The sequence below is a fragment of the Saccostrea echinata genome, unplaced genomic scaffold (assembly GCF_033153115.1).
Source record: "Saccostrea echinata isolate AGI-Se365-2 ecotype Australia unplaced genomic scaffold, CSIRO_AGI_Sech_v1 ptg000038l, whole genome shotgun sequence".
NCBI classification, from domain to species: domain Eukaryota; kingdom Metazoa; phylum Mollusca; class Bivalvia; order Ostreida; family Ostreidae; genus Saccostrea; species Saccostrea echinata.
In genome coordinates this window covers 1,455,644-1,527,732 of record NW_026889787.1, presented here as the reverse complement: position 1 = coordinate 1,527,732, position 72,089 = coordinate 1,455,644, and the positions used below count along the sequence as shown (strand labels likewise).

The 72,089-nt window shown below is 34.2% G+C and overlaps 2 protein-coding genes and 1 pseudogene across 2 annotated transcripts; 2 read left to right on the top strand and 1 right to left on the bottom strand.

The window, feature by feature from the left end:
* Window positions 1-781: 781 nt before the first annotated feature.
* Window positions 782-2,241, bottom strand: LOC133200330 (uncharacterized; annotated as a pseudogene).
* Window positions 2,242-43,188: 40,947 nt separating this feature from the next.
* Window positions 43,189-46,229, top strand: LOC133200296 (GLIPR1-like protein 1). The gene is made up of 5 exons (XM_061336119.1): window positions 43,189-43,346; window positions 43,730-43,859; window positions 44,388-44,494; window positions 45,172-45,284; window positions 46,120-46,229. The coding sequence occupies exons 1-5, from the start codon at window positions 43,344-43,346 to the stop codon at window positions 46,217-46,219; spliced, it is 453 nt and encodes a 150-aa protein (XP_061192103.1). The 5' UTR covers window positions 43,189-43,343; the 3' UTR covers window positions 46,220-46,229.
* A 1,207-nt stretch (window positions 46,230-47,436) lies between these two features.
* LOC133200349 (uncharacterized) lies at window positions 47,437-50,698 on the top strand. Its single transcript, XM_061336164.1, has 3 exons — window positions 47,437-47,791; window positions 48,218-48,418; window positions 49,950-50,698. Exons 1-3 carry the CDS (start codon window positions 47,437-47,439, stop codon window positions 50,543-50,545), a joined length of 1,152 nt encoding a protein of 383 aa, XP_061192148.1. The 3' UTR covers window positions 50,546-50,698.
* Window positions 50,699-72,089: the final 21,391 nt, after the last annotated feature.

Genomic DNA, 72,089 nt, shown 5'->3' with positions numbered 1-72,089 from the left:
ATTGCACTCTATCAAATCAGGCAGCTGCAAAGTACATGTTCCATCAATAGATTCCACCATGTATCCCGAGGCTCTGCGTTCAGCTGTATTGAATTTACCAGCACAAGATGATAGGACATATTCCATTTCACTTCCACATTCTCCAAAGGCGTTTAAGAACTGTGAGACTGCAAGGGATCGATTACTTTGTTCGTCTATCATACAATGGAGTTCTCTAGACAAGTTCTTTCTTCCTTGGGGGTACACTCTCACTAAAATTATCTTGGCACATGATTTTGATGTGTTTCCTCGAGTGTTACATATTTTTGTATACTTGTTCGTTACACTCACTTCTTGAATGAATTTCTCCCCCTCGTGATCTTTCACAGAAGACCTTTGTAAGTCTGGATGAAGTGCTGATGGGTGCTTGGAAGAGTTACAAACATCACACTTCACAGTCATTTTACAGTTTGATTGGAAATGTTTCTTTGGTCCGCAGCACTTGAAACTGAAGCCATTTTCTCTGATGAAATCTTTCCTTTCTTGTAGTGACCTAATGCGAAATTGCCTACACGCATTGAGTGTATGGTTGGTGCCATGCACTGGACAGCTTTTTGTGGTCACATCTGTTTTCCTTGAGGACACTTGCGTCTTGATATAACTTGTTTTTCTGACATGTTTACATCCATCACTCTGCTGCGCACTTTCAGTAGTTTCATATATGAAACTAGGGTCATTGCGTATCTTTGCAATGTTATTCACAAATGCAGAAAAGACAGAAAATGGCTGATAGGTCCATTATTTATCTGTTTATACTTTTAGCTTCATATGTCCACTTCTCCTGAATGCTTGGGGGTAATGTTATGACAATCGGGTTTATGCCACCTGAGGAGTCGTAATATGAGAAGAGTTTTGCATACTTTTCATTTTGCATGATTGACCCAATCTCCATACGAATGTCTGCGAGTTCAAAAAGTTCACTTCTGTTTGAGTTCTTTAAGGTAGGAAAAGCTGCGACTCTGTTCTTCAGTGATGATTCAATGCTCTCTGGACTCCCAAATTTTGAATCCAATCTTTCCCATATCAGACGCAATGCTCTGGAGGGGTCATGGGGATTTGCTAAACGAATGTTGAGAGCCTGCTGTTTAGACTTCGTTCCAAGGTTCTGGATCAAGAGGTCAAGTTTTTCCATAACAGAAGCACCCAGTTCATTTGTCACATTTTCAAATGTAGATTTCCAGCCGAGGTAATGTCCTGGGACGTCATCAAATGCAGTTAATCTTGTTGGTATAAGTTGCTTTTTGGCCAACAACTTAGCAAGTTCATTTGTTTCACTTATAACACTTTTCTCCTGTTGAACAACAACAAACTCTGGAGCAGTTGGGTTCAGAGGTTTCTGCGGTTTTTCCTCTGGTGTCTGTGGAATACAATGAACTTGAACTGAGCACTCACTGTTGTAGTTGTTTACAGGTTCTCTTGGTCTTTCTGAAGATTCACAAATATTAGTGTGTTCACTTGTGTTAGTGTTCAGAAGTTCTCTTGGCTTCTCTCTATATTCACAATGATCCTGATATTTGGACGGTTCAACTGTGTAAGTATTGTCTGTTTGATACGGATCATCTTCACCTAGGTCATTTTCACAGGGTGGTATGTAGCTTTCTCCAAGAGAGTCATATTCAAGACATTTCTTTATTGTAGTCAAACTTGACTGGGCTGCCTCAAACTCTTTCTTAACCGTGAGTAGACACCGGGCTGCCTTAATCTCTGTTCTCTTCTCATCAAATCCGCTTCTTCTTTAGCGTATTTCAGTTTCCTTCGTGCTTCCTCAAACTTTGCTGTATGTTGCAGCACTACAGATGTGAGACGTGAGGATGAGGACCCTTGACTGTATGCGGACTTCTGCGATCTTGTATTAGGTAGTATGGTTCAACACTGATGTACTTTTTCTTGTAATGCAGTTGCGATGAGGGACCTGGAGGCTTCCTCTCTCGTACTGGCTTCGTGGCGTTGACTTTGTAAATATGCTACATATTCCGAAGAGGCCTTTTCATATTGCAACAAGTATTTATTCAATGAAGTTTTGCATGTCTTTGCACGCTCGAGATTCATGACTGGGTTTTCTTCCATATCCATGAGGATGGAATCAATGTCTATCTTGACGTTTCCTAGCTTGAATACGTGCCTGTTAACTTTTTCCTCGAACTGTTCCATGGCAGCTAAGGCAATGTTGCGGGATTTCCTTAATGCCTGAGCATCTACCATGATGGTGAGTCTGTATCCAAGCAATGGTTTTTTTACTGTGAAGTTATGCTTTATTCGCAGACCTCTCGGAAGAGGGTAAAAAACTACAAACAAATGACACACATTTAGACACAATCAATACATAAGTTTCACAATAAATTGTACTGACAATTAGATTTGTAGCTGTAGTTATCAATTATTAACAGGCTTTATGAAGAGAAAATGACACAATACAGCGTACCGATATGATATGTAAATATATATAAAAATGACCTAAATTGTCCGCCATATTTAAGTGAACCAGTTACAAAAAATAGCAGATAAAAATGTAGAATTATGCAAAACATACATAATGTTTACCAATGACATTTAGCGTATACGATATTTAAACGTTTATAAATCAATTTATGATTACAAATTAAATAAAGCAACAAAACTTACACCATGAAAGGACAAGACAAGCAAACTATTTGTAAACATGTGTATTGTTGACTTGGGCGGACACAAACATTTAAAAATAAAATCAAAACCGGGGACGGATAATTCCGGACACTATACAACCGAACTGTAACAAGAGGACGGTAATAGAGTTTGCATTTTAAACGTGCAGGCGAAACTTTGAAATACGTTTTATTCAAAGGATCGAATTTAATGCATCCAACCTAATGGATAAATGTAATTACATGTATAAAGACTTTCCTCTGGATCGTTTCGTTTTAACATGACTTGAAATGTAGTTATTGAAAAATGACCTAAACCTACATGTAAGCACTACCACTCACTTCCTTGTCCCTTTTTGTTGATTATATCACCTTAGAGCTATACATGTTTAATGATGGTCAAGGCGATTTCTGATGACGCGTTTCAATATAAAGCACTTAAAAGTCTGGAAAATTATTTTGTAATGTCTGAAAATGAAAAAAAAAAAAAAATAAAAGAAAGGCCATTTTATGTGCGGGCATAAAAATGATCTACTTCTCAATACCAAAGCAAACACATGATCTACTTCTCAATACCAAAGCAAACACATGTAGTTCAGACATCACACGTCTATAGATATGAGATTATATTACGGGGTGAATTTGTCCGTCAAATTCTTATTCTAATTCTGGGCCAACCGTGAGTTTTCCTCTTATTGTTGAACCCAGATTCATAATACCTCCAATAAGCCAACACGCGTTATAGTTTTAATACTTTTATATAAAATCAGCATGGAATATACTTTTACATGAGTTTGGGATGTATCAGCATCGGATATCTGATTCCAACTGACTATAATATTGTAACAACAAAACATGCATACTGAACAAAGATAGGACAAAATAGAAGGAATAACAAGAAAGTATAAAGAAATCAATTATCAAACAATTATTGAGCAAATGGTGACATTTTCTTGTATATAATAGAATTAAAGATGATGAAAGATTAACTGTCAATCAATGTAAACAGAAGTCAATTAAGGGATTAACTGTCCATCCCTGACTGTGCCTCAGGCAGGATTAAAGATGTGCGGAATTTATCACATTTGCCGGAATATATAAACAGTTTTTATAACAGTTTACACGAAGTCCGAAAATGTAATTTACACAGTAATTTATAAGTCTGAAAAGTCGTATTTTACACCGTAACAATTAAAATAACATACCTACCATAAGTTCACATTCAAATCATAAATATGTAGATCAAACTCAACATACCTACATGTAGATCAAACTCAATATACCCACATGTAGATCAAACTCAACATACCTACATGTAGATCAAACTCAACATACCTACCTGTAGATCAAACTCAACATACTAGTACCTACATGTACTCAACATACCTACATGTAGATCAAACTCAACATACCTACATGTAGATCAAACTCAACATACCTACATGTAGATCAAACTCAACATACTAGTACCTACATGTAGATCAAACTCAACATACTAGTACCTACATGTAGATCAAACTCAACATACCTACTGTACAACAACAAACTCAACAACTCAACAAACTCACATGTAGTCTTATTGTAGATCAAACTCTGTCATAATTCAAACTAATCTCACCTACGTACAGACCAGACTCAAAGCATTTTCATTAAAAGCAGACTCAAATCACTTAATTGTAGGTCAGATCAAAAAAACGGACAGGTAGACTCAACAAACCAATATGTTGATAAGACTCAACACATCTACACATAAATGTCATTTTTAACAATTTGCTCCTGTCATATAAATGAAGTCTGCGGACATTAATTTTTTTGTATCGGGGGGGGGGGGGGGGGCTTATCAAGGAATTTAGAATTTCTAACATGTTTTCTACCTCCTTCCAAATCATTTCCAGTCCTTTTCATAACTTAAATCTTCCTTCAGACTTAGAATTGAATGCTTATTTCAAGTGTTTTACGATTTAAAAACTTTATCTCTATGGGCGTGCTTGATTTAGCTTAACTTGGTGTACACCAGTGTACACCGGTGTGAAAGGTGGTGGTGTATAATCAAGTGCATTTTACGAGGGGTAGTGTAAATGGTTTAGACAAGATTTGCATCTCGCCAGTGTGGGGATAAAATTTTTTGGTTTAAAGTGAAAAGAAAATTAAAATACATTAAGAATTGTCTAAATTATTTAAAATGGTTAAAAATAATTTCAATGCCATCACTTACACACAAAAGACAACTTGAATGTGATTTCTTATCCTTTATACTACATAAAAGCATTTCATAAATTTTCAATCGTACCATTCTCCGCCATATTGGATTCAGTGTACACCTTTCAACACATGCCCTAAATTTGGTGTAAGAAAGTGTACACCGAGTGTACACCAAAGTTCTACACACATTCACTTGATTAAGAAAGGTGTACACGGTGTGAGCGGTTTAAGTAAATCAAGCGCACCCTATACTGTAGATTCCTTATTTTACGCGACTACTTAATATCGCGAAATGGCCCTAGGGCGTCAAATCGCGAGAACAATAATTCGCGAATGGGTGATTTTTCTAGAGATTTTACATACATTAAAGTACCATAAAAATAAAAGCGAGTTATTTTATTTCGCGAGCGGTGCTTCTCGCGTAATTACGCGATAATTAATTCCTCGTGTATATTTAGGAATCTACAGTAATGTTACATACAGGTATCTTGAGGAGGGCGCCTATGCACGACAGAGGCATCTTTGTAACAATTCTTAAAGCCTACAATTTGCTTGATTGAATGGCTCTATTGCTTAATTGAATGATTTTAATTTTCCCAGAAGCGTGGCTAGGACCTGTAATAACGTGAACATTTACTCAGATAACGTTAATGGCTCGACGGTTAATCATTTAACACTGTCCATTCAAAACCGTTAAGTGGAAATCTATGGTTAGTAGAGTAGAACCATGCAACAAGTAAAGATTATAAGATTATATATAGTTTTGTTAACAGTACGAATTTGAATAAAACACCAAACGAACATCTATATGCAATAAGAAAATATGAAATACCGGGTAATGAGTAGAACAGCGAGAGAGTCATGATGCAAGTGCATTTTGGTCAACATTCAACGCAACTACACGATGTCTGAACAAGACAAAAATCATGTGCCTTGCATGTTAGTAAGCATATAAATAATGTTCTTCAAACATATTAAATTAAATGCGCAAAAAATATAACGCAATGATCAAATTGTGAACTGGGAAACAGTATTTTCTGTTGTTTAAAGTATTTTGCCATTATTTTTATTGTAAGTAACTTTGAAACATCTATATTGTGTATATGAAATATATGGAGATAACGAACAGTATTCAAGCTCAAAAGTCCATTATACAATACAAAATAGGAGCAGAGCAAAGACGGACCTCTCAAACATCAGAGGTGGGATCAGGTGCCATGGAGGAGTGAGCATCCCCTGCCGACCGGTCACACCCGCCGTGTGCTCCTTGTCATGATCGGGAAATATATTAGTTTTTTTTTCACAAGTCAACAGCGTAACTGAGTCAAACGGTCAAACAAAAAAAAAAGAGAGAGGGAGAGAGTGGGGAGATAAGAGGGAATGAGAAAGTTGGAAGAGAGAGAAGAAATGGGGTTAGGGAGTTGAGAGAGAGAAAAAGTGGGGCTTAGGATTGGGGAGAAAGATGGGAAATGGGGGAGGGAGAGGGAGTAAGGGGGGGAAGAGAGAGAGAGAGAGAGAGGAAGTGGGGGAGAGGGAGAAGAGAGAGAGTTAGTGGGGGGAAGGGGTGGGAGAGAGAGTGAGTGGGGAGAGAGGGGAGAGGGAGAGTGAGTGAGTGGGGAGAGAGAGTGGGGTGGGAGAGAATGGGAAAGAGAGTTAGGAGTGAGTGAGAGAGAGTGAGTGAGGAGAGAGCGTGAGGAGAGTGAGTGGGAGAGAGTGAGTGGAAGAGAGAGTGGGAGAGAGAGAGTAAGTGAGTGGGAGAGAGAGTGAGTGGGGAGAGAGAGTGAGTGGGGGTGAGGGAGAGTGGGGAGATGGAGTGGGGAGAGTGATTGGGAAAGAGAGGAAGTGGGGAAAGAGGGAGAGGGGGAGATTGGGTGAGAGGGATTGGGAGAGATAGTGTGTGGAGGGCGTGGGGACAAAGGGGTAGTGAAAGGGGGCAGAGAGTGGGAATGGGGAGGGAAAGTGAGGGAGAGAATGAGAGGCAATGGTGAGAGGTATAGAGAGAGGGGAGAGAGAAGGAATGATGACCAAGGAAAGGGAAAAGACGATGACTTGTGTCAATTCTTAGTATAATAAATACCTTTTTTTTTTAGTGAATCATTTTTTATGTAAAAAGCTTCATTTTGTGAAAGCTTTGTTGACACTAGCAAACGACAACAGAAATTGGTAAAGATTTAGAACTAATCACATTTTGTGCCCCTGATATCGAAGGTTAGAGGCATATTGATTCAGTTCTGCGTGATATTTTTTCTCATTTTTTTAAAATGAATATCAATTGTCACATACTGTGCTACCTCGGTTTATAGCCCTCCGTTATATTGCCACCCTCGCTTATTTGCCAAGAATTCTCGAAGAACGGATTTCCCCCTGTGTTAATACGCCCGTTATATTGCCACCCCCGCTTATTGCCACCCGCCACTGGTTTTGGGAAACAAAAGGTCAAATTATATATTAATGAAAACCCTCGATGCCAATTATCTAGAGCGGGTCGGTAATTTGGACAACACACCCGTGCTTTGACAGTGGTTGCTATGACAAGGATTTACTCTAAATTAAAAATAATTGGTGAATAAAGCTCAAAATTAGCAATGTCTTTGGCGTGTTTTTATAAGGTAGAAGAATTATTTCATCACAATAATGAAATCATCAGGCAAGAGAAAGCGTACAAATTTGGATTACGAAAAAAAAAATTGATTGATTAACATTCTATCTATTTGATTGTAAATCGCAGATTATTGCTTATCATGGATAATGCACCAAACCATAATAAATGTAAATTTTCATTTGAACAGTTTTTTGCATTCACAAACAAACCCCTGAAATTTTCATAAATTGTTGGGCACATATTGGGTTGATGGATAAATATCAAAACAGAATCGGAAGAGAAGTACACAGGTACCAGCAAACATAAGAATGCATGGTTGACGTAGTCTGACACGTGACTTGGCATTCGTCAGTCATGACACTTTACCAACGGTATCAGAAATTCTTTAGACGGTGAAAAAAAAATCTTCTTTCGATTCAGATGAAATTAATAATAATTCTCAAAAACTTTTTTATACCGAGAGGCTATAACAGCTACTGACATCTTTGTCATCGGGTTATTAAATTCTCAGAGCAGGACGAAAGAACAGGGAATTGATAAGTGTTCAATATTCTGCCATTTTATTTCTTTTCAGTAAAAATATTGTAAGCCCAAAAATATAATGTCTTATTTTTCAAAAAGAAATGAGAGCTGCCCTTATACATATTGCACAAGCATGACATTAACAGACTGTAACTGAAATAAATTACGTAAAGTATTTATTTTTGTATTGATTACCCACTGAATTGTAATTTATGGCAGAATTCGCTATATATCCACCCTCTCTTTAATGCCAAAATCTGTCTTGGACAAAAGTTGGCAATATACCGAGGTAGCACTGTACATGTTTATAATATGGAATTACAACAATATATATCATTAATGAACCTAATAAACAATACAAAAAAAATATAACAGTGACAATTTAGAGAGGGAGAGAAAGAAAGAGAGAGGGGGGATAGAAAAAAGTGAAAGAGGGAGAAAAGAGCATGATCATAGAGAAATGTCTGTTAATTAAAGTACTGGTAAGAGTATGTCCTAGAATTGCAAAATGTCTTTGAGTGCCTGGTTTCAGGGTTTTACAAAAGTAAAAGTCAATTTTTCCATTTTTTATTAAACTCATTAATTTGATTTATTTACTTTTTGTTGCACTACATTTCATGGTAGAAAGTAATGTTTTAATATCTCCAGGCAATCCTTGTAAACTCAAAACCTAATTACGACATTTAGTTCTCTATATAAATGATTTAATACATAATAGTATTGTATCTAATTTCCTGCTATTGGGCTTCCAAATATGAACGTACAACTATCTTTTGGAAACTCTATATTATGAGCTTCACAAAGAATGGTAACACTATTTAAAAGTTCTTGAACATTCTGGCATTCCCATGTAATATGAAAAATTGTTTCCTCACATGTCTGACAGAAGCTACACAATTTAGAATCTTTCAAACCGATTTTATATAACATTTTATTGTAACTAAGATATTTTGATTTATTTTGAATTGTAGCTGTTGTAATTTGGAACTTTTTGTACATTGAAAAGGAATTTTGTATAGCATTGCCCATCTTGAATTTCAAAATGTATACTCCATTTTACTTTTGAAAAAGGTACCACATGTGCTGTGTTCAAGATAAATATACATAGGTTTGTTCCTTTTTTAGATACACAAAATAATTTAAAATAAATAGGTAGAATGGGCCTTGGGTTTGATCTTTCTTTGTTTACTTTTCCTACAGCCATAGCTACTTTTATAACTTTCTGTAAACTTGCATAGGCTAAAAAATTGGTTTCTATATTGAATTTTCTTTGAAGATCTTCTAATTTTAAAAAAAGTTCCTTTTTCACCTAACAAGTCTGAAATAAATATTACACTACTGATAAACCATTTGGAGTTAAAAATGGCTTATTGTCAATCTTAAGTTTTTTTTATTGTGCCATAATGGTTGAGAGATGAAATCTTCCTATAAATTTATTTTCATTTTGTCTTCTATATTTTTATATATTGATATATCTTTCCAAAAATTATTAGTTATACTTTGTAATTTTACTTCAATATAATTTGAACCAGTATTAAATAGTTTTTCAATATTAGAAGTATTTTGAACCAATGATCTCCATTTAGAATCCTGGATATTGAGTAGTCTTTTGATCCAAGATGATTTTAGGCCTTTAATGTAGTTATTTATATCAATCATATTCAATCCACCACTCATGTAATCTTGAGTAGTTTGGTTTTTTTTATCTTGTCCACTTTAGATCTCCACAGGAAATTAAATATAACATTATTTAGATTTTTAACAAAATATTCAGAAGGTGAAGGTAAGACAATAAAGAGATGGTTTAACTTTGCTATCAGTAGTGATATTATAAGTGAAATCCTACCCAAGGGGTAGTACGTCTTTTACTCCATTGTAGTATCACAGTGTCTAACCGACATACTAAAATTAGCGGAAGTTCTTGCGTATCGAAGCGTGTAAACAAACCTAGAGAAGAACAAGTACCTGTTAAATTGCAAGGTGAGCATGATTATTGATACATACAAACATGATGAATTAGCGTAATTATAATTCTGCATATTCCGCTGAATAAGTATCAGTTGTCTGCATTAAAATTGTGTGAATATTTAAGGAGAAATTTGAAAAACGCAATCGTTTGCTCACATATTTACACATGAATGTAACGTTTGTACGTTGTTTATAGTCCACAAGAGATATAAGTATTTCCCAAAATGGCAAATATTGAGAATTATGATACAGAACAATGTCATGCATGCTTCGGAGTTTTATATTTCAATGTAAAGGCTTGAAATTATACAATTTAAAACACATCTGATAGATATATTTGTAGCTATTTGGAATTCTCAAAAAAAGATTATAACCTATAGATACCTTTAATTAAGTAATAAAAAAATTATTATTAATATTTGATTTGTACGATGTGGTGTTTTAAGGACAGGTAACTCAAGTGTAAAACATGACCAACAAAGTGCCGATTTTTGAGTTATCGTTTATAGGAATGACATATATACTGCTTCAATTGGTATTGTTATGTACACAAAAGGGTTCCTTATATTCTTTGGTACACAAAAGGGTTGACCAAAACAAGGAGAATGTCTTCAATCTATACCTGGAATAACGGGATCAATGAATGGGGAACGGACTATATTCAAGATTTTTAACTCTCCCTAACAGTTGTTATGAAGAAGAAAATATAATGTTATGTTTTTTGTTTGTGCATTGTTGTGCTTCATCTATAAAGATAAGTGTTTCTACAATTAAATGCAACAATAAATTATCTTATTCTTTTCACTTAGCACGAAGAAGAACGATCAAGTATAAAAATTCAATCAGGTCAAAATTAAAAAAGGGGGATGGATTTCACTTATATTTTTATTAAAAATTTCACTTATATATTTTTTGTACAGTATCGGTAACTACATGATAATTAAGTTGAACATCCGAGCTAAATTTTAAAACCACTGGATTTCCCTGACAGTGAAGGAACACTTGGGAAATGCTAAAACATGACATCCTTGAAAACAATTAGCTTCCCCGGACCCGCTCTAAACAAGTTCCGGTAATGGGTTATCGTTCTTTTCATCGAACCCTTGACGGTCACCTGGATACCATAGTCCATACATACATGTAACCTTACAGCCAGGGAGTTTCATACTTTCATTTAAACTTTATTTAAATTAACAAAATAACAAAACTAGAAAAACATACAATATTTAAAAAAGAAAAGAAAAACAAACAAACAAACAACAACAACAACAACAACAACCCCCCAAAAAAGAGAAAAATAAAACTGTAAATACACGACGGGAACCAAAATGCCATAGGTAAAATGAGTAACTCAGGTGAACTACATGTATTTTTAAAATGTTTTATTAAAAATGCTTAGATAAAACAAATGCACGATAATTATTCTTTTTATTTCTTAAGGATGGATGACTATATATTAGAGGCAGTTGAAGAGACATCAGAAGTAGAATCATGCAACATTGTAATATGTGCTTATACACCACTAAAAGAAAACATGATCTCAAAAGGCATAAACGCACCAGGCATGATGTAAAATCACAGAGTACTGCTGTTTGTTCTGGAAAAGTGCTATAAATATATATTCGATCAATGTTGGAAAATATACACGTCGCAACAAGGTTTAACGCTGCATGAACTTGATCCGTTGATTAGGTCATCAAATTGTAAACTTTGAATTGAATGTTTTTTGAGACTTGTTATGGAATAAAAATTTGTCATGGTGTTTCATTTTATTTGGAATAATTCTGTCTTTTATTTCTTCTTTTGCTCTTCGTTTTGCAGTCATTTTCAGAATTGATACCCCATTTCAATGACAGTAATGTTAGAAAAAAAATCTTAATTTTGTACCTCGCTTTCACTGAAAGTGGGGGATATTAATTTGGGTCTGTCTGTCAGTCCATCCGTCCGCCTTTCTGTCTGATTGTAACACTTTCGTTTCAGCGCGATATCTCGAGAAACTTTTGAGCTTTTGTATGGTGGCATATTTCTGCCCCTTGTGTGCAAGTTATTTTTCTATCAAATATGTCGACATGCAAGATAAATATGTTGACATGCAAGATAGTTTTGTCAACATGCAACATAACTATGTTGACATGCAAGAAAATTGCAATCAAATAAAAATTATAAAAAATCTTCAAAAATCTCGATTATCGCCCACATGTGACATCCAACCTGCTAGATGATACTTATTTATGTCAACATGCATTTTTTATATGTTAACATGCGAGATAAATATGTCGACATGCAACTTATTTATGTCGACATGCAACTTACTTATGTTGACATGCAACATATTTATGTCGACATGCAACTTATTTATGTTTACATGCATTTTCAGATACAGTTCTGCTATGACTTTAAAACCCTTTGCACATCCTTTAAAAGAAACCTCGGACGAACAGATGGACGGACGGACACACTAATTACTATAGGTCGCCCGCAGAGAGGGGCCCAAAAAACATTTTATAATCTACGTCATGTTTCTGAATCGCCAGGACATTTTATCTAAGGAAATTCAATTTATACTTTTTTGTCCGCCTCATATTATAGAAAATAATTTAAACTGCAACATTTGCTTGAATAAATTTTCGATCATTAAAACAACTTCAATTTTACCAAAAAAAAAAAAAAAAAAAAAAAAAAAAAAAAAAAAAAAAAAAAACACGTGTCTTGGGTAGTAACGAATCTACACGCTCGCACAAATGTCCAAATTGTGTATCACATAATTTCATTTGCATTTAAATTTAATCATTTAATTCAAAATCTTATCATTTTGAAAATCGATCATATTTAAAAAAGTATACATCCAAAATGAAATCACAAATCGATCATATTCACTGTAAACGTTTTCGCCATTCCTGGGTCTTCAGACATTTATATCGATCTGTGATTTCATTTTTGGTTATTTGCTTGTTTAAAATTATATATAAATATCCGCTACTCAACATAACTTAGTTGCAAGTCAACATATTTATCTCGCATGTCAACATAACTAAGTTGCATGTTGACATAAACAAATTGCATGTTGACATAACTAAGTTGCATGTTGACATAAATAAGTAGCATGTTATAATACCTAAGTTGCATGTTGACATAAATAACTTGCATGCCAACATATTTATCTTGCATGTCAACATACATAATTTGCATGTCGACATAAATAAGTAGCATCTAGCATATTGGAAGTCACAAGTGGGCAATATTTGAAATTTTATAAAGATTTTTTTTTATAATTCATTTTTGATTGCAATTTTCTTGCGTGTCAACATAGTTATGTTCCATGTTGACATAACTATCTTGCATGTCAACATATTTATCTTGCATGTCGAAATATTTGACAGAAAAATAACTTGCACACAAGGGGCAGAAATATGCCACCATACTTTTGCAATGAAATTTCTCCCTGTGGCCTACGGAAGACCTCTACTGATTTTGTAAAATTTTATTGCAAAAGCTCAAAGGCTTCTCGAGATATCGCGCGGAAACGAAAGTGTTACAGACGGACAGAAAGACGGACGGACAGGCAGACCCAAATTAATGGAAGCATTAAATCATTTATCGAGTACTGAAAGAAAAAAAAATTATCCTAGAACATTTCAATTAAGAACGCACTTAATTTACCAACGACTCGTACAGTGAAAATACTGTCCCGCACAACGACACATACAGTAAATATTGAACGACGGATACAGTCGCATTTTGATTAAAGCAGTAAAATTAAGGATAATCTAATCATTATTAGGAATAAATTACATTTCAATACCCCAATACTTATATTTCTCATTATTTGATACAATTATTACCGAATATGGGATGAACTTCAATGCCATAATATATCTTTTTAAGTCTTTGTACAACTACACTGCACTGCGTTTTGCATTGTGTTAAAAAACAAAGTTGCATTTTCACAAAATTGTGTTTCCTAGGGAACGTTTCATCATATATCTATGCGTTTTAATGCACAGCATATTTAAATACTTAACATGTCTTCGAATAATTGCCGTTTTATTTTCATAACCCCATGACTGCATCATGTTGTCAACCAAGAAACGCAACAACTTCCGTTTTTTTTTTTTTAGTATGAGGGTTAGATACTGTGAGTATAAAATTCTTAATTTTAACCAGTATTTTGTCATAAGTTTTGGAACTCTACTTAAGTCCACAGTAAAATAAATTCCCAAATAATTTAAATTGTGTTGTCCATTGGAAATTCATTTCATTTAATAATCTTTCATTTGAATACTTTTTGATTCCTATCCAGACTATTTGTGTTTTAAAGAGATTAATTTTAAGTCCCGATAATTTATAAAATTAATTTATTTCTTCAATGCAATTTCTGCTCCTTCTAGTATGACTAGTGTGTCATCGGCATATTGAGACATTAAGTATTCATTCTCATCAATTTTAATGCCATTAATTTTTTTTTCAAATTTTTTTTTTTATTTTTAAAGTTAAAAATTCCACACATAGTAAAAATAAATATGATGAAATTGGATCACCCTGACGGCAACCACGGCCTATTTTAAAATAATTGGATAAATGGCCCTCTTGATTGATAGCTGATACAATGTTATAGACTGAAATATTGAAATCCATATTCTTAGAGAAGGTCCAAAATTAAAGAATTTAAGGGATTTATCAATAAAATTCCATGAAACTGTGTCAAAAGCTTTTTCAAAATTAATCTTTAATAGCAATCCAGGGATGTTTCTTCTGTAAATTGCACTAAATCATAAATTAATCTGGATTTTTCACCTACATACATGTATCTTCCGGGTAGAAAACCTGTCTGGTCTAAACTTATGATCGTGTTCAAGATATTTTTCATTCGACTCGCTATACAGCCAGAACTCATTTTATAGACAACATTAAGTAAAGATAATGGGCGCCATTTTTATGTAAAAAAAAAATTATTTTTTCCTTCTTTAGGTATACAAGTGATAATTCCCTGTTTTTTGTGTTAGAGAAAGCTCTCCTTTTTTTGTAACCATAATTTATTGAGCTATGAAATACCTAGCTGTTTCCAAAAAAAAAAAACTTTGAAGAATTCCCTTGTAAAGTCATCGCTTCCAGGACTTTTATTATTTGACTTATTTTTCAAAACTAGTAATGCTTCATTCAAAGTTATTTCTCCTTCAAGACTATTCTTTTGTGTATCACCAAGTTTTTCCGCAAAAACGTCCCAAGTATGATCACTTACATCAACATCTGTAACCTCAGAATAAGCCCCATAAAGTATTTTATAATATTTTTTTTCAATTTCAAGAATATTTTTCCATTGATTCATCTTTAATCAATTTAGGGATTATTTCATTTGTATAATGTCGGTTCTCAAGGTTGAGACTGTCACAGTATTTATAGTAGGTTTTTCTTCCTTCATTTATCCATTTTACTCTAGACCTTATAATATTTCCCACAGGTTTGTAGTCTCTCATATTTTACAAGTCCTTTTCTTTTTCTTATTATTAATTGTTTGTATATTTTTATCATAGTCTTTTTCGAAATTTTTAATTTCAGAAAAAACTACGTACGCTAACTCTCGATTCCCAACTACATTTTACACGCATTTAATTCATTATTAATGGCAAATTGGCCATTAAATCTTTGTTGAATGCAAAGAACTGTTCAATGGTAATTGATTAATAATTTTAATACCAATGTTAAATAGTTATTTACCCCTTATGCCAGCTCTTTAAATAAGACGGGGGGGGGGCGATATTTTCCATTGAAATTGGGCTTAAGAGCATTTTTGTCTGTAAACATATCCCCCCTCCCCCCGGTGAAACACAAAAAGCTTTGGTATGATTTTGTGCAATGACAGTCCATGTTACTTGTAAAAAGGAATTTTTATTTCACGAGGGGGGGGGGGGGTTAAAATATTTTCCGTTGATTTCTAAAGTGAAAAACGCAAGTTTTACCAAAATCATAGAGTATTCTCTCTTTGTTTTTCAAAATAAGTAATCTTTTATGAAAATTCGTAGAAATATCTAACGGTATATAAATATGAAAAATCATTCAAATATGTTAACTTTTAAAAATTGACTTGGAGGTAGGCGGGGGAATAATACTATCGTTCGCAGCTCTTAACTGTTTCTCTTTCTCATTGCTTTTTTTTCTTTGCATAACTAGAAAAAGAAATGATTTTGCCTCTAATTTCCATTAAGAGTGTTTCAAGAAAAAGCTGATCCTCTATAGTAAACTGAATGTCTGCATCTGATATCTCTTTGATATATTCTTTAGCATATATAGGTAATGCATTATTTTCTTTTGCTTGCTGAATAACTTTGTGGTATCTAGAGCGCTCGCTCGTGATCGGAAGGTCGTGAGTTCGAATCTCGGCCGCGACTGACCTGAGTCGATAAAAAATAGGTAGCAACTGTTCCATCGTCATGCGCTCGGCACTTTGAAGTGGAAGTTGCGTGTCCTTCGGATGAGAACTTAAAAACGGAGTCACGGCAGGCGTTGGCACGATAAAGATCCCTCATTGCTCAATGACCCTGAGTGCCGAGCAAAGGTCTAAATTTGAAGCCCTTGATCTGTATATGGTGACGTCTCTAAATGAAAAATTCTCGAATGGGACGTAAAACAACAATCAATCAATCAATCAATCAATAACTGTGTTGACTGTTTCAATATATCTAATATCTTGAAGAAGTGAGTAATCATATTTCCACAATCCTTTTCCATGTGACAGCTCATTTAATTTAATCTTTAAATATACAACTCCGCGCACTTTTTAAGCTCACGTGGTTTTTCGCATAAATTGAGGTCACATTCTTCTTGTACTAAAAATTAACATTATCGAACTTCAGTACGACGACATAGTCCTAAGTAGTATTACATATATAATGTCAAGGGTAAATATCCTTTAAAATTATTATCTTAAGTTTCCAAAGTGGTTGTTTTAAAGGGGAATTTATCAGTAAATGGTACGATATATCAACTTTATGATTCTACCACAGGTATTTACAAGTTGAATAAAACGAGCTTTCTTTGATACCATCTAGTTGAAATTTTTAAATTAACTTCTTAAAGGTGAGTATTTTTCTAAATACTTTGCTAATTTACAATACTCGTCTTGGTATTGTGAAATGTACAGGCGAAAAGGGACAACACTGCAGAAAAAAAACCTTGCCAGTAGGTAGGATAATGAAGTATTGGTTTACATTTTTGAAACTTTAAAATTTTGAAGTGAGATGAATCTTTCATGATTCTAGATTTTAGAAGGTTAGTCTAAAAAATGCTAGCTTTTTAACATAGAAAGCAGGTAAACAGATGAGAAATACAGTTATCATCTTGCGCTATAGAGTCAGAATGTACAGAAAAATACAAGTTACGGGAGCTGTACTGTACCTGTGTCTACATTTCTGCAAAAAGCTACGGCTTTCAAAAGAACGGATAAAACGACGGCTGCCATGGGCAAGAAACCATAAAAAATCATATTGGAATGGTTGAAATTTATCAGACAAGAGTAAATCAAAGTCTTTCCAGTTATGATGTGTGAATTATGTTTTTAATAAGTGAAATAAAATTAAAACAAGATGTGTTTGTGAAACACTGATGCCCCCGTATGGCAGCTTATGGCGAAGGTTAAAGTTTCTTCAAATGCAAGTCAAAATCCAAGCCAAAAGATAAAAAATGTTGATACCCAAAGAAAGGTCTTGTCTCGAGGAATACACCTGTGAAATTTGAAAGACCTAGATACAACTGTTCAAAAGCTATGGCGAAGGTTAAAGTTTTTTAAATAAAAGTCAAACGTCAAGGTCAAGGTCAAAGTGGTTGGTATCCAAAGGAAGATCTTGTCACAAGGATTACATATAAGAAGTATGAAAGCCCTAGCACCAACCATTCAAAAGTTATGGCCAAGGTTAAAGTTTTTCAGAAGTAGGTCAAACTTCTAGGTCAAGGTCAAAGTGGTTGGTATCCAAAGGAAGGTCTTGTCACAAGGATTACATATGTGAAGTATGAATGCCCTAGGATCAACCATTCAAAAGTTATGGCCAAGGTTAAGGTTTTTCAAAAGTAGGTCAAACTCCTAGGTCAAGGTCAAAGGGTCAAAGTGGTTGGTATCCGAAGGAAGGTCTTGTCACAAGGATTACATATGTGAAGTATGAAAGCCCTAGCATCAACCATTCAAAAGTTATGGCCAAGGTTAAAGTTTTTCAAAAGTAGGTCAAACTCCTAGGTCAAGGTCAAAAGGTCAAAGTTGTTGGTATCCAAAGGAAGGCCTTGTCACAAAGAATACACATGTGAAATATGAAAGTCATAGCTCCAACCAATCAAAAGTTATGGGCAAGGTTAAAGTTGACAACAGACAGACAGACAAACAGACAAACGGACAAACAGACAAACAGACAAACGGACAAACGGACAAACAGACAAACGGACAAACAGACAAACAGACAAACAGATAAACAGACAAACAGACAGACAGGACAAAAACAATATACCCCCGGGATCTTTCGATCCGGGGGCATAATAATGTAAACAATCACTTATATTTTGTTGCCTCGATACACAATATCGCCTTATAACAATGTGACGTTAATCTGTGCGAAAAAACCACGTGAGCTTAAAAAGTGCGCGGAGCTGTACTGGTGTGTGGTCAGATTTATAACTATTCAAAATTTTACTTTCTTCAACACTACATAAATAAGAATTTGGCATAATGGAAAATCAAAGATTTGTACGGGATCGAATTTTCTTAACAATCGCCCCTTTTTAAATCAAATTTATTTGAGAAGAGTTAAAAAACGTTAACCTTTCTTATAACTAATGAAGAAGAAAGAAGACTTTATTTCGATTTTTTGCAACTTTATGTGATTGAAACTGTGGAAACTGTGAAAAATTATATTATTAATAAAATGTGATGAAACAAATCAAAGAAAGCTCGTATTCTTCTTAATCTAATAGTCAAAGAACATCAACATAGCCAAAGGCGGATCCAGGGCCGGCGCGCCGGGCGTACGCCCCCCCCCCCCCCCCCCGTTTGAATTTTTTGTATGTAGAACTTATATGTCCATTATCCTAAAATTAAGGAAAAAACATCTTATTTGTAAGAATTTGCCAGCCGGACCCCCGGACCCACACCAGGGCCTTGCCCTAGACCCACTTGGGGCTTCAATGCAGCCCACAGACCCCCTACCTTCTACTGCACCCCCCGTTACGAAATTCCTGGATCCGCCACTGATAGCCTTGTTATATTTTCCTTTAATGGGGACATTTTCCTTCCAAAACCATGCAGTTTTTTTGTATCAAAAATGACACAGGGTCATTATTCTACGGTGTCATTTTTCTACAATCCACGCGGAGAAAAATGACCCAAAGGCTATGATTTCTACGAAAACGTGTGCCATTTTTCTACGTTGAATATTGACCAAGGGTTCAAATATCTACGTAGAAAATGATCCCCGGTCAATATTCTACGCGGGGGTCACTTTTCGTCGTTACACCAGCGATATAGTCAGCCTGTTCAAGCAGGATGTTGACCCTACAATCGCCAAATTAAAGTTACGTGTAAAAATGTAGTACTTACTCTCAACCGGTTTTGAGATAATACAGACGCTATATAAAACAACAAAAATAAAACAATTTTTATCTATACGAATTAACATCAATAGTTATGGCTTTCAAAATTCCAGCCTTAAGTCAAATAGCTTAAATCACATGCGTAAGGTTTTTTGATGGTTAAATAATCTGGAACCCTTCCCACAATTCCGTTTGCGGACTCTCTACATTGAGAGTGCGCGAACGGAATTGTGGGAAGGGTACCAGACTAGTTCAATAAATGTTGTAGCCAGGGGCCCATTTTACAAAAGAACTTAATTGCGACTAAGACCAAAAACTTTCGTTGATTGTAAAAATTTGCAAAATTTATGATTCTATTGAAAATTGCTAGTGTAAAAGTATCTTACAGCATTCCTTTGAAAAAGATTACATTAAACCATTTTCAATATAATTTTAATTAGGAAGTTATATGCAGAATTGAATTTTTGTCTTAGTTGTAAGTTACTTTGTAAAACGGGCCCCTGGTTTTCAACAAAGGACAGGAAACCAGGTTGATCTGCCAGGTTAACTTTAATCTTGATAAATTCGGAAGAAAGTATTAGGTCATAAAATAAATTTGGCATATATCATTTGCGTTAATGGTGCTTTTTAAAAATAAATCTTTGGCAGTGCTAGGTTAACTCTGACTCTTATAAATTAAAGCTGACATGAATTCTTAAAAACGCAACATTTGCATCAATGTACGACTTGTTTCATACCAACTATTCCGCCATATTTCTTTCAGATACCTTGTCTTATTGTAACGATATATACCCCAGTACCCTCGTTACACTTGAGTGAATTTTTGGTTTGGCTATCGATGCGTGCACATCTCCGATAGTAAAGTATTTGGGAACAGATGAATTGATGAAAACATTTAAAAACCAGAACAGATAAAAACAGTCATAACGATAATTATGAATGATTATCGTTTTGAATAATATAAATGCAAGTTTGGAAGAAAAAAACATAGTTGCGCGTGTTTTTTAAAGGCATACCAATATATGCATAATAAACTTGAAATTATACACAGTAAAACTCGTAAAACAATTTGCAATAATCTATCGCAAGAATGGAACAAACAACCAGCATATTTGCTATGTATATCCATATGCATTCAAATACAATTGATGCATATCCAGAGAACACGTCTAACGCTGTAAACTTATTCATACCTGGAAATATACCACTATACCCGTTCGAAGATGTGCACATGCCGAGTGAATAACACCTTGTATTCCATTTATTGAAATATGCATCACAAAAAAGTAATAAGTCCATAAACACACCTCCTAACCTTATTTGCATAAATCGGAACTTTTCGGAGATAAACGTCATAAAATATGAACAAAATCCGTAAATGTCCGAACAGCTTTCATTGCGAGAACTCTCGAGAATTAGATGAGACCAACACGCGAGAGGTGAAAATCGAGGGAAATATTCAACTTGAAAAAAGAGGTAAAACTTTATGTTTTCTCGATTTACAAGGTTTTTAAATTGCATAAAGTTGAAAAACAAACGTTTCTTTACATGAAAAGTGAAAGTATGTATGAAGTTTCTCATTCTGCCACGTGCTATTGTACATGAAAGTGTCAAAACAGCACCTCTCGATTTTGTAAACATGTTTCCACGTGCAAGGGAGTAGTTGTGTCGGTAAAGATGAACACACATACACTGGTTTAGGAAACAAAAGCACTCGTAAGTAGAAGTCGATTTATTTTTTCGATTACCTGTAGCACAAAATGGCTAAATATTTAAGGGCAAGTTTGTAAAATGCTGTAAAACCATGTTTTGAATTGAAGAGAACATGTAGGTGTGCTATAGTCCGTTCCTAAACAAGCTATGTGTATTCAGAGATTGCCCAGTGATCTGTGAGAACCTTGTGTCTCTTTTTTAACATCAAGAGACTAAGATTTAATGCTATCCATATCATAGTACATGTACATGCACACAAGCTCTGCCGAATTTCCTCTATATATGTATAGGTGTTTACATTTGTTTACATTTTGCACTTTTAATATTGTCAGTTATTTATACCAATTATGCTGTTTTCAATAGAACCTAATGATAAGAAAATGTTTGCTACTTCTCTTATATTTATCACAGAATTTATGATCAGATGATGCCATGCAGTTCTCACATATATCAGACTTAATACAGACATGAATATTAATTTAATACACCCAAACTTTACATATGCAGTTTATGATATCTTGGAACATTTCTTGCATGTTTACCACTTTCAACTTATGAATACAATGTACTTTAAGTTAGTTGATTTTTTTCTTATAAAAATATTGTCCATCCAAAACTAACTAATGAAATGGTATAAATATTATACAGTAACACTGCAGGCATCAATCTGTAATATTGAAATAATTTATTTAAGACCTCTGTCAATGTAAACATAATTTACAGTGATGTTTTGCATTTTTGTTTGAGATAATATATAATTTACATATTGTAAATATATTGTTATATGTTAATATTAGAAGTAACTATTTTTTTTGCTTTGTCTATTTCAGGTTTAAGTACATGTTGAACAGCCTTCTCCATAAAGCGGTATGAAAAAAAGCACACAATTAATAATATAAAGTCATGAAGAAAAAAAATTTATTAAATTTAGAAAATCTATATTATGTAGCATAAAAATGTGACATCATTTCAGGGCTAAAAATAATTATTTTCTTTCACTGGTCACTATAGGGCTATCACCTTAAATTTTTTCCTGGTAAACTCAGTACTTCGACTGTCCCACTGAACCAGTAGATTTTAAAAAGACTGGCCCAAAACCATAAAAAAATAATAGTGATATATTTTTTGTTTATATTGCGATACTTAGTAGTTTAACTTAACAAAACAAGAAAAGACAGAACTTTGCCTGGCAAGTTTAGCTACTAGCCCAACCATAAATGAATTTTGTTACATGTATACATAATAAACAATGAAATAATAAATTTGTAACTTACTATAATTCAATAAGTTGGCTTTTGCAAAAATTTGTGCTTTTTTTGTATGTTTTTTTTTTTTTAATGATATGTCCATCTGCACCAGTAATGATCCCACACAAATTACACACACAAGAAAATAATTTTATTTCATTAAAAAAAATTAAATGGGCTTTACAGATTTATCTTTTTTGACTTTTTAAGAATGACATGTTGACTGAATTTGAAAATGAACTTCCATGTGCATGGTGCTGTAATGCACATAAATCATAAATGAGAATTTCATTCTAAAAATAATATTAGTTTATTCAGGATATAACTTTAGGCAATACAGCCCATCATTTTACAAAAATAACATATAATAACATATATTACAAAATTTAAGAATCTCAATGAGCCTAAATGGGGGGGGGGGGGTGAAACCCCTGGTCAAGTGTTCCTCAGTCCCAAATATAAAAATAAATAAATCTAATCAAATTATTATTTGGAGTGTATGTTTCTTGCAGGATATTCTGAAGACAGCGATGGCGTGAAAGTTCAAGATTTGCCTATTGTGGGCATTGTAAGGATAATTATATAACATTTTATATGTAACATTATTACATGTATTTAGTTATTATCATGCCTGATTGGATGAAACAAAGATAGGATATTTTAATTTTGCTCAGTTGCACCAATATCTGTTATTCATGTGTATCTATCAAAAAAAAAAAAAAAAAAAACTGTGGATAATTTGTCAGACAGAGAGATAGAGAGAGGGAGGGCTTTTGATAATTGAAAATCATGCATCTGTTACTTTTTTTGCTTTGTTCAAATGATTTATTCACATTCTGTTTTTTTTCTTTTTCAGCAGATACCTCGGTAATACAGAATGGGTCAAAAAATGCACAAAGATTAATCACATCATGCTGCATTGCAGTGAGTTTATATGCAGAGAAATTTACCATTAAATGAGATTAAAAAAAAATAGAAATAAACAGTAAAACACACTTGGCTGTATGTTTATGCAAACAATTTTTTTGAACTACAAATTATACCAATACAATACATGAATCAGCATATTCTGCACACTTAAAATGATTTACATATTTGTATGATTTGCAAGTAGTGCAATGCAATTTGTCAGTATTGTTCATTCATGCAGTTCTCTTTGTGATCTAACTGCAAATACATGCATATATATTTTATTTGTACTAATTAAGTTAAGAGAATTGTATTAATTTATTATTCATTTTTGTATTTCAGCTGTAACAGAACAATTTATCTGATGCAAGCATCAATCATGAAAATAAGAAAGGAGGTTAGGTCCAAAGAGAAGGTATGTTTATAAGTGGTGATGATATGTTATTGATGTAAATAGATTATAGCAATTAAATAGAAAGAACAATTGTAATTTTGCCAGTCAGAAAAAAACAAAATGAAACATTTTTTTAGCTCAACTGAGTCAAAGGCTCAAGGCATAGGGACTTGAGACAATCTTAGCAAAATCGGGTATATAGTATAAAAGGGCTCCCCTATTATAATATAGCTATATACCCGATTTTGCTAAGATTGTCTCAAGTCCCTGTAGCTCAAGGTAGCTTTTCTGATCAAAATTTGTCCGTTGTCTGTTGTTGTTGTCATTGTAAACTTTTCACATTTTCATCTTATTCTCAAGAACCACTGGGCCAATTTCAAACAAACTTGGCACAAATTATCCTTGGGTAAAGGGGATTCAACTCTGTTCAAATGAAGGGCCACATCCTCTTTCAAGGGGAGATAACTAAGAAATAGTGAAAATTGGCTGTATTTAAAAATCTTCTTCTCAAGAACCGGAGGGCTAGAAAAAAAAATTAATTTAAGTGAAAGCTTCTTGACAAAATGTAGATTCAGGTTTGTTCAAAGCCCCAGGGGTAGGGTGGGGCCATAATAGCCAATCAAAGTTTTACATAGAAATATATAGGAAAAATTCTTTAAAAAATCTTCTTCTCAAGAACAGTAAAGCCATGATTGGTGATATTTATATGGAAACATCCTTAGGTAGTGTAGATTCAGATTTGTTCAAATCATGACCCCCAGGGGTAGGGTGGGTCCATAATAGCCAATCAAAGTTTTGCGTAGAAATATAGGAAATTTTTTTAAAAAGCATCTTCTTATTGTGGTAGTTGTACTTAGTTTTATTTTATTTTAATTAATGCTATATATTTTATTTCAGGAATTAATCATTCATTCATTCATCCATACATCTATACAAGCGCTGCGCCTGCATTACTAATATATTATTTATTTATACGTTTAAATCATAAACATCCCTATTTAAATAATGGTTTAACCCAAAGACTATGGGTTAAGGTAGATATAAGGATTAGTCCATTTATAAATAAGGGTAGTGTCTGTTTTCCTACATTCTATTGGTCAGTTGGTATTGTTTGGTCAAAGTTGTCCATTCAGGCGGGAAACCTTTGTTTTATTATCCCATTCAAAGATACTGTCTGAGAAGGGTGTAGCTAGAGATTTGTGATTGCTTAAAATTTAATATTTGATATTTTGGAGTATATTAAACACCCATAAACTGTAAGTAAACCTTTTATAAACACATCTAATGATCATAAACTAAAATTAAAGATAATGAATGAAAATAAAGTATTTTAATATAAACTTGCTAAATGAGTATGAATGTGCCAGAGTGAAAGTTCTAAAGTTATTAAAGTTAAGATTGATATTGTAAAGTAAGAGCAAGTTATGTTTTAATCTAATTCATGTAGATCTTTGGAATTAAGATCTGGGTTTGAATTATTATGATTTTATAATTTATTAATCCATTAGGTCATCATGTAATAATTCTTTAAAGTCATCCTGATCAAGAGATAAATCACTCAGTTCCATACACTGGTATGTTAAACTCATATTTTTAAAGTATTGTAAATATTTCAGTATAGAGAAATATAATTTACATCATTAATTCAGTAAGAGTTTCAAAGAGTTATCGCCCTTTGAATGCGTTTATATAAAGTGTAAAGTAATGGCCTAAATGAATGTTTTATGTGTTTAAATTGTGATCGTTTTGTGTTGTAAAGTGAATGTGCTTGTTTATATGTTGTCTATGTATTTATATGTTGTTATTGTTATTTTAGGGTTGATTTAAAACATTTAATTCATCTTGAAATCAACTATATATCTCCACGGAATAAATACTAAGAATCCAACCCTATATACCATCTTGCAGTCATTTTTTTTTAATTTCTACAAGAACCGGTTACAAAAATGGCGCCCAACGTGAATTGGAGATAAGAACTGGTGGTTTTTCCCGCGCGCTCCAGAGGTGCACGAACTTGAACTTCCATTCCTATTCATCATTCGTATTCCGCGCTTTGTGACGTCACCGGAAGTATCTTTCCAGGGATTGCGCAAGGGCCATGTACATGTGTATTTGTGTTTGTGTTGTGCTGTGTTTGTGTTGTGCTTTGTGACACTATATTTGTGAAATTGTGTTGTATTTGTGTATTTGGACTATTTACTACCATGCATGGACCGGTAAGATTGTTTCACTATTAGTTTCTCATGTTCTGTGAATGCAAAAACTATATTTAGATTTGGCCTAAATTTTTGATCACGTGATCGATATCAGCTGTTCTATTTTGTACAGTAGGTCATCTCATTTTGTTTTGTTTATTCTGTATGAATTCATATTTTTGCGTCATTAAGTATTAACATAGATTGAAAGTCAGTGAAAAAGAGACATTTGAGTGTGCTTAAAACTTAAAAGTTTACTAAATAACGCGCTAAAAGCACATCCGGAAATATCCGGAAGGTATTTTCTAAATTAAACTAAACCAGTTCCATTGACCTTGACATCCAGATAACAACATCCGGTAAACAAAACCACGTTTTAGCAAAAGGAGTTGTTGGTTTATTTTCAGCTGATATTCATAAACTAGAGTTGCTGGTGTTTTGTATTTGGTTTGTTTATTCATTTCCTGGAAGCGGCCTGACCATCTTGCATTTGGTAATAATTTAATATCAAGATAAATTCTTCATTTCAGCTTACAAGTAAAATGTAGGTCAATATTAAATTCAATTCCCCATTTAGATATTTGTGTTTACTTACACTGCGCTTTGCTTGCAGCGACAACACATCATTCATTTCATCATCATCAATTAGTAAGAAGTAATTTTATATTACAACTGCATTTGAGTTTTCAGACTTATACAGACTTGCTGATTTGTCAGTTTACTGCTGAATTATACATGTAACTAGGCTATAAGCTGACTACAGGTAAAGGTGTAACTAAAAAATATTCCACTTCTTGTAGATTGAAATTTTCAAGTGAGCTTTTCTGAGGCATATTGTCTGTTGTCATTATACTCCAATATAGTATTGGTATTTCCCTTCACTTGTAGAATAAACATTCTGAAATCATGTGTTGATTAATTTGGGGATATATATATTCATTTTCTTTTCAGGTTCATTGACCAATAGGTCAACGTGTCGGTTTCTTTTTCTGTAACTCAGCGCTTCGGTTTCTTCTTTTCTTGAATTACACGTCATTTTAATTTTTTTTTAAGTTGGCTTTAATTAGACTTAGTTTAGTTAATTTAGATTTAGATTTAAGAATTAGATATTGATTAGTTGAACTTACAGTTAATTCATAGAGTATTAGTTAGATCATTTATTTAAGTCAAGTTTATTTAAATTATTTAGTTCATTTATTTAGTAAAATTTTGTCTTCTTAAATAGCATTTGAAAAATAGTTTATTAGCTGCATATATTTCTGTTAATTATTACATTTTGTTTCAGGGAATTAGAAATTTAATCAAAATTTTTTTTTCAGCCTCTCATTATCTCTTCATTTCAGAAATTATTTGAAATATTGATGATCAACATGTAGTTCAATTAACTTAAGATTAGATTAGGAGTAGTTAGCTAGCAATAGACAGTAGTATAGTACTAGTGTAATATAGATAGTAAGTATACATTTAGTTAAGTGAAGTACTCAGAAATTAGAGATAATCTCACAACTCAATCATCATCATGAGTGTAGATCCAGAAACAACAGAAGATATGTCTTCTGAGGAACTTCAACAACTAGCAAAAGCTTTCAAGGAGTTAGGAGTAAAACCTAAGGCAAAGTCTGCCAAGGAACTAAAAGCTTGGATGACAAGTTATACACACTGGACAGCACCAAGATTATCTCAAGGAGACACAACTTCAGGTGCAAGCAATAGTTCACCAGAATTTACGACCATTTCATCTCATCTTCCAAAACTCCCAGCCTTCTCTGGAGATAAGAAAAGTGACACCTCATATGATTTATGGCGGTATGAAGTAGAGTGTTTAAAGAAAAGTGATGTAAAACCAGCCATACTTCTGCAGAGCATGAGGAGGTCATTGCGTGGAAATGCAGCCAGAGTGCTTATGAGACTTGGACCTGATGCATCATTAGAGGAAATAATGCACAGATTTGAAAGTGTTTATGGAACTGTAGATGACAATGAAAACCTGCTTTCTCAGTTCTACAGTGCAGCTCAAAGAGATAATGAAGATGTGTCAGAGTGGAGTTGTCGATTAGAAGATCTCCTAAATAAAGTCATCCAGAATGATGAAATCATTCCAACCAACACAGATCAGATGCTGCGAAACATGTTCTGGAATGGTTTATCTGAAAACTTGAAGGACATTACTGGTCATATCTTCAAGGAGTCAACAGATTTTGATGAATTAAGACGAGCAATAAGGAAAGTGGAACAAGACAAACTAAGAAAAAAGGACATCAAGAAAACAACAATCCAAACTATAGCCAGTAATCCACAGATGGACGAACTGAAAGCTATGATACAGAAAATGGATACTAAAATGTCCCAGATGAAGGAAGATATCAATGAAGTGCGTCAGAAATACCAAGCAGAAAGACCACAGAAACCTTTTATGAATGAAAAATTCCAAGGTCAAGGAAGAGGTCAACAACAATTTAGAGATTACAGACAGAATCAAGGACATTCCTCATACAGAAGTAGAGATGATGGTGATGTAGTTTGTTATAGATGTGGACAAGTAGGTCATGTGAAGTATGGTTGTAGAGTCCGTCTAGATCACAGGAGAGGGTTAAACCTATCTCGACCTACATCGAGACGCGGACGTTAGGTCGAAATCATAGACAGCGTCAATCAACAGGGATTATAGGAGAACCGACAGAAGTTGAAGTGAATATAAATGGATTAACAACAAATGCATTATTAGATACAGGATCTACAGTATCAACTATTTGTCAGTCATTTTACCAACAATATCTGAAGGACATCGAAGTGCAAGATATTAAAGAGGCATTCCAACTACAGTGTGCTGATGGTAGTAGTTTGCCCTACAAAGGATCTGTGGAGTTAGAGATTTCATCAAAAGGTCTAGGAGATAGTAAACAACACCGATGCTTATTCCTAGTTGTTGATGATACAAACTACCACAGGACTGTACCCATACTCTTAGGAACTAATGTATTGAGAGTTATGATGGAAGATACCAAGGACAATTATGGAGATAGATTCTTACAAAAGGCTAATCTACATACACCCTGGTATTTGACATTTCGATGTTTATCATTACGTGAACGCGAGTTGATGAAGAACAATTACAGATTAGGATTGATCAAGTCAGCAGAAAGAGAACCTATTATTATTCCACCAAATGGAGAAGTACAAATCCAATGTTTTGTCGACAGAATGATCCCTTATCAACAGACGATAGCTCTCATACAACCAACAGTCAAGTCATCTATTCCAAAGGATTTAGACATCATCCCAAACCTTATAGACTACAACTATCAAGTACAGGAACCAGTACTAGTTACAGTTAGCAATGTTACTACTAGAACAGTAAAGGTTCCACCAAGAGCTCTTATTGCAGAGATTCAACCAGTCACGATGGAAGAAATGCCTGAAGAGTCTGCTGCAACCAATTCCAAGACAATCACAGAACAGGATTCATTTAACATATCAAGGGAGAATTTAAGCAGAGATGAATACTTAGCAGTTCAAGAAATGATTCTGAAAAACAAAGATATGTTCTCAAAGGGAGACACAGATATCGGACATGTGACAACAGTTAAACACAGAATTGAGTTGACAGATCCATCGCCATTCAAACAAAGACATAGACGAATACCACCATCAATGTATAAAGAAGTTAGAGACCATCTACAACAGCTATTAGAAGCAGGAGTGATAAGAAGATCCAAATCACCATTTTCTAGTAATGTTGTCTTAGTAAGGAAGAAGAATGGAGAATTAAGAATGTGCGTGGACTATAGACAGTTGAACAACAAGACCAAAAAAGATGCTTATGCCTTACCACGAATTGAAGACATTTTAGACAGCTTATCTGGGAATTCATACTTCACCGTTTTAGATGCTAAATCAGGATACCATCAAATTGAAATAGAGGAAAAGCATAAGGAAAGGACTGCATTTACTGTAGGCCCATTAGGATTCTACGAATACAACCGTATGCCGTTTGGCTTATCCAACAGCCCGGCCACATATCAACGCCTAATGGAAGACTGCCTAGGTGAGTTACATCTGAACATCTGCTTTATATTTCTGGACGATATTATCATCTTTTCTAGGACCTTTGAAGAACATTTACAACGACTTCAACAAGTTTTTGATAAGCTGAGAAATGCAGGACTGAAATTATCCCAGAAGAAGTGTTCATTTTTCCAACAAAGAGTCAAGTATGTAGGACACATAGTTTCCAACAAAGGTATTGAGACGGACCCGGACAAAACCAGTAAAGTCATCAACTGGCCTACCCCTACAACACCAGAAGAGGTTAGGAAGTTCCTGGGATTCGTAGGATACTACCGCAAATTTATTAAGAATTTCAGCAAAATTTCCAAACCACTATGCCAATTAATGCCAATTCCAACAGAGAGCAAGAAGGCAGCTAAAAAGAATTCAACAAAGAAATGGAAATGGGGCACTGAAGAGCAGCAAGCATTTCAACATCTAAAAGACGCCTTAGTATCACCCCCAGTATTAGGTTATGCAGATTACAACATCCCATTTGAACTCCACACAGATGCGAGCCATCAAGGACTAGGGGCAGTACTCTATCAAGAACAGAACAAACAGAAAAGAGTTATCAGCTATGCAAGTCGAGGGCTGACAAAAGCAGAAAAGAACTATCCTGCCCATAAGTTAGAATACTTAGCACTGAAGTGGGCAGTGTGTGACAAATTCAAAGATTATCTGCTGGGGAGTAAGACCAGAGTACTGACGGACAATAACCCACTCACCTATGTCCTCACAACAGCTAAATTAGATTCGACAGGACATAGGTGGTTGGCAGCTCTTGCCAATTTTGACTTAGAAATTCAATATCGACCAGGTAAGAAAAACTCAGATGCTGACGGACTCTCTAGACTAACAGGACAGACAACTGAATCTTGTTATATTTCAGATGATTGTTTTAAGGCTGTTTGTAATTCAATTCAGTTAGATATTCCAAATGTAGAAAATTTATCTTTTGATTCAGAAATTGTAAACCAGTTGAACACACAACCCCCATGTCAGTTTAAACAGGTCAATTGGATAGAAGCACAGAAAGAGGATGCTGTTCTCAGAAATTGGATCCATCATGTAAAGTCAGGGAAGAAACCAAGAATGGAAGATCTACCACCATCCCACCATTCATTGGCTCTTATAAGAAACTTCTATTCCCTTGACCTAGTTGATGGTATTTTATTCAGGAAAACAAAGATAGATGACAAAGAGAGGAAACAGTTGGTAGTCCCAAAAGACGTAGTACCAGTCATTTTGAAAAGCCTGCATAATGACTTTGGACACCCAGGACGAGACCGATTGATTTCTTTAGTAAAGGACCGTTTCTACTGGAATGGCATGAACAATGACATTGACAACTGGGTGAAAGGATGTCCAAGATGTTTAAGAAGAAAAGTACCAACCAATCAACGTGCACCACTAATGCCAATAAGAACATCATATCCACTCGAATTAGTGTGCATGGACTTCTTGACCTTGGAGCCATCTAAAGGAGGTTACCATCATATCCTGATAATAACTGACCATTTCACAAGATTTGCCCAGGCCATCCCAACAAAGAATCAGACAGCAAGAACAACAGCTGAGGCCCTCTATACAAATTTTATGACCAAGTACGGCTTTCCAACTAGAATACACAGTGACCAAGGAGCCAACTTTGACGGTAACATCATAAAAGAACTGTGCAATATTACAGGGATGAAGAAATCAAGAACAACCCCTTATCATCCCATGGGCAATGGCATGTGTGAAAGGTTTAATAGAACACTTATGGACATGCTCGGAACACTCAACCCATCACAGAAGTCCAATTGGAAAGCTTACATCCCACCATTGGTACATGCTTATAACAGCACTAGGCACGAGAGTACAGGGCAATCACCATACCTGCTGATGTTTGGGAGAGAACCGAGGTTACCTATTGATCTAGCCTTCGGAATCAACAACACAGAGAAGAAAACAATGACAAAATATGTAGAAGACCTAAGAACAAGAATGAAGTCCGCATATGAGTTAGCACTAAGAGCAGCAGAAAAAGCAAGAATAAAACAAGGTAGGTATTACGATCAGAAGGTAAGAGGTGTTAATTTACAAGTAGGTGATAGAGTTTTAGTGAAAATTGTAGCCTTTGACGGTAAACATAAAATTGCGGATAGATGGGAGGAAGAGGCATACATAATCATCAAACAACCTAACCCTGACGTACCAGTATATAAAGTACAAAGAGAAGATGGCCTTGGAAGAACAAGAACACTACATCGAAATCTTCTGTTGCCAATAGGATGCATTGACCCAGACCAACAGCAGATTGTTCCAGAAAAGCCAAAGCCCAAACCAAGATTAAAGAAAGTACAACCAACACAGGAGAAGGAAGAACACAACAAGGAAACTGTTACAGAAGTAGAGGAGAATGCAGATCTTAGTGATTCTGAGGATGAATATTATTTGCAGGTACCGGTACCAAGGAAGGGTAATGCTCTAGAAGATACTGAACACAGTATTAGGGAAGAGAGAGCTGAAGAGAGAGCTGAAGAGAGAACAGAAGATAGAGAAGAAGAAGCCATACCAGAGCCAGTGAGGGAAACCCGGGAAATCCCTGCACCCCAGTCAGAGGAGGGTGGTGGCTTAGGGTCAGGAGATGAAGCACAAAGGTCGGTAAGAAGATCTGCAAGGCAACGTAAACCACCGAAACATCTTGAAGATTATAAAGTTTACCAGATCAAAGACAGTAGTGATACCAAACACAGAGAATTAGATATGCTCAGACAGATGTATTTTATGACAGATGTTCCAGAAGAAAGAACACTTTTATTGAAGAGCATCATCAGTTTCGTTAATAAAGATTAAATACAACTACATTTTATGCTTTGCTGTATAGTAAATGACAGGGACGTCATTTCTCAGCTGGGGGGAGTTTGTGGTAGTTGTACTTAGTTTTATTTTATTTTAATTAATGCTATATATTTTATTTCAGGAATTAATCATTCATTCATTCATCCATACATCTATACAAGCGCTGCGCCTGCATTACTAATATATTATTTATTTATACGTTTAAATCATAAACATCCCTATTTAAATAATGGTTTAACCCAAAGACTATGGGTTAAGGTAGATATAAGGATTAGTCCATTTATAAATAAGGGTAGTGTCTGTTTTCCTACATTCTATTGGTCAGTTGGTATTGTTTGGTCAAAGTTGTCCATTCAGGCGGGAAACCTTTGTTTTATTATCCCATTCAAAGATACTGTCTGAGAAGGGTGTAGCTAGAGATTTGTGATTGCTTAAAATTTAATATTTGATATTTTGGAGTATATTAAACACCCATAAACTGTAAGTAAACCTTTTATAAACACATCTAATGATCATAAACTAAAATTAAAGATAATGAATGAAAATAAAGTATTTTAATATAAACTTGCTAAATGAGTATGAATGTGCCAGAGTGAAAGTTCTAAAGTTATTAAAGTTAAGATTGATATTGTAAAGTAAGAGCAAGTTATGTTTTAATCTAATTCATGTAGATCTTTGGAATTAAGATCTGGGTTTGAATTATTATGATTTTATAATTTATTAATCCATTAGGTCATCATGTAATAATTCTTTAAAGTCATCCTGATCAAGAGATAAATCACTCAGTTCCATACACTGGTATGTTAAACTCATATTTTTAAAGTATTGTAAATATTTCAGTATAGAGAAATATAATTTACATCATTAATTCAGTAAGAGTTTCAAAGAGTTATCGCCCTTTGAATGCGTTTATATAAAGTGTAAAGTAATGGCCTAAATGAATGTTTTATGTGTTTAAATTGTGATCGTTTTGTGTTGTAAAGTGAATGTGCTTGTTTATATGTTGTCTATGTATTTATATGTTGTTATTGTTATTTTAGGGTTGATTTAAAACATTTAATTCATCTTGAAATCAACTATATATCTCCACGGAATAAATACTAAGAATCCAACCCTATATACCATCTTGCAGTCATTTTTTTTTAATTTCTACAAGAACCGGTTACATTATGAACAGTAAAGCCATGATTGGTGATATTTAAATGGAAGCATTCTTAGGTAGTGTAGATTCAAGTTTGTTCAAATCATGACCCTTGGGAATAAGGTGGGGTCATAATGGCCAATCAAATTTTACATAGAAAAATCTTTAAAAATCTTCTTCTCAAGAACAGCAAAGCCATGATTGGTGATTTTCATATGGAAGCACCCTCATGTAGTGAAGATTCGAATTTGTTTAAAACATGACCCCTGGGGGGTAGCGAGGGGCCACAATGAGGGATCAAGTTTTAAAAAGTAGTATATTGGAAAAAAAGTCTTTAAAAAATCTTTAAAAATCTTCTTCTCAAAAACAGCAAAGTTATATGCTATATGGATATTGAGGCATCCTCAAGTAGTATAAAATCCCCCCCCCCCCCCCCACCAAGTAAACTTGTCAATACTGAACTGATTTGTGCTTTTTTTCTAGCTGATGTCCTCAGGTGAACCCATGGGCCTGGGCCTCTTGTTAAAGTCTTAATTCTTGTCAAGAACAGACAGGTCATTATACTCATATTATCTTGCTAGCATCCTCTGAGATAGTGCAGAGCAGATTCAGATTTGTTCGAACCATATTCCCTGTGGGTAGTGTAGGGCCACAGTGGGGAATCAAAGTTTTATTCTGAAATATTTAGGGTAAAAGCCTTTTAAAAGTCAGGCCCACCATAAATCTATTATTATGCATGAATAAATTCATCTTAGTAAGGAATCCCATAATCTAGGGTTAAGGATGGGCCATAATTAGGGGTAAAATATTTATCTGTAAATATTTAAGGAGGGGGGATCTTATGTAAATATTGGAAAATCCTTTTTATTCATTTCATGGATCTTAGGCTAAGAGGGGGCTAAAATAAGTTTTCATAATTTTATTTTCAATTTTAAGGAGACTTAATTTTGTTTTTTATCTTTCTGTCTATCAATTAATCTTTAAACATCAAACTAGTTGCAACTTAAAATAGCTGGTTATAAATCATCAACAGAACTCACAAACTGTATGTGGTTAAAATATCTACAAATATCAGAGAAAGGAAAACAATATTTTGGGGCATAGAAAAGGGGCTTAACTCTTATTATTACAACACATGTGAAAAATATGTGTTGTTGAGAAACATTTGAATATAGTGCCGTCTAATTATGTACAGCTAAACTTCAGTATCTTAAAATCAAACAATGTCGACTACTTGGGGTATGTTGACATTCATCAGTATTACCTAGAGAAATGATTTGCTAACACTTGCATTGGAAATGCATATGATTTATTTATATTTAATTGGTTCATTTTGTACAAATCTTTTTCTCATGCATATTGTTGATGAACATTATCATACCTCTACTGATTTTTTCCCTATATAACATTAGATCGTTAGATGTGACTATTTCCCTAGAAATTGTTAAGAATGGACTTATCCCAATGTGTTAGTCAAGTGAGCTAATCTCTGCTTCGAAAGCTAATTCCCGGCTATCCGTAATCCTCTAGGTTTTACTTTAACATTGGTATGATATGTGAATGGACTAATCATCATGTGTTAGTTCAGTAAGCTAATTGATATCCCTGCTTTGAAATCATGCTATCTGAATCCTCTAAATTTTAGTTTGTATCGGTATAATAAAACAGTTAAAAGTATATCATTGAGGGAGTTAGCAAAATTCCAGTTCCCCTCGACCTGGACTATTTCCCTCGGCTTCACCTTGGGAAGTAGTGCTGGCCTTGGGGAACTGGAATCTTGCTGACTCCCTCAATGATATACTTTAACTGTATAATAATAAATTGATTTTGCATCCATATATGGCACATACTACTATTCCAATAACAGCATGTCACTTTGTTTGATAAAGCATGCAGTTTCACATGTTGACCACCATATTTTTCATTGATTGGACATTTAATTTCAATAATAAGAAATACTATTTTGCACATGAACAGAGAAGCCAACAATGGTGTTGACTGACCATGTGTTGTTGCTTATTACATATGCTGTCATTGTAAACAATCATTCGGTGCGACTGCTCAGTATTATCAGTTTATTGCTGGATTCTATGTTTCATATGCAAAGTAGTATTCATTTCATTGAAATTTAACATCCAGTCAGTGAGAAATATGGTGTTCAACATGTGAAACTTAAGCATGCTTGATCTAACAAAGGGGCACGCTGTTATTGATATGATAGTATGATTTTTTTTATATACTCAGTTTAGGGTTAAACTTTGGTATCTCGAACACTGAGTGATATCTTGATCACTATGGAGATGTCAAAGTCATTTTGAAGTCCCTTGAACCACATTTTTCTTCTTTGTATCTTACCCTCAAGCTCTCAACCCCTTGAATATCTCAAAGTTTTTCATCGGTCCCATTGAGTTCAAGATAATAAGCTTTGACTGTATTATACTGATTCAAATTAATGGATGATGCATTATAAATAAAGCAATCTTATATATTATTGCATTTATATTTTCCAGGCAATGTAAGAAATGATTGCTGAATTCCTGAGGATTGGGATGAATCTTTTCTATTCTTAATAACTGTCCAAACATCATTTGAGGATCCCTTCCTAAGAAAAGAAGAATTTGCCTATTCAGAGAGTCCATAGTTTACAAAATATTATGTAACATAAAACTAGCGTCTTCATATTTTATTTAATTATAAAACAGTAGTAGAATATGTTTGGAAAAAAGTAGGGGGCTATAACAAGCTCTCACTGGTACTGCATGTCTAATATACATGTATTACATATTTTAATTACACATGTATTTTAAAACAGATTATCAGTAAAAGAAAGAAACACAATGTTAGTCTTTCAGTGGCTTTTATTTAGATTTATTATTTTAAAAAATGGAACTAGAATTTGTTTAAATATGAAGGAAAAAAAACTAGAATTCAGTAGGTACATGTACATGTATTTAGTTCTGTTTATTATAAGTTGTTTAAAATTTAGGGAGCTTGTGAAGGATATCTAAATATTTTTTTTTAATTTTTTTTCATAGTTAAACAATTTAATTTTTATTATAACATATGCTCTGTAATTTACAACTTCATTTGTTGTACAACAATCCATTGTCTGTCAACCTGTAGGAGTTCATTTCTTGTAAATAAAGATGAATACACGATGTTTGTTCACATTGCCATTTTTTTTTATACACGAGTCCCAATTATAAATTTTGTACATACCTGTATGTACATTTTTTGTTAAATAATTTAACTTTAACCAAATATTAACTGAATGTAATTTTGTAGGTATATACCTTCCAGAAATATTTACATCTACCAGGTACATGTGAAATCAAATACTGTATACTTGAAAATCAGGATATTTATTAAATGGAAATCAAGTTGCACATTCATGTATTGTGAAATTAGACAGACTGTTGTTATGTTTATACTAACTCAACATAAACATTGATTGGATGTGATCCTGGTTAATTAAATAAAGGATGTGAAACCATAATAATTTCTTTTTCTTTTTTTAAACAATTAATTACACTTTTCAAATTTCAGACTTGATGTATCTGAATTGATAAAAGAAATTGACTATATCATTAAAAATTCTTCAGTTGTCTCTCTTTGTGGAAATAATAATCTGCTGCAATGAATGCTCCCTTGGGTTCATGACCCTGAATATTGATACGGTTGGGAGGTGTGATAAATACTCAACAATAAACACGTTGTCACATCATCGTATAGTCTAGCACTCAAATACACTTAGTCCGTGCTGATCAGATTTTGGTCAGGGAAAATATCAAAAGTGAAAAAGGGAATAAGTATTTGCGCGACTGGGTAAAAAATAAGAAATCACTAAAAAAAAGTCTGATTGCTGACTATCTAAAAAATAAACTGAGTAATTTGGTGTAAGAAAATGATTTAGAACACGACAAAAAAGCATTTAACCAGAACACAAATTAACAAATACGTAAACACCCACGTGGAAGGGGGGGGGGGGATACTCCCTTTTCTCAGAGTGTCTTTCAGGCATGTGTGTCGGTTAGCATCTAAGAAATAATTGACACTTTACCTGAAAAATCTTTGACAAGCAATAATATATATATATATATATATATATATATATATATATATATATATATATATATATATATATATATATATATATATATATATATATATATATATATATATATATATATATATATATATAATAAAAATGATAACAATAATAATAATAATAATAAACAAGATGTGTTTGTGAAACACTGATGCCCCCGTATGGCAGCTTATGGCGAAGGTTAAAGTTTCTTGAAATGCAAGTCAAAATCCAGGCCAAAAGATAAAAAATGTTGATACCCAAAGAAAGGTCTTGTCTCGAGGAATACACCTGTGAAATTTGAAAGACCTAGATACAACTGTTCAAAAGTTATGGCGAAGGTTAAAGTTTTTTTTAAATAAAAGTCAAACGTCTAGGTCGAGGTCAAAGTGGTTGGTATCCAAAGGAAGATCTTGTCACAAGGATTACATATGTGAAGTATGAAAGCCCTAGCACCAACCATTTAAAAGTTATGGCCAAGGTTAAAGTTTTTCAAAAGTAGGTCAAACTCCTAGGTCAAGGTCAAAGGGTCAAAGTGGTTGGTATCCAAAGGAAGGTCTTGTCACAAGGATTACATATGTGAAGTATGAAAGCCCTAGCATCAACCATTCAAAAGTTATGGCCAAGGTTAAAGTTTTTCAAAAGTAGGTCAAACTCCTAGGTCAAGGTCAAAAGGTTAAAGTGGTGGTTGGTATCCAAAGGAAGGTCTTGTCGCAAGGATTACACATGTGAAGTTTGAAACCACAAGCACCAACTGTTCAAAAGTTATGGCCAAGGTTAAAGTCTCATAAAATTTTGCAAAAGTGGGTCAAACTCCAAGGTCAAAAGGTCAAATATGATGGTACCCAAAGAAAGGTCTTGTCACAAGGAATACACATGTGAAATATGAAAGTCATAGCTCCAACCAATCAAAAGTTATGGGCAAGGTTAAAGTTGACAACAGACAGACAGACAAACAGACAAACGGACAAACAGACAAACAGACAAACGGACAAACAGGCAAACAGACAAACAGACAGACAGGACAAAAACAATATACCCCCGGGATCTTTCGATCCGGGGGCATAAAAATCTCCAAAATCCTATTTTGTGGCGGTGATGGGGGGGGGGGCGCTTTTTCGACGATTTGACTATAGTGCAACAAAAAGTGGAGGGGTCAGCCTTTGAGTGTGTGTTTCATACTAAACAGTAAAACATTATGCTCGAAAAAAACCCACCCACGCGTTCTACAGGCCTGTCTTTTACGATTGATTTTGTAAGGATTTTTTTTTAATTTCAAGACTGGGTGTCCCCCCCCCCCCCCCCAAACTCTTATCCAACATTATTGTACATTGTATTCAATTATTTTTCTGCCGAAAATGATATTATGAATGGAATCTGTCCCTCCCCTGACTACGGATTTTTTTTTAAGTGCCTGTTTTCTTCTTTACTTCCCACAATTTTTAAGTGCCTAAGTTTTCAGTTTTTCTTTTGCTTGTCAATCATTTTACTCCCCCCACCCATTCTCCCTCGCATACACACATTTTGAGAAACGGTGCTACGTGCCTGTTTTATATGCATGTATAGGAAGCCTTTCCAGATTGGAGAGTTTCCGCAGACAGTCTAAAATTTGGTACCTATATAATCAATTTCTTGTATTTTGAAAAAATCTTAAAAAGACAGTTTAAGGATTACTTGAAATCTTATCCGCAAGTTTATGGATAAATATTTTTTGCATTTTCAATACAAGTATATTCTCTCTCTCTCTCTCTCTCTCTCTCTCTCTCTCTCTCTCTCTCTCTCTCGTGTAAGCATCTATACATGTAAGAGCAATAATGCATTTAAAAAATCCGATGTAGTAAAAATCTTGTGCAATGTTATAGTCTTTATAATGGCAGATCAAGGAATTTTTCTGGGGCAGAGTGGATAAAAACCTGCTGAAAAAAAGTCTCCTTTTTTAGACAAGCCAAAAAAAAGAAAGAAAAGAAGAAAAAAACCTACACACCCAAACGAAAGGGGAACTAAACAATTGTGAAAACTATATTTCACGGGAATGGAAACATGAGGACCCTTCTCACGTACATTCCAGAGGAAACAAAGTCAATTTTTTGTTTCTTTATACCTATTAGAAGCACTGAAGAGCACAGAGGGTTCCTACCAGAAATTTTTAGACAAGAAAAAAAAAAAAACAATATCAAAATTGAAAAAAAAACTTGAGGGGGGGGGGGGGCACTCTCAGGGGCACATGTTTTCCTTTCCTACAAACTTTGACTATTAATTATATAATATTTACGTAATGTAATGATTAGTACTTTTGCATCGCCTCGTGATATCTTTGACAAAGCGAGGATTGTTGAATCAGTCCACTTTACATTTGGGTACACAGTAGAACTATTTCAATTATCAATATTAGTTTCATATAATACTAATAGTGTAATACTTACTCAACTTCAAACATGTAATGCAGATTATTTTATATACACATAATTATGTCTGTGCTTATGTGTATATAAAATTACATTATATGTTTTTGTATATGTATATTGAAGTTGAGTAAGTCTGTCAGTGCTTGTTGGTAATTGTGTCAATCGTGCTTGTAATTTGTAACGCCTAAAAGGGCTCTGATTTGAAAATAATCTGTCTACAGAAACAAATTGTTCAGTGTTTGTAAATTTAAGATATATTAGTTTTATATCTAAAATAGTTGAGGCCAGTTCATTGCACGTATTTAAATATATTTGATCAAGGGAAATCCGACCTTTTTCTGACATATTGAAAAAATATATTCTACATATTCACCCCCCCCCCCTCCCCCCTTTCATTCTCTTTAAAAGATGTAAGATCAGTAACAAGAATGTATGTTTATGTAATAAATTTGAAGTAGTGAAGCCACATTCATGAACATATTTACTACATGTACCGATAACACCTAGTTCGATTTCTGAAACAATTTATTTGCGTGACTATATTGTCTAATCAGGCAAATAACACCAGTGTCATTTCCACCTTCGATATTTTCCCTGACCAAAAATGTGATCGGCAGGGACCACGTGTGTTCAAGTGCTAGTGACAATGTGTTTGCCGTTGAGTTACAAATGGAGTTATTTCTTCTGTGATGCATATTTCAATAAAAGGAAAATAGGAAATAATTCTTTCGACATGTGCACATCCCTGTAGCGATAGCAGTATTTCAGGCAGATGAGTTTAGAGCGTTCGACGCGTTTTCTCGGCATGCATGCATGCATGTACAACTTGAATGCGTAAGTTGCATAGTATGTGCTTATACCGTGTAGCATGCATAAAGCTCAAGAGTACAGTGTTATCTGGAAAAAAATGCATGTGGTAGCCTTTTCTTCTTTATTGTTCAAATATATATGTATACCAAACTTGCATTTGCCGTTTTGATTTTTATGCATTGCATCTAAATTATTCAAATTTTATATACTCCTTTCCAGTTTTCAAAAAAAAAATCCTAGTTTTGGTAGGATTGTTAAATTTATTGCATGTTCCAAAACTGCTTTATCGGAGATGTGTACAGGCCTACATGTTTTCGGTCAGTTCATGGCGTGTTCCAAAACTTTGCTATCGGAGATGTGTACATGTCAACAGCCAGGCTAGAAAATCACTCAAGTGTAAAAAAAAAGCATCAGGGTTTATATAGCCCGTAAAATAAGTGAGCGAATCTGAAAGAAATATGGCGGAAAAGGGAGTACGGGAATGAAATAAGTCGTACAAGGATGAAAATATCACATATTTAAGAGTTCATGTCAGCTTTAAGACCGTGGTATTAGGTCCCAAAATAAATTTGGTATATCATTTACATTTATATTGATTTTTTTTTACAATAAATTTTTCATACGATTTTTTAAAAATTGTTTTCAAATATGATATCACTGAAGCCCTTATTTTTATTAGTAACAATATTATTTTTTAATTCAGCCCGACTTACAGTACCCTGAGTACTTTGATTTTTTCTGCCAACGTGGTCTGAACGAAGGCACGTGACATTCGCTACCCAATAGAGAGCGAATATTCCACGCCCAATGAAACGCATGATTTCAGTCAGATGCTAAGTAAAGTGATAAATCTCTACAATTATCGGTAGTCTTTGTATCTATAGCGTACATCAAATTCTACTCCTTTAATTACCCTAAAATCTAACACCTTATCCTTTCGATCATTTGCGACAATTTTTAAAGCAGCCGACACCTTTTAGGGTTGTGTTTGCAGAGAATACCTGAACCTAAAAACGTCAAAATGCTGAAGTTCCTACTGGCAGTCGTGTTTTGCACGCACTTCATATGTGCCATGCCCAAAGAAGAAGAAATGGTCTTTAGAGAGCTGCTGACTGAACTGGTCGAAAAAGAGGTACGGTTTACTAGAATTACAATTCATTTCATAAATTTTGGTCGAGGAAAAAGTATGATAATACATAAGTGTAAAACTCAAGAGAACCCACTTTTTGACGGTATATACATGTATTACCTCCAACGAATTTTCAAGGAATAGGAATTTACATGTGTGGTTGCTCAAGAATGTCTGGAAAGATACGTTAATTGTGAGTTTATTTAAATTCTTTATTTTTGTAAAAATGCTATGCAATGTTATACTTCGTGCAGCATGCCTGGATTGAACCCGCATGTAGTGATACTTCCCCAGCGAGTTACAATAAACTATACAGTTATATACAAAACTTTACGAAGCATTTCTAAAACAACTTTCACCGAATCGCAGCATTGTTGCAGACTGTCCTTTCTCCTGTACAAAATTTTTAAAAGAATTTGAAAATTCTACATGGTGAACACAATTCAACAGGTTGGACACAGTTTCTTTCTCGCATTTCTCGTGCACTTTTACTAAAATGCACGGGTTTGTTACCTTTTTCGGAAAACAACAAAATCCTTGAATATGGACTGTTTTTTTTTTTTTTTTTTTTTTTTTTTTATCTCAATAGAGATATAGAAAAAAAGTGAAATGTATAATAAACATTGTATTAAGGCATAATTTTTTTAATTTTAACTCGCTTTCAAAAAAAAAAATTCAATTGATAATAATATTACCATTTACAGCACTTATTTTTTCTTCAGAAAGTAGGCAGGTCAAGTGGTGGCGAGATGACCGATGAAGAAACGCATCCGCCATCGGAAGACAAGCGAGAGATCGTGAAAAGTCCGCTCTGACGGATTCCGAGAAGCAGGAGTACGTGGACGCCCACAATGAGTTCCGAAGGCAGACCACGCCCACTGCAGGAAACATCAGATATATGGTAAACTTTCAAATATAGCTTTTTCGAAGTTGAACACACACACCCCTTTTTCTGCCCCCTCTGCTTCTGAAAAAAGTGTATAGGCTACATATCTTTAACTAATGCTGATGTACATGAAAACAAGAATGAATAGTTAAAGCAGAAAAGTAACTTGTACATCCTGACACACGCATTTGGTTCTTGACTATTCAATGAAGAATTCGCGTTTTGTTGAAAATTATTGCTGAAAGCTTTCAGTATTGCTATTATATATTTTTTTCTTGTCAATGCACATGTCTGCTAGAAGAAAAGACTCCACTGGGTACAATCTATCTAGTGGGGGAGGGGGTCATAAAATCATCTATCTTGAACAGTATGTCACGCATGCGCTTTATCTGTTGTAGAAGTGGAGCGATGAATTAGCCACTGTAGCCGCCAATTATGCCGCCAAGTGTAAGTGGGCCCACAATGGCGCACGAACTTCCTCTCAGAACACCTTCAATTACGTCGGAGAGAACAAGTACATTAACTCGGGTAAGGAAAAAATCTCAAAAATGGATTTTTTTTAAACAAAGTGTTGGCATACATGTACTGTATTATTTTATACCTTCCAAATTTATTCTCTTCCCCTAATGAAAGCATACAGTAAGTGCATTTAATTATGCTAATCCACTTTTTATTTGCTGTTTCATGAAAACTTCAATCTTATCTACTGTTTTTAGTTATATTCTGTTTTATTTTATTTTTTTAAAATCTTAGTCCAATAGGTACCTTAATTTCTTTTTAAAACCTCCTAAGGGTTTTTTGGGCATAGTCTGTATCTAAACTACGACATTTATCTTATAAAACTTTTAAGTTTATATATTAAAGAATTTTAAAAATACATTTTCACTTTTATTTTGCCATAGTTTATATCTAAACTACGACATTTAATCTTATAAATCTTTTAAGTTCATATATTAAAGAATTTTAAAAATACGTTTTCATTTTTTTTGTCCTTTTATTTGTAATCAGATAGAATCGACCACATATAGCATTCAATTTCTTATCTTTTTTCTATAGCTAAGAAAAAAATCCATCGTTCAGTGGAGTATTGGTGGCTAGAGAATAGCAAGTACGATTATGATACACAGACTTGTAGCTCTGGAATCTGCACTCACTACACACAGGTAAAACGGTCCTCTTTTCTTTTAAGTCTTACCATCCTGTTTTTGCCCCCTCCACTCCCCACCCTCAACGTACACACCTCCATGGTGTCACACATCTGTATTATGGAGTTATCCACTATACGCGTAGCAATATATATTTGATTTTTTAATTAGGACTCTGTAGTATTAAACCGATTACATAAAAGATTAATCAACTGAGTTAAATACTGGTATGTTACCTACATGTGTATACACTGTATGTTGAGTGAAGGGTTGATATAGGGTGATGGAGGTGTTGATTAGCTTGCAATAAAAACCTATCATACACATACACCAAGTTACAGACAGAAATCTTTTAAAGAGGAAAGGATTAATTGTCTTACACTTACGTTGTCTATATACATATATATGTAAAATATGTAACATATGTAATATGTATTACATGTGCACGTACTGACAAACACAGGTTTTTTTTTTTTTTTTGGGGGGGGGGGGGGTTAGGGGGCGCTCCACTTCCAATTAGCCATTGCTCGCCTTATTGCTTGTCACACTGTAAAAATTAAGCTATAATCTGTCATAATTGAGAGCTAATTTTAGGAAGTAGGAAAAGTCACAAGCAAGATTTCTCTAATATTATGCATGCAGTTTTGTCTTTAAAAGGTAACAAAGAGAAATCTTTTTTTGGTATACAATTACAGGTTGTTTGGTATAACTCGGAGTACGTGGGCTGCGCTGTTCAGTTTTGTTCCTCCATGAATGGCTTAAGCGGCTGGAATAACGTTTACTTCCATGTCTGCAACTATGGGCCAGGGTGAGTGCACATGAACTACAGACAGGACCAAAACTTACATTAAATTTTAGGTTACATTAAGGTTTAGTCTAAAATGTCCTTCAGGAATTTAGCTCGAGTAAAAAAAAATGCAAAAGTCATACAGAATGAGGAAAATTTATTGAAATACGGATGTACATGTACAATCTGTTGAATAAAAAGGCTTATCTTAAGTTTGAACATACAAATTTTAATTTGTGTATTGCAGAAGACAAACATTCTACACCACATTTAAAGAACTCATAGATTAATTAATAAACTTGGTGAAAAATGGGCAATCATGCTTACATATTCTTAAAGAACTTGACAGTTACTCATGTTGCATGTACGTAAAATCATTAGAAACTTACTCCACTTTTTCTAATTGAAATGAGAGAGTCTGTCCTTTTTTAATTTGCATTTTCATAATTCATTAGAAACTTATTACATTATTTTATATTTCTTTTTCAATTTTGTTTGGGGAAAGGGGGTGGGGTCGGGATGTTGTTAAATATTCTTACACACTTGCTGCAATTCAGAACGAGGATAATTTTTTAATACAACAGAAAACTGTTGAACGACCACTCACTCCTAAAGATTACAATACATGATTTGTAACCTGAAAGTCATTTCTAATACATCACCGCCATAAAATTTAATGTGAAAAATAAAAAAAAAAGTCATTCCCGCTTTCCGCTGAAAAAATTAAGGAAACCTAATAATAACTGTGTCAGAATTAAAATCAAATGCGACATGTCACCACCATGCAGAGGTTGAAATGTTTATTGAAAAAAATCCCTTTGGTTACTGAGGTTTACTGAAGTCCTTTTTTTCGCAGAGGAAACTATGTAGGACAAGACCCGTACTCTAAAGGAAGCAGCTGTTCCGGATGTACAGATGACTGTTGCAAGGAGGATCTGTGTGTCCCGATCCGTTAAACGTCGGATCGAACAGGTCGAGAAGTTCGAAGAATTCTTAGAGTTTAGAATTTTAAACCAACATGATTGCAAAAAAAAACTGGAAGTTTTTACGTCAAGCTAGTCCTTCTCCATTCACATGTGACAAATTCTTTTCTGTTGTTTTTCATTTGTGAACTAGTTAAGCTATATAAAGTTGTTTGATGTTATTCTGCGATTTGAAAAGAAGTAAAACTATAAAATAAAATTAGATGTAGAAACAATGAAAATTGTTTTGTTTTGATTTTTTTATTTGAATTTTGCAAATTTGAAGAAAGGATAAACAACGGGATTTGATGATAAGTTACATTACAATTTAGATTTCATCAGTCAAAATCAAGTATCGAATGTATTGAGCCTTTTTAAGTAAAACGAAATTGTAAAAAATTATGTAATTACTCAAGCTAGGTGTTCCAATTCCGGAAAAAAAAATGAATTTTGTCTATAGCGCGATATTTCTTGACTAGACCATCATCCGATGTGGATCCATAATGCATCAGATTTATTATTTGCATAACCATGCATATAAATCACCTCACCCATCTTACATGTACATTAATTAATTCGGTTAACATAATTTTCATTTTAATAATTTTTAGTTAAAAAAATTTAAATTTTTGAATCCTTGTAGGTATTTTTTTCTTTTTTATATAGAATCTTTTGTTTCATAAATCTTAAAATAAAATTGTCGTACATGTATCGAGGCATGTTCAGGCTATAGATTAGGTAAAGTTGTGGTCATCAGATGAAACTAATAATTTAGCAGCGAAATTTGCAAGAAACGGCTATTTCTGAATTCATATCTGAGTGAGCATGTTTTAAATTAAGTCCGTGCATTTATGTTTCAGCTTGTATGCAAAGTCAAATTATTATTATTTTTCATCTTTGCAGTTATGGGACAATTTCCACTGAAATCTTTATCATTTTACTGATTTGAAAATTCAAAGTATTTCATTCAGGAATATTTCTATATGCAATATAAAAAAAAATAAAATATCCCAATAATAATAATGATAATTTTTTTTTTTAAATATATAATCTTCATCTTTTACATTCTCTATCTATAGTTGTCGTTCCCCGCCTCCGCTTGACCAACTGGCAGCTTAGCGGAAGACAACGAAAATGCATCTTGTAGTCTTTTCAGTGCTTTGATTCTCCATAAACTTGACATGCCGAACCCGATTACTAAAAAATACATCATGGCTGAGCACGGTCCTTCAACAACCAAAAGTAGAAAGCTGACAGACTCCCCTCTCTTGTTCAAAGGTGATTTTTTACTGAAGGATGAAATATCGGCAGTGTTGTTTAGTCTTTGTTCATGTAAACCCGTCCTGTTACCATACAAATTTGTCTCCTGCAATGCAGCTACTCCTAACGGAGGGGCACCATTCCGTAAGGCTTTCTGTGATGTAGAACAACTGGAGAAAGGTTTCGTCTTGGGAGATATATTTAGAAGAGGGGTAACAATACTTATTGACTTTCTTTATGGAAAAATACCAGAGGCAAAGCACGAAAGGATTCTACTTGAAGTACTTGTAAGATTTTTGAAGTCAGGTATGTAGAAGTTGGTATCCATGCACATGTATTACGATTCCCAGACATCATCGGTGACAGCTGATCATGCCTATGATGAGAAAATTTGAAAAGAGGAAATCATTCCCTCTTATGTCATTGTATTAGTCGCCTTGACACTTCAGCATTTTCAGACCTAAATAAAATAAAATGTCCAAAAATAAAATGAAAAGTGAATAAATGTGTAATGCATTTTTTAAAAAAAGAGCATCAAGCATTAAATAAAACAATAGATACCCAGATTTCTCAGTCTTAGAATAAGTGTTAACTAACAAATAAACACCTTTATATAGAGATCAAGTCATGAAGATACATGTAGAATGTTCCAGAATCTTTTGTAAGACTGAATTTGAACATGATAAAAACATTATCTAGCTTTAAATTTGAATTTCATCACTGCTTTTACAGGTGAAATGGTGGACTTGGACTTTGAAAATAAGGCAGACATGACAGCTGTGTTGGCTAATCATCTATTTGGAAAGTTGGCAATATCATCATGGTACACAATCGATGAAAGAAACAAATTGAAGAGTGGACAGAAAGAAAATAAATGCAGTTGCAGTGATAAAGAATGTGTGTTGACTGGAGGCTATGGAGATACAAGTATAGGTAAAAATAGACTTATAAACATGATAAAAGAAAAAAAATATATATTGGATGGAGTTATCAAAAATTAAAATTAGAAAAGCTACAATTTTTTACATAAAAAAGGATTTTACCCTACGTAACTTTCTTAATTCGATCTTTCCTGATAAAAATAAAAGAATGAAGGTATTCTTTACTCATTATTCTTGTTGGTAGATTAACATAGAGAAAAAGGTACCTATTCAGCATGTTCATCATGTTCTTCAGACTTTTAAATTTAGATGTTTATCTGTACTTAGTTTTTTTTGTCTCTGTGAGACATAAATATCTTTCAGTTTTTGATAATTTCAAATTAGACATAGTTTGCTTATGAAACATTTCAACCAGTGTCTGGCAACACTGCACCTAGGTACATGTACATTGTAAATGTATTCCAGGTAGTGCATGTTCAGGTCTATTCAAATAGTGATCTCAAGAGAAAAAGAGATCAGTGTTTAACATGGGTAGGTAAAATGAAAAATCTTTTTCTCAAGGGATTATTTATTTGTACAACACAGAAATTGTATGTCGGTATGTATTCCTTTGAATTTCTTTAATACGTCATAAGTTCCTACCACTGTGTGACAGCTGTACATGCTGTAGACCAGATGTAATTTTGGTTTGCACTGAGAAAAAGGAAGGTTTATAATTGGTCAGAAAGATGTGTTGTTGTTTTTTTTAAAGTTTATGTTAAATTAAAAAAATATATATATTATCCTATCTACCAACCCTTATTTGAATAGGCATGTTTGTAATCATGGTAATAGTAAAAATGAAACATGTTTTTTCCTAGGCCTAATATGAAAACATCTTCAGGCATGAGATAAAACGTTGCATCAGTCACTCAGCAGAGCTCAAAAAAAATTATTATGGCCCATTAATATACAGCAACAACTTGGCTGCTTCCATGTTCTATCAATACCTGAGAATGTATACATGCAGCTGAACTTGAAGACCCATTAAGGAGTATGAACAATCTAATGAATCTATACATGATAGAAAAATGTGGTTTCAATTTGGACAGTCAGAAAAGTAGTACTATATAAAGGTGTAAATGTTGACATAAAATGTTGAGGTAATATCTATTTCAAACTCAACAGGGGGTCCCATTTATTTAATTCTAGGAAAAAGGTCAAAGACAACAAAAATATTTTAAAATGAACAGAAATCACTGCTCCTTACTTAAATGGGGAAATACTTGTTTGCAGTTAATTGTTTAATTAATTATCTTGACCTTAAAACTGTTCAGCATGCTTGAATTGATTATAAATTAATTCTCTGAGAATTCAATTTATTTTATTTTAGATCTAAAGGCAGATAACTCTTACTGCACAAAAATTACCAGATTCTGAATTAATTAAAGAGCAGACCACTCTAACTGCATAAATGAACTCTTCCATGTGCAATCTATAGAGAGAGGATCCATCAAACTCTTGAAAAGAATCTTTGATTCGAGACTTTGCATTACTTTTTGTTTACAAAAATTGTACTGTTTCATTTGTTTTTTTCTCTGCAGGTAATCCCCATGTGTGGCATGGCAGTGTAGACATCATAATAAGGAATGAAATCGCTATCCAGAATTTAGAGGAAGAGTCGGAAATTCCAAGTACGAAATCTTCCAAACATGTGAATCTGAGAAATGACTCGCAGCTGGTTGCAGGAACTATTGTGTCGTCTTTTCTACAGAAAAGGTTGCACCCTGACCTATCTAACTTCCTCATTCCAAGTATAGGTATTGCAGATGATACCATGGTGATAGTGTTCTATGATTCGGAGCATGATGTTCTATTGGAGAGTTCCCCTATTTCACTCAAATCTATTTCCTGTGAATACAAGTTTTCTCTTCAGGCAGTGATCATAACCTGGTTAGTCGTCAACTATAGGTTTTTGTGTACAGGCTTAACAGACAACATGATTCCATACAAAGCAGAATTCTTCCAACAAGCAAAAGATAAACTGACAATTTACGAAAATGAACTCAAAATGCAGAATGTGGGTCCAACCATTGTGAAAGAAAGGGTCTTACCAAGCGAATGGCATTTTAGTGAATTTTTGGAAGAAAGTCGTAAAAGACTTGGTGATTGGCCACGCACACTCAAGCATGAAAATTAATGTCATATTCAGGATTGTGACTTTGTCATACTTGAATATTCGATGGTGCCGCAAACTATGTTTTCAGAGCCTTACCAAATTCAAATTGCATTCTACTGTACATTTTAAAGCATATGAGAAAATATTCTAAATATTAAAAAAAACTAAACTTGATACATTTATGCTTATTCAAAATTTTCACATAGTTAATACTGTTGTTAAACTAGAGGTGCTGAAAGCTTTGAGCTCACAAAATGACATCCTCACTCCCATATAAGTATTATGGCAAAGTACGTTTCTTGGCAGTAGGTAAAATAGTTGTAATGAGATTCTGTGAAATTTCCATTAACTACCCTCAAATGTCAAGGACGGGCAGATGGAAGTGTAACCAAATGACTTATACCCTTATCACTTTATACATACCCCCACTTTTCAAGCAGAGGGTAGAAAAGTAAATCAATGATAAAAGTCGGAAAGAATTGTTTTTAGCTCACCTGAGCCAAAGGCTCAAGTGAGCTTTTCTGATCAAAATTTGTCCGTTGTCTGTCGGCGTCGGCGTCGTCGGCGTCGTTGTTGTCGTAAACTTTTCACATTTTCATCTTCTTCTCAAGAACCACTGAGCCGATTTCAACCAAACTTGCCACAAAGTATCCTTGGGTGAAGGGGATTCAGGTTTGTTCAAATGAAGGGCCATGCCCTCTTTCAAGGGGAGATAATAAAGAATTAGTGAAAAATTAATAGCATCTTTTAAAAATCTTCTTGTCAAGAACAACAGAGCCAGGGAAGATGAAACTCATGTGGAAGCATTCTCAGGTAGTGTAGATTCAAGTTTGTTCAAATCATGACCCCCGGGGGTAGGGTGGGGCCACAATGGAGGATCAAAGTTTTACATAGAAATATATAGGAAAAACCTTTAAAAATCTTCTTCTCAAGAACAGCAAAGCCATGATGAGTCATATTTATATAGAAGCATGCTCAGGTAGTAAAAATTCAAATTTGTTCAAATCATGACCCCCGGGGGTAGGGTGGGGCCACAATGGAGGATCAAAGTTTTACATAGAAATATATAGGAAAAACCTTTAAAAATCTTCTTCTCAAGAACAGCAAAGCCATGATGAGTCATATTTATATGGAAGCATCCTCAAGTAGTGAAGATTCAAGTTTGTTCAAATCATGACCCCCGAGGGTAGGGCAGGGCCACAATGGAGGATCAAAGTTTTACATAGAAATGTATAGGAAAAATCTTTAAAAAATCTTCTTCTCAAGAACAGCAAAGCCCTGATTAGTCATATTTATATGGAAGCATCCTCAGGTAGTAAAAATTCAAATTTGTTCAAATCATGACCCCCGAGGGTAGGGCGGGGCCACAATGGAGGATCAAAGTTTTACATAGAAATATATAGGAAAAATCTTTAAAAAATCTTCTTCTCAGGAACAGCAAAGCCTTGATTGGTCATATTTATGTGGAAGCATCCTCAGGTTGTAAAAATTCAAATTTGTTCAAATCATGACCCCTTGGTGTAGGGCGGGGCCACAATGGAGGATCAAAGTTTTACATAGAAATATATAGGAAAAATTTTAAAAATCTTCTTCTCAGGAACAGCAAAGCCCTGATTGATCATATTTATTTGGAAGTATCCTCAGGTTGTGTAAATTCAAGATTGTTCAAATCATGACCCCCTGGGGTAGGGCGGGGCCACAATGGAGGATCAAAGTCTTAAATAGAAATATATAGGTAAATATCTTCTGATGAAGAACTGTAAAGCCATGATTAGTCATTTTGATATGGAAGCATCCTCAGGTAGTGTAAATTCAAGTTTGTTAAAATGATGACCCCCCGGGGATAGGGATGGGCCACAATGGGGGGTCGAAAATTTTACATAGGAACATATAGGAAAATATCCTCTTCTCAAGAACTGAAAATCATGTTTAGTCATTTTGATATGGAAGCATCCTCAGATAGTGTAAATTCAAATTCGTTCAAATGATGACCCCTGGGGTAGGGTGGGGCCCAATGGGGGATTGAAAGTTTTACATAAGAACATGCAGAAAAAATATTTCTTCTCAAGAACAGAAAAGCTATGTTTAGTCATATTGAAATGGAAGCATCCTCAGGTAGTGTAGATTCAAATTTTCAAATATTGACCTCTGGGATAGGGAGGAGCCACAATGGGGGATCAAATTTTTACAAAGGATTATATGGGAAAAATTTTTCAAAATTTACTCAAGTACAACAAAGCCATTTGTTATATTGACATGGAAGCATCATCAGGTATCCCCCCCTCCCCCCCCCCCCCCGTAACCCTTTCAATACTGAACTGATTTGTGCTTTTGTGCTTTTGCCTAGCCAATGTGCTCAGGTGAGCGATGTGGCCCATGGGCCTCTTGTTGTATTGGCCATCAAATACCTCTTAGTTCCCCTGAACTAAAGGCTCAACAATGTATCTGGTCAAGGGTGTGTCTGGGATCCCTCAATCTGTCTGTCATTTTTTGGCATGTTTTCTTTGATCATTTTTACATTTTCAACATATTTCCCACAACTACCGAGCCAATTTCAAAACTTGCCACAAAACAGCCTTGGTCATGTTGGTTGCGGTTGATAATTATGCAAACATCCAAGCGTAATGCACATTCTCCTGCCCCTTTGGTTAGGTGGGGCTAAAATGGGTATTGGAAGTTCTACATAACATCTTTGGGAAATTGAATAGATTATTTTACCTGTATAGAGTTTGAGTTTCTTATTGAAGGAGAGAAACAAGGCGGACTGTAAGGCAAGAGCGATAGCCAGAGCATTGTCCCCCACCCTGCATCTCTCATATCTGTTGTAGAATAAGAAACAAATACATGTATTCTAATTGACTTGTGACACGACCTTTCTGATGACCTCACTTGCATGCTTATATCTCAACCAATCAAATGAATCTTCAGCCAGTTGAAATTATGATAAATTCTTACCAGTCGCAGGTAAGATACCGAATGTGATGGACGTGCTGGTAATAGACGAACCATGTTTTGAATGTGTTTTCCCAAAATATTGCTTTCCTACATTTATTTATAATTAGTTTTCCATTCGTTTTCTTAATTGTTTTTCTATACTTTGCTTTAAGTTGGTCTAAACTCTAAAAAATCAAATGCAAAAGATTTTTAGATATAAAACTTATGTAAGAAATGTATCAAGTAAACTTGTTTTTAGAAAAATATATCAAAGAGTATAAAAAATTATGTTCAACAATTGCACTGGCGATTTTTGATATCTGGTTTAAAACATAAGCAATCAGAAAGATCTTTACGTCTCTTTGACAGATACATCTTTTCACCATCGCTTAAAATCAACCCGTTGTGTTTTGTAGTTATTGTCCATTTTGCTCTTTAGCATGAAAAACATCCACCTAAAGTGTTTGAACGGTTGACTTCAAAGAAAAATGCCCCGGGTAGTGTCATCATGGTCACAAGTCACAAGAAGTTGCATGCAGTGACTAGAACAATGATATCTGTTTTAAGTCGAGGGGTTGATTCTTACATCATGGATTCAAATGTCATGGGAACTTTGAGAATGATCAAATAAAGCGAGCTATTGTGCATGAAAGAAATCTGAATACATGTACTAGTCTGAAGAAGATGGGCGAACTAGCTGAGAAACATGCCCACGGTTCGACAAATGAGAAAGTGAATTATTAAATTTCAGGTATTACACATTTTCTTTGACATTTCAGTTTTACTTAAATTTATGCTATAAATGCTTCTCCTAAGAGCTCGGTGAACCCCTCTCTCTTCTGGTCCGTGTAACCAGGGGTCTTGTTTCTGTTAGTTGCTGGATTCTTTAAATCTATGATAAAAGAATTTGTTATTACCTACACATGAAAAGTTTCTTTCTCCCAGTAGTTTGGATAAGAGTTGAGCTACCACCTACACAATTTTGGAAACAATCTCACAATTCTTAAAATTATTCGCCTATGGCATGCATACACTAAAGAGCCGGGGTAAAAATGAATGCATGACCAGTTCTTCACACTATAATACAACTTTTCTATATAAGTGGGTCCATATTTTGAAACTATAGCTTCAAGGTATGTTTAAAAATATTATACAGTTTTTGTTTATTAAAAAAAATTGAGCAAGGACACACTCTGCCTTGGAAAAAAAAACAACACTTTTATGACACAAAATTCGTATCTTTCTAGATATTCAAGGGTTACATGTATATCACAAACAAGACTTAATTACCGTACATGTTATGAGCTCTGTGCTGTTGTGGTTAGCTTGACAATTCCTAAGACTAAAGTAACTGATTCTCAGAATTACTAAGGCTTGGGTTCAAATCCCGGGAAATTTTTAATCTGTTTTACCATAAAATAATTTTTGCCGAAACAATTTTTCCATAGAAAAGTTCTGATTGTCATAATTTCATACCTTCCAAATAATTAGAACTTTGCTTTTATTGCTTAGTTTACAAATTAAATTTGAAACAATTGTGAAGCTGTAGGCATTTTGCATGCCTTGTTCGCCATAGGGAGTATAGCAACTATCTCAATGACGTTACCATATATGTAGGTGCAGCATCGCTACTTTGCTACCCGCCAATATTCCCTCTTCCTCATTTTCGCTTAATCAACGGATAGATTCCAAAAACCAATTTTTAGTTGGTTATAATAATATGAGGTCAAAAATTTCACTTTTTTATTTTAAGATTTATTTTAAGAATACCAGTAGCTGCGACCAGGGAACTTAAGTGATGGATGTGATCTGCGGGCCTCATTTTTCTTTTGCCTTTGATTAATTTTGCCAACAGAAATTTGCATACAAAAGTAAATGTCTATTTGAAATTGACAGTTTTCTAATTTTTGTAAATCCATTGTACATTATATTCTTTTATTATACTTTCATGTTAAATACTAAAATCTGATTGGTTTAGGCGCATTTAACAATTCGTAATGTTACCCTCAGCGTTAGCAACACACTTGACAACGGGTAACATTACGAAAATATCACATGCGTTCAAATCATACGCGTACGGTTCACCGTAGAATTCTCAAAACGTCGGTTGTGCGTTTGAAAGAAGCCGAATAAACGACGTCAATAAAAGCTTGCGTCCGATGTAGCTTACTTGAAAACAACAAACGACAGACGAAACATCCTAGCGAGTGCAAACTTTAGATGATAAAGGACTTTTTGAGTAGCAAACAAACAATAAAGAGGTTGGTAAATCTTTTCCGAAGCTTTCTTATTGAGAAAAATAGAAGCGGGGAGTTTGAGAGCTTTCTAAGCGTGAACTTAACGACGATCTCCGAATTTTTTTATGACACCCGAAATCAATAAGACATTCAGTATAATAAAATAAATAGTGCACGTTTTTGAGGGTAACAGTTGAAATTGACACCCCTCGGAAAACCATTGTCAACCTCCGCTGACGCGTCGGTTGACAATGGTTTTCCTTGGGGTGTCAATTTCAACTGTTACCCTCAAAAACGTGCACTATTTATATAATAATTCTCTAAGAACTCAGGAAGTGATTGTTCATCAGTTTTTGTATGCCCGCATTTATGGGCGTATCATGGTTTGGACTTTCCAGCCTTGTGTTGTTAGCTGTCAAGGTCACATTCGTTACAAGATGAGGCTTAGTGTTATTTATGCTTTTTTCAGTAGCCGATTTTTTTTTGGGGGGGGGGGGGGTCATTGCAGCCACTACCCCAACCAAATCAAAAATATGTATATATATATAAACGAAAGGTCAATGTGGCCTCAATTTGTAATACATGTATATTGTTATACATTGTGAAATATTGTCCTGATTAATCTTGCTTATTTAAGTACTAGGACCATCAAAGCTTGTCATCTGATAAAGTTTGAGGAAAGATCAGTGGTAACCAAAAAGTAGGCCAACATGGCTTCATTCTGGTATTTTATTGCAGTACATATACAAATCTTGTCTGGATCATTATTTTGCAATCTGTGAGATCTAGGAGCATTTATTCTTGTCAACTGATACATTCTGAGGGTTTCGAGTACAATCCAAAAAGTAGGTCACCATGGCTTCATTTATTATTTTATCGCAGTACATATTCAAATAGTGCCCATCTTGATCATTATCTTGCACTCTGCGAGATTTAGGGCCAGCAAACATTGCAATTGACTGTTGCATCTTTGGGGAAAGTAGATCAACATTACCTCATGCTTTTATGACTTTACATTCTGTAGATCACCAAATTTTCGCGACACCTTATTTTCGCGAGATTGGTATTTGGTATTTAATTGATTATTTGGTTTCGTTGTATATATAATCTTAATTAATAAAAATATACGCGAGAATGAAATTTTTGCGATCAGACACTCTCGCGTAATTACGCGAAAATAAAGTTCTCGCTTATAAAAAGTGATTTACAGTAATCAAATTACATACGAATCATTTCTTGCTCACCGTTAGATGTATAGCTAGAGGATGTTGCAATCGAAAAGTATGTCACCAAGGCTTCATTTTAGAAATTTATGATGATTGCAATCTTAAAGAAGATTAAAATGGCCTTATTTTGGAATTTTGTGGCAATGCACAGTCAAATAAGCGTCGTGTTTTGGTCACGTTGCAGTCAGTGAAAACTAAGACAATCAAACTTCGACAGCTAAGGTATTTGGGGGGGGGGGGGGGGGGGGGAGGTGTCTTGCAACACCATACAAGGTCAACGTGCCTCATTTCGAAATTAAAATTTTATGTCTAGTTATAAAATAAGTCTGGGTCTGGCACTCTGTTCAAGGCATAGGGTCAACCAACCTCGTCGGTTAGTTGATGCATATTGGTGCATCTTGGGTGTAGGATGTTGTTAAGCAACCTGGAAGTAAGTCAAAATAGCTTGTATAGTAATTTTAGAACAATACACAATAAACTTGAGTCCGGATCATATTTTGCAATCTTTGACCATCAGAACTTGTCAGAAATTACATCTTGGAGGTATAAGGGGTGGTGGTGCTGCATTCCAAAGAAAGATCAATATAACCGAATTTGAATTGTTCTGATAGTTCAAGACTGGCATATCTTGTTTCTAAACAGTGCACTTTATTGTATTTCTTAAAACTTTTTTTTTATTTTTGTTTGGGATTTGGTTTTTCTGAGGTAGTGATGGAGTTTGACAAAAAGTCAGTCTTTTTTTAAGTATTGACTGAAAGAAAACAAGATTTACAGCTAAACAAATTTATTTTGAAGAAACACCAATTATATTCAGAAAAAACTTCAACTTAATAAATGATTGATTAAAGATCAAAATGATATACAGTTGAACTTCGGTATCTCGAACACTGATATCTCGAATACTATGGATACGTCGAAGTGTTTTGGAAGTCCCAACCCCTTATTCTTTAAATATTTTTCTCTAGATATTTCGAATCCTCGGATATTTATCTTAGACCCATCGGTCTCGAGATAACGAGGTTTGACTGTATATTAAAAGCAACAATAATAATACTAAAGGACAGATGGTACAAACAAATTTTTATCAAAAATCTTGAAGATAACAACTTAAGTCATGTTTATACATGTATAAGTAAATTGAATAAGTTTAAGCGTATAGATTTTCATTTTTCTTTCAAATTTTCACAATAATTGGATTTTAAGTGACAAAAAAAAACCTTGAATAGCTTGGTAAAAATGGTTGGAGAAAGGTAGAATTTTTTACGTCATAGAAAGTTTACAATTTCTTAATATTTTAGAAATATATTTTACTAATCATCTTCAACCAAACCAGGTCAAAAATATATACCAATCCAGTCATCCATTTTTTGTTTGTATCATCTGTTCTTAAACATCTAATTTTCACTTTGTGAAGTTGAATGAATATATTCAAATTTCTATTTTATCTCAATTGAATATTGGATTGTTCATTTCGTAGAGTTGCTGAAAAATCCCTATACCCCGGTAATAATTATTTTACACTCGCAAAAATGATTGATACATACATGTATTTCAATGCACTCTTTCTTCTCTCTAAACCAGATCACTGGTACAAGAGGTACATATATACAAACAAAAATACAGTCAAGGGTAAAAAAAATTAGACAAGTATATAAAGAAAAAAGAAGTAAACATATAATCAGTTATATATATGGAGGATTTTTGGAGATGATTGAACATATATACCTTAACAAAAGGCCCATGGGCCACTACGCTCACCTGAGTAACTTTCAATTTGGCCTTGTTGTTTTTCACCTGATTTCCCCCTTGTAGTACTTATTTTGGCCGCGTCCTACCCCCGTGGGTCATGATTTTAACAATTTAGAATTTACACTACCTCAGGATGCTTCCACTTAAGTTTCAGCTTTTCCAGCCCAGTGGTTCTTGAGAAGAAGATTTTTAAAGATTTTTTCTACATATTTCAATGAAAAACTTGGATTCCCTATTGTGGCCCCGCCCTACCCCTGTGGTCATGATTTGAACAATTTAGAATCTACACTTCTCCAGCATGGTTCCACATAAGTTTCAGCTTTTCTTGCCCAGTGGTTCTTCAGAAGATTTTTTCTACATATTTCAAAGTAAAACTTGTATTCCCTATTGTGGCCCCGGCCTACCCCCAGGGGTCATGATTTTAAAGATTTAGAATCTACACTACCCTAGGATGCATCCACTTAAGTTTCAGCTTTTCCAGCCCAGTGGTTCTTGAGAAGAAGATTTTTAAAGATTTTTTACTACATATTTCAATGAAAAACTTGGATTCCCTATTGTGGCCCCGCCCTACCCCAGGGGTCATGATTTTAACAATTTAGTATCTACACTACCCCAGGATGCTTCCTCATACATGTAAGTTTCAGCTTTTCCAGCCCAGTGGTTCTTGAGAAGAAGTTGAAAATGTGAAAAGTTTACCTACGGACGGACGGACGGACGACGGACAATGGGTGATCAGAAAAGCTCATTTGAGCTTTCAGCTCAGGTGAGCTAGAAAGGTAAAGCAATTATGAACAATTAGCTTTTAATTTTTTTTTTTTACAGGATACTAGCTCTTCAAACACTCTGAGGTTGTCAGGACTCAAACTGGCAATGTTTAGCCTCATTATCGATGTAAATGGCCTAAATACATGTCGTCCTTTTTGGTACCAATGTAACTTTGAAACATCTGGTCAGTGTTTCATTAGCTTTATGAATTTAATCTTGTATTAATAATGTTTCAAAATGTATGACTTTGTATCTCGCGAACTCATTCCATTTTTCAAAACTGCTAGCTTATCATACTCAATAACATCAGGGTAAAAATCTAAAATTTACATGTAGCATAATTACAGTGTTTCGCCTTGAAACACTGACTCACAAACGTTTAAATAGTACATTGAATAAAGGAGATGGGTGAACAAGGCGCGCAGATTAGAAGTTAATATTTTCTCAAACTTTCTGTATAATATCATGACTTTTATGTTGCTAAAGCATTTCACACAAAAATATAATAAAAAAAATTATTTTATCTGGAAGTTATTGAAGCTACGAATTCTGGGACAGGTTTGATTGACACTGTCTTGCACTTTCACAAAGTAAAGTTTATCCTTAATACTTAAGAAAAGTAGAAATTTTTGTTGTGTATTAATGAAAAATATTACAACTATAATCCACAACATTCAGAGTAGAAATGTGAGAAATCAAAACCAACTCACCAGTATTGTCAGTCCGTGCTCTGTGATGTGTGCAGAGTTTAACAAATTGAACACACCCGGTGAAATGTAAAGTGCTTTTGTAAACAGGGCACGAGCTTTGTAATTGCTAATTAATGTTTACGTTTTAATTATATTTCCGTGTGAAATGCTATAGCAACATATCAATCATGATATTACACAGAAAAGAATGAATCGTTTAAAAGTCCAAATCTGGCCCCCTGATAATTTACAAAAAATTAAATTAAAGATTTTATACATATTTTTGCCTCAGTCTTTCCATCAAACATTGTAGTTTATTAATTTCAATTTCAATCTTTACTTCCATGCACTGTAATTAGGTATTTATCTGATTAATATAGCAGGGGTACATTGTTTACATCGATTTCTCATACACTTTAGGCCACACCCCCATTTTGCAAACCCATTTTCTGTATGAGCGCATGGATGTTTCAAGTTGTAAATACGGTCAATGTAAAGAGTTATACTTATCTAGTCATTTACATTCATGAAAGAAATTGAAACAGTCTTGCGCTCATTTATTATTTTCTAAAAAGGTGCAAAATCACGGGTGCTTGTACTTGTCTCTATAGTAAAGGCATCTTGTTTACAAATTTCAACCCGCATTTGACCTCATGAATAACAAAGCACTGAACACGTGACCCAAATCTATCACTTTGACCACACCTATACGACATCGTATATAGGTGTCTTCGAGCTATCGATGGGCAAATCATTTTCAAATGGGTAATTAGAATTCTAAGAGAAAACTTTTTTTATGATTAAGATGTGTTAAGAGTTTTGATTTACTTGTTATTAAATGCTATTTCAGTCGATTTTGTTTGATTTTTTTTTTTTTTTCGATATGATTGTATTTATATTGGAGGCCTATGGCATACAGCTTGCACTTACTGCTTGTGTCTCATAAATACAGAATTTTAAAATTTAAATTACTGTGGGTATATATATTACATTGCCTTTGTTCCTAAATATACATCAGCGCTACGTTCATTGACTCTTGAAAGATATAAAAGTCCCCCCCCCCCCCAGTTAAAACTGTCATTAATTTTATAGACCGTTATTTGAAAAACACTAATTCATCTTATCTTAAATTTAGAAAAATAAACTGCAGTTTATTACAAGTGCACGAATGCATACTTCCAATTGAGAAACCTTGAGGGAAAGAAATTGAAGTACGGAGCGTTAAAAAGACCTGTATATCGGATGAAAAGTCACTGGATGAATATATTTGCACAAAATGCACCCCTTAATTAGAATAGAGGGAAGCTTCATGTTTCTTCGGACAACTCTGCAAATGCTAAAACTTTTTACATCGACACAAAATCTCACAAACATATATATATGTTTTTCTTTTTTTTTTCAGATCATGTCCATGTTCGCAGGTATTTTTAAAGCATAATGTTTAAAAGCAAGAAAATGCACTTGTATGGCCCCTTTCGCATGTTCGATCAACGTATTTAGTGAAAAAAATCAATCGAATGAAAAAGGGCGTTAAAATATCTTGTAGTGAATTATCATTTATCTTACAGTGTACGGCGAGAGAAAATCAAAAAGTACACGAGTGGATTTCAACAATTGAATTCCTAAATGAGGAAGATCATATTTACTTGTCTGGCATGAATAAACAGGATTTTGTTCAAAGCAATGCAATCTGGACTGTACAATTATATATATGCTATGAAATAAATTCTAATTATACAGGTAAATGTAATAAGCTTAAACGGAATAATTATCTCTTTAAAAATAAGGTTTCTTTAAACGTTTGAAAAATAGTGTATCCTGCGTTATACGCTCTATGTTTACAGATTCCATTGTGTATTTAATGTATAAATAATGTAAACGAATTTTTAGTAAATAATATCAAATATAACTCGTCGCCCGCGTGGCGCAGTGGTTAGAGCGTCTGCTCTAGAGTCGCGGAGTAAGGAGTTGATCCTTACGTCGCGGGTTCGAATCCCACTGTGGGACGTGGAGACCGGTCCTTCGGATGAGACCGTATAAACCGAGGTCCCATGTCGTAGTAGGTGCTGGCACGAAAAAGATCCCTCACTGCTCAATGGCCGTAAGTGCCGAGTATAGGACAAAATTTGCAGCTCTCCACCGGCAAATGGTGGCGTCTCCATATGAGTGAAAAATTCTCGAGAGGGACGTTAAAAAACATACAAACAAACTAGAGCGAGCTCGTTGCAAAGCAACGAATAGGTCTTCCGTTGGAGCTGCAGAAGGAAGAAGTGACCTTGAGTCAAGGTCATGCCACGTTCTATGTAAGCAATCTTGTAACTTACAATATTTCGCTAGGAAAAACTGTAAAGGAATTTACGTGACCTTGAACATTCCAAATGACCTTGTGTCAAGCCATGACACACTCTCGTCATAAAACCCAATCTGTGTGTTACCGACTTGAAAAGTTCACAGTGACACGTCATGTTCTTTTAGTCCATACATACATTCAAAACATCTAATCCTTAGTGACCTTGAACTTGAGTCAAGGCCATGTCACACTCTGCATGATACCAGCAATGTTTCACTACTACAAATACGGTAGCGAAATTACAGTTTCTCTGTAAGTGACCTTGACTCGACCAAATGGCCTTGCATCAAGGCCATAACACATGCACACTGGTTAAGAGCAATCCCAATCTGTGGGTTTCTGAATGGATAAGTTCAGCCATGTTTTTTCAGACCATACAGCGAGTCTGAATAATTTGTTAGGTTCAACACAATGATTTAAATATTCATTGAGAATGTTTTATGTCCAGTTTGGATAAGTAGTAAAACGTGGAGATCGGTCCTTTGGATGAGACTGTATAAGGTCTCGTGTCGGGGTAAGTGCTAGCATGAATAGGATCTCTTATGCTATAAATTTTGAATTTACCGGGTGGCAGTAAATACAAAATTTACAACATGACATGTAAATTTTGTACCGGTATTTACTGACAACCGGTAAGTTCAAAATTTACAACATGACAGATCCACTTGAAACTACCTCTGATTTCAAAAGATTTGCACTGTTCCTGATTTGTATTGTTTGAATGGTATTTCAAGCTTGAATGCTGCACAGGTGCTTGTGGACAGGACCCCCCCCCCAATATACACCCCGGGGTCCAAGAATATTTTTATTCGTCTTTTATCCATAAATTAATCTTCTAGTACACATTTATAATGTATTCCATATGAAAAATCCAAAAAATAACGTAGAATTAACGTTTTATTAATAAATCATACCCGCGGTATTATGAAATAGAGAAGGTAAGTCACTTCCATTTGTTAACACTGGACCCCTCTCGGATATCGGGCCTAAAATATCATATACCTACCACATGTCACCAAAATATATTATTATATCTTGTTTCGGTAGATATTTCTTGTCTTTAATGGTGCTATTTAATTGTCTATGCATTCCACAATAATCCGAGTATTCATCGTCAAACGTAAAAAATGTAAGATTTGGAAATGCCAGAGTAGAAATTATACGGAAGTGATGCAGAAACGACACCTAGCGGGTAACTCTCGAGTTCCGAGTGTTACAGAATTAAGGGAAAAGCCAGAGGTCTACAGAAAAGTTCGGGAAAATTTTGATAAAGAAGTCGAAATCGATTCATTACAATTTAAATTTTGCTGCAGATTTTCCAGATGAGTTAGGGTAGTCATCAATATTCTTTTTAAAGGATTTTATCACTCAAACCAAATAGCGTTTTAAAAACGCTTTCTAACTGCACTTAACCAGTTTGTACAATTTTCCTGTTGTTCTTCATACTCACATAACAATTGTTTATAACATGTCCGCAGAATGCAATTATTTGTATTGAGCAAATAGCACCAATATTTCAGAATTCGAAGTTTTCTTTGAACATACATTGGGCATCTACCAAATTCGAAATAAACCATGAAGTTATTTGTAGATATTCGAAGCGACATAATTTTCTTCAAAAAGTTAATATGTACTTGCTCAACATGTGGGGCTTTATGAAATCCCCACATCTCACATCCAAAATGAAGAACAGAACCTATATATGTATAAAATAAAGAGAGGGTAGTCTCCGCATTTAGATTATTCCCTTTCACTCTTTTCCACAAAGTACATATTTCCTTAACATTTTACTTGTGGAATGCTGATCATTTTCTCCGTATTCCATCCCTTACTGCTCAAAGGCCGTAAGTACCATGTACATTATAAAATGTATAAATTTTCAGCCATTCACCATTTATATCCTATTAAAATTTTAATTCCATCTATTTTGATAACATTAAATTGCTGGAAATATAGTCGAAAAATCCGGGATGAAAATAATAAATGTTAAAAGTGAAATTTATTAATTGTCGGAAGTGTAATGCAAAATTCCGGGAATCAAATGCACCGAAAATGGTACCTCCCCCCACTCAAAGAAACTAGTATTAGTACACACTTCGACGCTCAATTGACCACTCCAATGAACACATTAAATCGTTACATTTTTTTAAGTTTTAGAAATAAAAGAAAAGACCTTAAAAAGTTTATAAAATAGGAAAGCTTAGTCACAGATATTAATCGTTGCAGACCTTGTTTTTCATTCATTTGACGATTCGCGAATAACAAATGTCGCGTATGATTATTGGTTTACATTAAAATACCGGTAGGTTATGGATTTCTCTCGGAATTCAACACCAGCCCTTACCTATATGTATACGTACCTGAACAAACCAACCGATTGACAATTTCGGCTCTAAAGAAAAACATTGTATTCTTTAAAGGGGGGGGGGGGGGGTGTAGGTATCGTGATGAGAGGAATTTGATCACCTGTCAGTCCATTAAACATGAAAGATTATTTTGGAATATTTGTATACAACTGCGTGGCTTTCTTAGAACCAAATTAGTATTTGTTAGAAAAATTAAATAATTATTTAGATGTTTAAGATTGGTGACATATTTGTAAGAACCACTTTATTTACCAAGCAAAGTTTCTCCCTTATATGGACGCCGTGATATATTTGATAGACTGTTTAATTACTATTAGGATATATTGCCATTCAAAGAACAAACACATTTTTTTTTAATTTGGATAAAAAGTCCGACAATTTTCAACCACGTTTGCTATAATTTTACCGAATCGGATCTTTTTTCCGTCTAGTCGAAATGCATGGACGAAGGATAAAAAACTGTATGCTGATCAATCAAAAAATCATTGCGATTGGGTATTTAATTTATGGAGACATGTTTTTTTCTGTTTTTCTTTATCTGTGAATTACCCGTTTGCTTTGTACACAAGCATGTGTATTCTGAAAGCTCAGGATGTATTTAGTTTGGGCGCCCTTCCATGTAAAACTGCATGTACTTACAAGCATGTATCCGTAAAATCGTGTATTGGGATATTCTGTTTATTCGACGAAATAAAAGAAAAGCATAAGTATATCGTTCTGTACAATACAATCATAAGTTTGGTAGCAAATAATGCAAACTCAGAAGTAATTAATTTCAATTTTTGATTTTCCCGAGAATTGAAAACGTCACCTCCACTTACAATTATTATACATGTGTGCATGCAGTTTAAAACATGAGACAGAAAAATAAATTGTTGCAAACCTAGTGGTTAAGTCGGCAAATAAAATGCATAAAACTTAAAATGAATAAATACACAGGCGGATAAGATAATGATAAAAATAAGCGTGAGATAGAGTGAAATAAAATAATATTTATGATTTGAAATGATTTCAAACACAATTTTCCATTAATCACTATGAGTACACATTGCATTTTAACACCGATATGACCGCAGCTCGCTAACCTCTGCGGCCACGTGTGAACGACGAGTGGGTTACAAATTTTGAAGTTAGATCTAAACACAGAGTGGAATGTAAACTGTGTGCTGTAAGAAGGCGTGAATTATTGTATGTTTAAAAGTATTGTTTTATGTATATAGTTTATTTAATATTAAATGAAAAATTAAATGAAGAAACAAGAGACTGATAGTAAAAATTATACTTTACACAAGTATTAATACTTAATATTTCCATCACTAATTGCAATTCTTTGCCGTAGCACCTTTTCAATTACAATTGAAATAGAATACAATAACATGGGATAGAGAAATAAATTGTTTGTTTCTTTTTTAAATCGTATTGTTCTGTCGACAGTGACAAGGTCGGTGAAAGCGATTAAAATTCGTAATGATTTTATGCACTAGTGTTTAGAATTAAGATTAAATCAAAGATGAGATTAAGTTATCTTAAAGATTCCAAAAAAAAAAAAAACACATAATGTTTCATTAATCGTTGTTTCTACACAACGGATTTGTCTTCTCAGATGTTTGTTTTGTTTACATGGCCTATGACCGCAGGTGGCTGGTACACTGGTGACCTCGGCAACGTGGGATCACGGGTTTCGTTACATAACAATAAACATCGAGGTGAACATGGAGAACATAAACTGGTAAAATGCGTACAGATAATGATCATTATTTATTCGATGCTTAAAGTTTAATATTACTTATATAGTTATATAAATACATTTAATTCCTTCCTTTATTTGAAGACGTGTTCCCTTTAAATCTAAATTAAAAAAGAAAAGAAAGTTGTAAAAAATAATTTATGAGTGAACCACAGAACACGTTTAAAACCTTATTTAGAAGAAAATTAGCATTAAATACAGTAGGGTATATAATTTATTGCAAGTTTGTTAAAGTTACACACACGAAGAGTTCTGATTTACTTGCCGAATGAGAACGCTTACCTGTTTATGGGACCTACATATTACGACATATTACGCAATACTCGAACAAAACAACATTTGTATGAGATCAATAAGGTGTTAAAGAACAACTTTAAAACCGAAAGCCATATCGAAATATTTACCGTTTTTGAGTTATAAAGCGAAAACTTTCAAGGGCTCTAGATCCCTAATTTTAGGGGCCAGCCCCTTTTTAATGATATCAAATGAAAGCTCTTGCTATTATGCACAACTTTTATTCTACATGTTTTAACAAAATATTTTTAGTTTTAAAGATATAAAGGAAAATATGTCAAAATTTTTGCTCTTTTTCGCGTTCTAACTTTTGACCCCTCTCTAGCGCCATTTTTAATGCAAAAATCAAAAAACAAAAACCGATGTGCACAACTTCAATGCTTCTTCTTTTCAAATTCAAAGGGTTTTGTGCTCCAATTATTACGGTCTCAGAGCCTTTGTCTGGAAACCAGAGGCATAAAAATTTCAATCAAGGGGTATAACTCGTGATGTGAAGGTAATTCCCGAATTGTATTACAGTATTCTGAGAGTGTTTTGTAAAGTCTAAAAGCTCTGAAAATTTGAACAAAATCCGTTCAGAAATGAGGAAGATATGAAGCTTCAAAGTTGGCGTCTAGGAAAAAAAAAAAAAGAATAATAAGAACTAGAGCGAGCTCGTTGCAAAGCAACGAATAGGTCTTCCGTTGGAGCTGCGGAAGAAAGAAGTGACCTTGAGTCAAGGTCATGCCACATTCTAAAGTTATACATGTAAGCAATCTTGTAAGGGGAAGCAACTTACAATATTTCGCTAGGAAAAACTGTAAAGGAATGTATGTGACCTTGAACATTCCAAATGACCTTGCGTCAAGCCATGACACACTCTCGTCATAAAACCCAATCTGTGTGTTACCGACTTGAAAAGTTCACAGTGACACGTCATGTTCTTTTAGTCCATACATACAGTCAAAACATCTAATCCTTAGTGACCTTGAACTTGATTCAAGGCCATGTCACACTCTGCATGATACCAGCAATGTTTCACTAGTACACAAATACGCTAGCGAAATTACAGTTTCTCTGTCAGTGACCTTGACTCGACCAAATGACCTTGGCCATAACACACTCTGGTTTAGAGCAATCCCAATCTGTTGGTTTCTGAATGGATAAGTTCAGCCATGTTTTTTCAGACCATACAGCGAGTTGGAATAATTTGTTAGGTTCAACTGAACACAATGATTTAAAAATTCATTGAGAATGTTTTATATCCAGTTTGGAAAAGTAGTAAAACGTGGAGATCAGTCCTTTGGATGAGACCGTATAAGGTCTCGTGTCGGGGTAAGTGCTAGCATGAAAATGATCTCTCATGCTATAAATTTTGAATTTACCGGGTGGCAGTAAATACAAAATTTACAACATGACATGTAAATTTTGTATTTACTGACAACCGGTAAGTTCAAAATTTACAACATGACAGATCCATGGCACTTGATTCTACCTCTGATTTCAAAAGATTTGCACTGCTCCTGATTTGTATTGTTTGAATGGTCTTTTAAGCTTGAATGCTGCACAGGTGCTTGTGGCCAGCCCCCCCCCCCCCCCCCCCCATATACACCCTGGGTCCAAGAATATTTTTTTATTCGTCTTTTTCCATAAATTAATCTTCTAGTACACATTTACAATGTATTCCATATGAAAAATCCAAAAAATAACGTAGAATTAATGTTTTATTAAAAAATCATACCCGTGGTATTACGAAATAGAGAAGGTAAGTCACTTCCATTTGTTAACACCGGACCCCTCTTGGATATCGGGCCTAAAATATTATATACCTAACACATGTCACCAAAATATGTTATTATATCTTGTATCGGTAGACATTTTTTGTCTTTAATCGTGCTATTTAATTGCCTATGCATTCCACAATAATCCGAGTATTCATCGTCAAACGTAAAAAATGTAAGAGTTGGAAATGTCAAAGTAGAAATTATACGGAAGTGATGCAGAAGCGACACCTAGCGGATAACTCTCGAGTTCCGAGTGTTACAGAATTTAGGGAAAGCAATTTTGATAAAGAAGTCGAAATCGACTCATTAGAATTTAAATTTTGCTGCAGATTTTCCAGATGAATTAAGGTTGTCATCAATATTCTTTTTAAAGGATTTTATCACTCAAACCAAATAGCGTTTTAAAAACGCTTTCTAACTGCACTTAACCAGTTTGTACAATTTTCCTGTTGTTCTTCATACTCACATAACAATTGTTTATAACATGTCCGCAGAATGCAATTATTTGTATTGAGCAAATTACACCAATATTTCAGAATTCGAAGTTTTCTTTGAACATACATTGGGCATCTACCAAATTCGAAATAAACCATTAAGTTATTTGTAGATTTTCGAAGCGACAAAATTTTCTTCAAAAAGTTAATATGTACTTGCTCAACATGTGGGGCTTTATGAAATCCCCACATCTCGCATCCATAATGAAGAACAGAACCTACATATGTATCAAATAAAGAGAGTGTGGTCTCCACATTTAGATTATTCTCTTTCACTCTTTTCCACAAAGGAAAAGTACATTTTTCCTTAACATTTTACCTGTGGAATGCTGATCATTTTCTCCGTATTCCATCGGCCCTTACTGCTTAAAGGCCGTAAGTACCATGTACATTATAAAATGTATAAATTTCCAGCCATTCACCATTTATATCCTATTAAAATTTTAATTCCATCTATTTTGTTAACATTAAATTGCTGGAAATATAGTCAAAAAATCCGGAATGAAAATAATAAATGTTAAAAGTGAAATTTATTAATTGTCGGAAGTGCAATGCAAAATTCCGGAAATCAAATGCACCGAAAATGGTACCTCCCCCCACCCAAAGAAACTATTAGTACACACTTCGACGCTCATGCAATGTGCGATTGACCACTCCAATGAACACATTAAATCGTTACATTTTTTAAGTTTTAGAAATAAAATAAAAGACCTTAAAAAGTTTATAAAATAGGAAAGCTTAGTCACAGATATTAATCGTTGCAGACCTTGTTTTTCATTCATTTGACGATTCGCGAATAACAAATGTCGCGTATGATTATTGGTTTACTTTAAAATACATGTAGGTTGTGGATTTCTCTCGGACCAGCCCTCACCTATATGTATACGTACCTGAACAAACCAACCGATTGACATTTTCGGCTCTAAAGAAAAACATTGTATTCTTTTAAGGGGGGGGGGTACGTATCGTGATTAGAGGAAATTTGATCACCTGTCAGTCCATTAAACATGAAAGATTATTTTGGAATATTTGCATACAACTGCGTAGCTTTCTTAGAACCAAATTAGTATTTGTTAGAAAAATTAAATAATTATTTAGATGTTTAAGATTTGTGACATATTTGTAAGAACCACTTTATTTACCAAACAAAGTTTCATCCTTATATGGACGCCGTGATATATTTGATAAGCTGTTTAATTACTATTCGGATATATTGCCATTCAAAGGACCAACACTTTTTTTTTTAATTTGGATTAAAAGTCCGACAATTTTCAACCTCGTTTGCTATAATTTTACTGAATCGGATCTTTTTCCGTATAGTCGAAATGCATGGACGAAGGATAAAAAACCGTATGCTGATCAATCAAAACATCATTGCGATTGTGTATTTAATTTATGGAGACATGTTTTTTGTGTTTTTCCTTATCTGTGAATTACCCATTTGCTTTGTACACAAGCACGTGTATTCTGAAAGCTCAGGATGTATTTAGTTTGGGCGCTCTTCCATGTAAAACTGCATGTACTTACAAGCATGTATCCGTAAAATCGTGTATTGGGATATTCTGTTTATTCGACGAAATAAAAGAAATGCATAAGTATATCATTCTGTACAATACAATTATAAGTTTGGTAGCAAATAATGCAAACTTAGAAGTGCTTAATTTAATTTTCGATTTTCCCGAGAATTGAAAACGTCACCTGACTCACCTCCACTTACAATTTTTATGCATGTGTACATGCAGTTTAAAACATGAGACAGAAAAATAAATTGTTGCAAACCTAGTGGTTAAGTCGGCAATTAAAATGCATATAACTTAAAATGAATAAATACACAGGCGGATAAAATAATGATAAAAATAAGCGTGAGATAGAGTGAAATAAAATAATATTTAAGATTTGAAATGATTTCAAACACAATTTTCCATTAATCGCTATGAGTACACATTGCATTTTAACTTCGATATGACCGCGGCTCGCTAATCTCTGCGGCCACGTGTGAACGACGAGTGGGTTACAAATTTTGAAGTTAAACACAGAGACAGAGCGGAATAAATTGTCTGCTGTAAGAAGGCGTGAATTATTGTATGTTTAAAAGTATTATTTTATGTATATAGTTTATTTAATATTAATTGAAAAATTTTGTAGTCTAAAAGCTCTGAAAATTTGTTCAACATACATTTTTGTAACACGCATATTTGTAATAACCACTTTATATACAAAACAAAATTTCATTCTCTTATATGGTAATATGGACGTCGTAATAGATCTGACTGAATGCTTGACATGCCTGTTTCAAAAACCTTTCCTAAGTTATGTCGTAAGACATATCTTAAGATATGCCTAAGTTATAACTTTAGAAGTTCCTAAGATTTATCACAGCTGTATCGCGAAACAATCTTATCTAAAAAAAATTTATGTCATTTCTTAAGTTGTGCCTTTAAGGACTAATAAAATAACATTCCCGCTCTATATACAACTCTCAGTATGGTATATATTTTTAGATTCAAAAAGGAAGGGTGCAAGGATTGGGGATTGTCCCCACTTTTAAAGGATTTGGACACAAGTATGCTTAACTTTGCGAAGTGTGTTGCTAGATCTAAGCATTCACAGACACACCCTTTCAAGCCATCTTCCCTTCCGAGCACACGATATTTGTATTTTAATTTTTAACCATTGTTCTGGGTGTTATACATTTACTTTATTTTGTTCTTTATAAGGTATCTACATGTAAATGAAATTTTAAAATGAATGCTTCGTAGCAAACACATGCGAGTTTATATTTTTCAAACAATCTTTGCCAATTACTACACTGCATGTACACGTTAGTTGTTTGTGCTGTGTAGAGCAACTATCAGAGTACACAATGTATTTCAACATCGAGGTGCCCGCGGCTCTCTGTGGCAACGTGTATGTAAACGAGGACTGGACTACAACACTTAAGACACAAAGCG

Bases quoted from the DNA above. Each gene is read 5' to 3' on its own strand.
- LOC133200296 (XM_061336119.1), top strand. The intron at 43,860-44,387 runs GTAAGGAAAAAA...TTTTTTCTATAG, and splicing joins GAACAAGTACATTAACTCGG to CTAAGAAAAAAATCCATCGT. The intron at 44,495-45,171 runs GTAAAACGGTCC...ATACAATTACAG, and splicing joins TCTGCACTCACTACACACAG to GTTGTTTGGTATAACTCGGA.
- LOC133200349 (XM_061336164.1), top strand. From the start codon at position 47,437: ATGGCTGAGCACGGTCCTTCAACAACCAAAAGTAGAAAGCTGACAGAC. The intron at 47,792-48,217 runs GTATGTAGAAGT...CTGCTTTTACAG, and splicing joins TGTAAGATTTTTGAAGTCAG to GTGAAATGGTGGACTTGGAC. The intron at 48,419-49,949 runs GTAAAAATAGAC...TTTTCTCTGCAG, and splicing joins CTATGGAGATACAAGTATAG to GTAATCCCCATGTGTGGCAT.